At 47.1% G+C, this 72,089-nt stretch overlaps 4 protein-coding genes across 4 annotated transcripts; all 4 read left to right on the top strand.

The window, feature by feature from the left end:
- Positions 1-42,798: 42,798 nt before the first annotated feature.
- On the top strand, positions 42,799-45,557 carry LOC123188037 (MKI67 FHA domain-interacting nucleolar phosphoprotein). The gene is made up of 8 exons (XM_044600064.1): positions 42,799-43,106; positions 43,206-43,326; positions 43,411-43,466; positions 43,553-43,600; positions 43,694-43,791; positions 44,545-44,614; positions 44,690-44,800; positions 45,294-45,557. Exons 1-8 carry the CDS (start codon positions 43,017-43,019, stop codon positions 45,342-45,344), a joined length of 645 nt encoding a protein of 214 aa, XP_044455999.1. The 5' UTR covers positions 42,799-43,016; the 3' UTR covers positions 45,345-45,557.
- Positions 45,558-47,231: 1,674 nt separating this feature from the next.
- On the top strand, positions 47,232-48,309 carry LOC123185025 (protein PELPK1). The gene has a single exon (XM_044597046.1). The coding sequence runs from the start codon at positions 47,275-47,277 to the stop codon at positions 48,028-48,030; it is 756 nt and encodes a 251-aa protein (XP_044452981.1). The 5' UTR covers positions 47,232-47,274; the 3' UTR covers positions 48,031-48,309.
- Positions 48,310-53,144: 4,835 nt separating this feature from the next.
- Positions 53,145-54,153, top strand: LOC123185026 (protein PELPK1). Its single transcript, XM_044597047.1, has one exon. It carries the CDS (start codon positions 53,196-53,198, stop codon positions 54,018-54,020), a length of 825 nt encoding a protein of 274 aa, XP_044452982.1. The 5' UTR covers positions 53,145-53,195; the 3' UTR covers positions 54,021-54,153.
- A 7,918-nt stretch (positions 54,154-62,071) lies between these two features.
- LOC123185027 (protein PELPK1) lies at positions 62,072-63,210 on the top strand. The gene has a single exon (XM_044597048.1). The coding sequence runs from the start codon at positions 62,128-62,130 to the stop codon at positions 62,908-62,910; it is 783 nt and encodes a 260-aa protein (XP_044452983.1). The 5' UTR covers positions 62,072-62,127; the 3' UTR covers positions 62,911-63,210.
- Positions 63,211-72,089: the final 8,879 nt, after the last annotated feature.

The following is a 72,089-nucleotide window of genomic DNA, read 5'->3' on the forward strand; positions in this document are numbered from 1 at the left end:
CTTCCCATTAGCCTTGCGCACTACGACCGGATTGGCCAACCACGTTGGATGGAGCACTCCTCTTACCAAACCCGCTGCTTCCAGTTTCCGGATCTCCTCTGTGATGAACTCTTGTCGTTCCAAAGCTTGCTTTCTGACCTTCTGCTTGACGGGCCGCGCATGAGGACAGACAGCAAGGTGGTGCTCAATCACCTCCCTGGGAACGCCGGGGATGTCAGATGCTTGCCATGCAAACACACCGACATTCGCCCACAGGAAGGTGACGAGCGCGTCTTCCTATTTGTCGTCAAGGGTGGAGCTTATGGTAAAAGCTCCTCCCATGTCGTCCTCCTTGACAGAAACCTTCTTGGTTCCTGGTGGTGTGGCCCTGGATTTCTTGTTTCTGTCAGCGGAGCTCTCTGGCACGTCCTCGACAGGAGCGCTACACTCCGAAGAGGTGCGCTTGCCGGAGTGGGTGCCTGAGGTCTCACCGGTCTTCTTCTTTCGCCTTCCCGAGGCTCTAGCGGCAGGAGCAAGCGCCTTAGCAGTGGCGGCTACTGCAACTGCTTGTTGGTAGAGTTGGTCAGTGCAAATTAGCACATCCTTCTTGTTTGACGGAACGGTGATGATCGTCACAGGCCCCGACATCTTCAGGGTGTTGTAGGCGTAATGTGACACCGCCATGAACTTGGCCAGCGCTGGGCGGCCAAGGATCCCATTGTAAGGCAAGGGGATCTTGGCAACGTCGAACACAATCCTTTCTGTCCTGTAGTTCAGATCACTCCCAAAAGTCACGGGCAACGTGACCTTTCCCTTTGGTTGACTTCTTCCCGGGTTGACCCCCTGAAACGTGCCTGTCTCTTCGAGGTCTCCATCAGGAATCTGCAGTTTCTCGATCACGGCAGGCGAGATCAAGTTCAGACCGGCCCCGCCATCGACTAGCATCTTTGTCACCTTGAGGTTGCGTATTGTCGGTGAAACCAACAATGGCAAGCACCCGACCGCAGTAGTGCGATCAGGGTGATCCTCAGTGTCAAAAATGATAGGTGTGCTGGACCACTTCAGCGGCCTTTGGGCATCAAATGACGGCTCTGCCGCTGTAATCTCTTGCGCCCACTGTTTAAGCTGGCGGTGAGAAGTATGCAGCGAGGCGCCGCCGTCGACGCACATGGCCTCTGTAGCTTTCTGAAACTCTTGGTCGCCGGATTCGTTGTCCTCTTCGTGATCGTCGTCTTCTGGCTTTTTGTCACGGCCCCGGGTGGGCCTCTCCTATTGTTTATCCTTGCCGCGACGGCCCGCCTGGCCGTCATGCTTCTTGCCAGACCCCTTAGCACCGTCTTGGCCCTTCTCCTTGTCCCGCCTATAATATTCAGCCCTCTGCTTCTCAGCGAGGAGCTCAACCTGTCGCCAGTCTTGGATAGCATGGCCTTTGGTGCGATGGATCTTGCAGTATCGCTTGTCAGAGTTTCCTGGCTTCTCGGCAACCGCCAAGGCCCGACAGGCGACACATCCGGCAATTTCCTTGCCGGGGTCATCTGCCTTGGTTTTCTTGGTGGAGCCGGTGTCATCAGATCCCTCGACGGCAAGCACGGCTTTACCTTTGCGCTTCCTGTTGCGGCGCCGGCCCTTCTTCGCCGGGGCGGCAGTATCTTCATCTGAGGAGTCGGTTTCCACGCTGGCGTCTTCGCCGGGGTACTTCCTTCCCTCTTCAGCCCGGGCACATCTGTCAGCAAGAACATAGAGTTCTGCTACATCTTTCACCTTGTTCATTGCCAGCTCTTCGCGCATCTTGCGGTTACGCACGTTCTGATGGAACGCGCTGATGATGGCGGCAGGGTGAACATCAGGGATATTGTATTGTATCCGGCTGAACCTCTGTATATACTTGCGAAGACTCTCGCCTCCCTTCTGGGGAATGACGTGCAAGTCGCTCGCTTGGCCATGGGCTTGGTGGCCTCCAGTAAAGGCGCCCACAAACTCATGGCACAAATCCGACTAGGAGGAAATAGAGTCTACCGGCAAGTGCATCAAGCATGACATGGCGTTGGGTTTAAGAGCCAACGGAAAGTAATTCGCAAGCCCCTTATCGTCGCGGGCTCCGGCAGCTTGCATCGCAATGGTGTAGATGCTGAGGAACTCGGACGGGTGGGTCTTGCCGCTGTACTTTTCGCCCACGTCAGGTTTGAAGGTGCGGTGAGTGGGCCACTGGAACTGCCGCAGCTCACGGGTAAAAGCCGGACAGCCTACCTCGTAAGGTAGGCCTCTAGGGCTCTCCGGTGCCGGGTGGTTCACAGTAGGCCCTGCTCGCCTGTCTGACTGGTGGTGCGCTCCGCGCCGGCGCTCGATAGTGGTTCGAGCGTCTTCATGGTCTTGTTCCCGAAGGACTTGGCGCTGGTCACAGTGGGTCTGCGGGTCGGACGAAGCTATGGAGATTTCATCGCCCGTAATGTCGCAACGGGCTGGCGTCCGCGGTACCGGGCGAGGAGGAGGCGAGTGCACCATGGTCGCGGCGCCGCCGGCTTTCCTGCCACTAGTGCGTGGGACTCCATCGGAGCGTCGACCCGGGGGCTCCACCGGACTCGGTTCGTCTTTGTTGGCCACCGCAACAAGGCTTTAGACAGTGGCTCTCCATTCGTCGAGTTTCCCCGTAGTGGGAGGAAAATCGAGGAGCAACTGCGCGCGCGCCAGGGCTTCTGCTGGCGTTGGTGGCAGCGAAACCTGCACGGATCGCGACGCGCTTCGATTTCTGACCATGTCAGAAGGAGCTCTATCACGACCCCGCGGTCGCATGCCATCTTCACCAGCGCCTCGGCGAGCGGGCAGGTCTTCTACCTCCCGGGAGTGGCGCTCGGGGCTCTTCCCGCGGCGACGCCCGGGGTCTTCGGCGTGATTACGTCGTTCGTCGCGCGCCGCTTGAGAGGAGCGCGCCTTCGGCGCCGGCGTGGGAGTCTTGGAGGGCCTCGCATCACCTTCGGGCGGGGTGGCAGCGATCTTGGAAGGCCCCGCGCCACCCGCGGAGGGCCTGGCTCCGTCTTTGGATTTGGCGGCATGCGGCCCATTACTAGGCGCATGAACATCGCCGCTGCCCAAACTCCGGCTGCTGGGACGGTGTTGGTGTTCACGAACGGCGCCCCGGGTCCTTTCTGCGACCGGTCCACTGCTCGCCCGCATCGGGACGGGATGTCCGGCTTCTGACGGGCCAACCGCCACCGTCGTCTTCTTCTTGGGCGCCATGACGATGAAGAAGCGTCGAACTAACTGCTAAAGCCGATTCTCACAACTGCGCCCCCTACCTGGTGCGCCAAAGATGTCGGTGGGAACGACACCTATGGGATCACAAGAATCCCTACTATGGTTGCGGGGCGCGGGGTCGTGAGAAGAGCGGATCAAACAGATAGCACACGGTTCGTTTATCCAGGTTCGGGCCGCGAGGATGCGTAAAACCCTACTCCTGCTTTGGTGGATTGTATATCTGTGTTCTTGAGCTAGCTATGGGGCGTGAGGAGCTCCAAAAAGCTGAATCCTCCTCCTGGTCGCCTTGGGCCTCCATTTATAGGAAAGGGGTCTCCACAGTGGCACATAGGAGGTGGAAAGGGTACAGTGATGTGAGGTTATCCCTTGCATTACATGACAAGGCGCATTTAATGCGTCTTGCCCAGGTGTCCCTGCTTTATTGGGGACGGGGGAGAGCCCTGTCTCGTCCGTCGCCGCTCCCTCTCGTGTCGACACGCGCCCTGGCCAGCGGCGCCCACGGTGCCATGTAGGCAGGCAGGCAGCTGAGGTGGCGTAGTGGTGGGTCTCCATGAAGATCCGCATGCCGCCACGCATGTGCCTGCCCAGCTGGTTGGGTAGGCAGCTGCATGCGAACGGCGGTGGAGGTTTGACTGGATGGGCCTGATGGTGGCCCTACGGGTGTTCTTGGCAAGGGCCTTGCCGGGGCCCCGACAAGGGTCTTGCCATGGCGCCTGCTGTCATCCCCGGCAAGGCTCTTGCCGGGGGCCTTGTGGTCCTCCTTGGCTGGGATCCCGCCAAGGATCATCATCTTCTAAAGGGTGTATCTGATCTTGAATGTCTTCACAAAGATCTGCATGCCACCACGGGGATGTCTCCCGAATCCTTGCGGTGACTTACTCCGTAGGGGCGAGCTGCCACGGCAAGGGTCTTGCCGGGTTTGCTAAAACCGCCTCCCGGCAAGGATCTTGCCGGGGGGTCCGCTTCGTCCCCTTTGCACTTTGTGGTCTTGGTCTTGGCGTCGTTCTGATTCTCCTGAGCTTCGGCCTTACTTTGGCTCACCTCCCTTGCCTTGCTCAGTGTGCTGGTGCCCGTGGCTCAGACTGCCCGTGCACAGTTATAGGGGTACAAAAAGTGTACCCCTCTTTTTGTACACCGACACCGCGCTGCGCTACAAAGTGGACAGGGACGACATGATGCTAGACAAAAGATCCAAGTCTACTTCTTTCAAACCAGCGGATGAAATAGTCAAATTCCAAGTCCATCCAACGGACCCTTCAAAAACAGCATCCATCGGGGCATAGTTAAACCCCGCTATAGACGCCGCACTACGGGAGTTCCTGCGCGAGAATTGGGACATATTCGCCTGGCATCCTTTAGATATGCCAGGAATCCCATGCAGGCTGGCCGAGCATAGCCTTAACATTTTAAAAGGATTCAAGCCGGTCAAGCATACTCTTTGGCGTTTCTCTGAACCTAAGCGACAAGCCATGGGAGAGGAGCTAGCCAAGTTACTGGAGGCTGGATTCGTTAGAGAAATCAAGCATCCGGACTGGCTAGCAAACCTAGTGATGGTACCAAAGAAGGACAAATCCTGGCGCATATGCGTCGACTTCAAGGACCTCAATAAGGCTTGCCCAAAGGATCCCTCCTCCCCCCCCCCCCGCATCGATCAAATTATCGATGCTACCGCAGGACACAACTCATTGTGCTTCCTCGACGCATATTCCGGTTACCACCAATTAAGATGGCGGAGACCGATCAAGCCGCAACGGCATTTATCACTCCATATGGCCCCTTCTGTTTTAACACAATGCCCTTCGGGCTCAAAAAAGCCGGCGCAACGTATCAGCGCATGATTCAGACATGTCTAGAAAAGCAGATCGGCAAAATAGTGGAGGCATATGTAGATGATGTGGTCGTTAAAACCAGACACGTCGACTCCTTAATAGACGACTTGAGGCTCACGTTCGACAATCTCCAAACATACGACATTAAGCTCAATCCGGAAAAATGCGTTTTTGGCGTACCCGCCAGAAAGCTCCTGGGCTTTATCGTCTCCAGTAGAGGAATTGAAGCAAATCCGGATAAAATCCGAGCTCTGTCGCAGTTGGCTATCCCAACTGACCTCAAGCAAATCCAGAAGTTAACTGGATGCGTGGTGGCCTTAAGCCGCTTTATCTCCCGATTAGGAGAAAAGGCACTCCCCCTTTATCGCCTTCTTCGGCGCACCGAACACTTTGAGTGGACGGACGCAGCTACAACCGGATTGGAAGAAATAAAAGCCATCTTGGCCACCAACCCAATCTTGGCCGTGCCAAATGTCGGCGAACCAATGTTGTTATATATAGCGGCAACTCACCAAGTTGTAAGCGCAGTGCTCGTCGTCGAACGAGAGACGGACGGACACAAATTCCCACTTTAAAAGCCGGTCTATTATGTGTCCACTGTCCTCACTCCATGCAAATCACGGTACCCACATTATCAAAAGATAGCATACGCGGTATTTATGGCATCCCGGAAATTATGACACTACTTTCAAGAGTGTTCAATCATCACGGTGGCTTCAGAAGTACCACTCGGCGACATAATAAACAACCGCGATGCCACGAGCCGGATTGCCAAATGGGCTATCGAGCTCCTCCCGTTCGACATAACATATAGACCACGACGAGCCATTAAGTCACAAGTACTGGCCAATTTCATCGCTGAATGGACAGAAGCCGAACTCCCTAAAGAGTACGGCGCATACTCCAATTGGATCATGCACTTTGACGGCTCTAAAATGTTGGCTGGTCTAGGGGCTGGTGTCGTCCTGACGTCCCCCACCGGAGATACAGTCCAATACGTACTCCAAATACTATATACAGACTCCAACAACGCAGCCAAATACGAGGCCCTATTACATGGTCTCCGGATGGCAGTTTCCATGGGCATTCAACGCCTGGAGGTGCGTGGGGACTCGAACCTCGCAATATATCAAATAAATGGAGACTTTGATGCCAAGGATCCAAAAATGGCGGCATATCACAACGTCGTCCTCAAAATGTCAGCTCGGTTCGAGGGGCTTGAATTCCACCATGTGGCTCGGGAACACAATCAAGCGGCAGATATCCTCGCCCGTATCAGTGCTAAGCGCGACCCTGTCCCACCTAACATCTTCCTGGAAAAGCTGTTTAAGCCATCCGTAGTATGGGAAGGGGACATCGGTAACAATAGTCCGAACCTGGCCACAACACCAGATACCGAATACTCTGACACAGTCGGAGGCTCTGCCATCGAAATAACACCTTCAGCCCACGTGATAATGGCTGTTATCACCCCGTGGACAGAACCATTCCTGCCCTACCTAACCAGACAGGAACTACCCGAGGACCAAAATGAGGCACACTGCATAGTGCGGCGATCTAAAGCCTACAAGGTCCACGAGGGAGAGCTTTATAAGAAAAGCACGACCAGAGATCCTTCAAAGGTGCATCTCCGAAGAGGAAGGGCAGAAGCTTTTGGCAGAAATCCATGCTGGACTCGGTGGCCATCACGCCGCAGCCCGGGCCCTTGTAAGCAAGGCCTTCCGTACAGGTGTCTATTGGCTGACGGCCCGAGCAGATGCACAACATCTGGCCCAACATTGCGTTGGTTGCCAGCTTTTTGCAAACCAAAGCCATATGCCGCCTACCGCTCTCCAAACAATCCCCATTACTTGGACCTTTGCAGTCTGGGGGCTTGATATGGTCGGACCCCTTAAAGGGGGAACCCATAAGAAAAAATACTTACTGGTCATGGTGGATAAATTCACCAAATGGATAGAAGCCAAACCTGTCAAAACGGCTGAATCTAGACCGGTGATAGACTTCATATCTGGGGTCGTACACTGTTATGGCATCCCCCACAGCATCATTACTGACAACGGCACGAATTTTACAGCCGACGAGGTGAAACTTTGGTGCAGCAACATGGGCATCAAGCTTGATTATGCTTCTGTCTATCACCCGCAAACTAACGGTCAAGTCGAGCGAGCAAATGGTCTTATCATGAGCGGTATTAAACCTAGATTAGTGCGGTCCTTAAAGGAATCAAACACGCACTGGGTAGACGAGCTCGACTCCATACTATGGGGGTTGCGGACCACGTCGAATTGCACTACCGAATACACACTGTTTTTTAAGGTGTACGGCACAGAGGCAGTTCTGCCTTGCGACATAATTCATGACTCACCTCAAGTGCGCATGTACGAAGAAAAAGAGGCCGAGCTCGATCGGCAGGATAGCTTGGACACCCTAGAGGAGGAGCGCGATGTGGCAAAAGCCCGTTCCACATTCTATCAGCAACAGGCTCGAAGGTATCAAAGCAGAGAAGTACGGGTCAAAACCTATAACGTTGGTGAACTAGTTCTACGCTTGCCGGAGAAGAAAAAGAACAAGCTCAAGCCCAAATGGGAAGGTCCCTTCATTATTGACCAGGTTCTGACCGGTGGAGCGTACCGTCTGCGGGATGCATCGGACAATCGACTCGAGCCAAACCCATGGAACGCAGCCAGACTCCGAAGATTCTACGCCTAATGTCGGACTCTATGTTCGTCTCCTTAGCTCCGTCAATTTTTTGCATATCAATTATTTGTCTTTTCTCTCTTTCTCTCTTTTATTTTCCTCAAGGCCCTAAAAGGCTACATCTGTGTCTTGGTTACACAATCTTGACACGCTAGTCGCGCTCATTATACCTGGGGGCTTCTTATACAGAAGCTTAATATAACTATTTTTCTGGGCTTTTACGCCCCACACATGTGTTATTCTTACGCATGTACCTTTTTTCGCCATTATATGCATCAATATGACTTAAGTTTTGGCCAAGCTGGATTGCCTGGCTCTTGTATTTATGCCATACGTTCCCGTTAATTCGGCTAGGACATAAGGGGAGCACCTCTGCGATTGTTACTGCCGGGTCAGCCGGATGTGTACCTCAGACTGGGTGAAGCCGAAATCTAGCATTCTTAAGGGAATATTCGGTCGGTGAACAAAAGATGACTTTCATTTAATTTGACACATGCCCCCAGATGTTTATAGCATGCGTCTCTTTTCGCAGTTCAGACATGCACATTAGGGCATGCGTACCCAGGGAAAGGAACCCTTAATGGAACTATTCTCCCTAGAAGATGTTTCTTACTACCCATGTAATATAACATAGCTAGTTGGGTACTTGTCTGTTCAAGCACTTATGACCCCTACGCCTGGTTTCCATGCATACCCCGGTTTTTACATAACCGAGCGGGTATTCGGATACACTACGGACTATCGGGTCCAGAGGTCGAAGCAAAAAGGTCCGCCATGACAAATGATTTACAATCTGGCTAGGGACATTATATATGTCACTTGAAGTACACAGTCACTAAGACTGATTAAATTCTTCTTCTATACCATCCAACAGGTTGTCTAGCCTACAATCCTGCTGGGAATACTTTGCGGCTAATTCTACTTGGTCATACACAGAACTGACGGGGATCTCTTTCCCATCGGGCCCCACAGGTCCGACCTCGGCCATGTGGATTGGGTCAGCTTTGGTATATCGCGTCTTCACAATAGCCCAGGCTTCCCTTGAACCTTGTTGGCAAGCTGATATCTTCCATAATCGGAAGCACCGCTGCGCTCCCTTGAGCTTCTCTACAAGCTCCCCCATGCCTCCTGGCGGGGACGCGGAAGGCCACAAGGCTTGGTCAATACCCTGCATCACCTGCCGAACTTGTTCCTGCAGTTGTGAGAGCTCTGGTAGAAGATCACCCGCAGACCCGGGCATCTCCTCCGTGGGACGACCCGTTAGCATACCTGGAGAGATAACTCTGTTAGTCGGCTTCTTCGTCGAACTCCTTCAAAAGTTCGTTCAAGCACTTACTAAAAATGTTGTGTCGAAGCCACTTATTCTCCTTTATGGAGTCCGCAAGCTGGGCTCGGACGTCTTTCAGTTCCACATCCAGCCTGATATTGGCGTCCTGGAGATTATTTTTCTCCTGCCTGACCCGCGTAAGCACGCGCTCGCCAGCATTTAGCTGTCGATTAGCACGTTGCGCATCCTCCGGCACGGCCTCTGGATTCACTCTGGGGTCATCTGCAACATCCACTGTTGGATTTGCATGCACGCCGCATACTATCTGGTACCTGTAATTCTTTGCAATAGAAGCAAATGTTACCAGAGGGGGCCTTCTTAGACTCCTTCAACGCGGCCACCGCGGCCTGTAGCTAGGCTTTGCACTCTTCCAGCTCTTGAGACAATTGGGTATTCTTCTCTGTAAGAACCTGTACAAATAATGATCCTTAAATCAGTTGTGTCAACTGTTTCAAGTCTCAGGGGTTATTGATATATATAATCGTCAGATTTTCCTACCCATATATCCTTTACATACTGGTCCATGGCTCTGGCAAGACCATTTTGAGCAGCACGGATGTACGCATCTCCTGAGTTGAAGGCATCGAATGCCTCTTGGGAGAAACAAGCGTCACGGAGTACGGCCCGGCGACGTGTGTGATTCATGTCGCTCTCCACTTTGGAATTTGTAGCGGATAGTCTGTCCGCATCCTCTGTAGGAGAAGCATCCGGCGTCCGCCCTGTGTTAGCTTCCGCCTCTATATCTGGCCATGGAGCCCGACTGGTGGAGGCGTGATTGGCGGCCTCTCCGAATATAGTCCGGCGAGCGTTTTTCCTACTAGGAAACATGGACGTCATTATATTTTAAAGAAAGACGACAACCACGGAGCGAGGTTTTGTATCATACCTCTGCGCCGGTGTCTCAGTCCTGACCGCCTTCCTTTTTGGCCTACCCGGCTTCGGTGCCCCTTGTTGGCGAGTCACTGTGGGTTCGGCATGGCATCCCGAAGGCCTTCCCTGTAAAACACCATATGTGTACGGTAGGTGAAGTGCACAAAAGGGGATCCTTCTTGGAAGTTGGGACTCCGGTTTTCCTTACATGTGATGCAGGGAGTAGCCTAGGATAGTCGGCCATGATGGCCACCATGGCGTCATCGCAGCTCAATTGATAGAATGTCTTGTCTGTCAGCTCCACAAATATGTCCGGATCCTCTTCGAGTCCGGTATCGAGAGCCCGGTCAGGGTCCTCCGGTTGTGGAGGTGGGCTGTTGACCTCCCTTATGGCTTTTCGCAGTTCCTGTCGATTAACGGCAAGGTGAGTATTTATGACGAAGAATGCGGGAAGGTTGGGAGTACGGAGTGACAGCTTACCTAGCTTGGAGGGTTGTACATAGAAAATCCATCTCGTGGATTAATACGGATGAACTCCTCTTCCTCTCCCTTGAACAACTCGGACAGAATTTTTGCTAGAGCGGCAGCAGAGTCCGGCCCCTTACGCCCGCGGCGGGTGGCATCATCTTCCCCGTTAAAGCGCCACAGGGGGTGCCCTCGATATTGAAGTGGCTGCACCCCCCGCATTATGCATATTGACATAACCTCGGTTATTGTCAATCCTGATTGAGCCAGCACTTTAATCCGGTCCATTAGGTAAAGGACTTCTCCGTTGTCTTCCTCCTGGGGGCTCCGTGGGTGCCAGCTTCGGCGTTTCTTCATAGGAGCATTGTTGAACTCGGGAAGACCCCTCCGAATAGGATCTGGAAGGGGGACGTCCTCCATGTAAAACCACTCTGAAGGCCAGTCCTTGGACGTCTTCTTCGGGGTACCGGACAGGTATCCGGTCCCAGCAATGCGCCATATTTCGGCTCCGCCCACTTGATATAGTGACCCCTCCTGTGTACGGGGCACAAGGCAGAATAGCCTCTTCCATAGCTCGAAATGAGCCTCGCAGCCCAAAAACAGCTCACAAAGGGCAACATAACCAGCAATGTGTAATATGGAAGTGGGGGTAAAATTATGCAACTGGAGGCCGTAAAACTCCAGGAGCCGGCGGAGGAATAGGTGGATTGGAAATCTGAGTCCCCTTAGTAAATAAGGGACAAGGCATACCCGCTCCCCTTGGAGGGATTAGGGAAGCTCTCCGCTTGCTTCCCACCATTATAGGTGGCGAGCCCGGCTCGAACGGGGACCAAATATGCTGGAGGGAGAAATCCCTGGGTCTGCAGCTCTACTAATTGGTTGTGCGGGATGGAAAACTTCTCCCAATCACCGGGCTTAGGGCTGCGGGGGCGGGAGGAGGAGCTACGATGGCCGGCCATGTTGGAATGGATTTTTCCAAGCGTGCTCCGATGGATACTCGTCGTGGGAGGATGGTGTGGTTTGGATCTAAGAATCCCCGTCCCTTTAATAGACAGTTTACTTACATGGCTAGGGTGGCGAATGTAAAAATGCCCCGGCTCCTCGCATTCGCTCGACACGTGGAAGATAGCCCTTATTGGGCGCGGAAGCCAAGAAGTGCAACATTTATGGTGAGCCGGACACTACTCAGCAGATATTCAGAATTTGGAGAAGAACCCGCCTTGCAATGCCGAAGACGATCTGCGCGTCGGACTCATCGTCATTGAAGCCTGGTTCGGGGGCTACTGAGGAAGTCCTGGATTAGGGGGTCCCCGGACAGCCGGACTATATCCTTTGGCCAGACTGTTGGACTATGAAGATACAAGATTGAAGACTTCGTCCCGTGCCCGGATGGGACTCTCCTTGGCGTGGAAGACAAGCTTGGCAGTACGGATATGTAGATCTCCTCCCTTGTAACCGACTTTGTGTAACCCTAGCCCCCTTCAGTGTCTATATAAACCAGAGGGTTTAGTCTGTAGGACAATATACAATCATACCATAGGCTAGCTTCTAGGGTTTAGCCTCTACGATACCGTGGTAGATCAACTCTTGTAATACTCATATCATCAAGAACAATCAAGCAGGACGTAGGGTATTACCACCATCAAGAGGGCCCAAACCTGGGTAAACATCGTGTCCCCTGCCTCCTGTTACCATCCGCCTTAGACGCACAGTTCGGGACCCCCTACACAAGATCTGTCGGTTTTACACCGACAATCGCGAAGAGCTCGAGAATCGTTTTCATCATCCCTTACATATTATAGTTCATCACAAAGTTCCAGTAACTTGGTGATAGTGACTAGAGAACTCTGTCAATCACTATCTTATCTAGAAGATTAAGTCCCACTTGATTCAAGCGATTGTAGTACTCATACATTCTGAGCGCATGCTCGCTGGTTGAGCTATTCTCCTCCATCTTGTAGGCTAAGTACTTGTCAGAGATCTCATACCTCTCGACTCGGGCATGAGTCTGAAATACCAATTTCAGCTCTTGGAACATCTTATATGATCCGTGGCGTTCAAAACGTTTTTGAATTCCCGGTTCTAAGCCGTAAAGCATGGCGCACTAAACTATCAATTAGTCATCAAACCGAGATTGCCAAAAGTTCATAATGTCTGTATCTTCTCCTGCAATAGGTCTGTCACCTAGCGGTGCATCAAGGACATAATTCTTCTGTGATAATCCTCAGATCACGGAGCTAGTCCGCATCATTGCTACTAACATCTTTCAACATAGTTTTCTCTAGGAACATATCATAAATAAAATGGGGAAGCTATACACGAGCAATTGATCTACAACATAGATATGCAAATACTATTAGGACTAAGTTCATGATAAATTTAAGTTCAATTAATCATATTACTTAAGAACTCCCACTTAGATAGACATCCCTCTAATCATCTAAGTGATCACGTGATCCATATCAACTAAACCATGTCCGGTCATCACGTGACATGGAGTAGCTTTCAATGGTGAACATCACTATGTTGACCATATATACTATATGATTCACGCTCGACCTTTTGGTCTCAGTGTTCCGAGGCCATATCTGCATATGCTAGGCTCGTCAAGTTTAACCCGAGTATTCTGCGTGTGCAGAACTGACTTGCACCCGTTATATGTGAACGTAGAGCTTATCACACCCGATCATCACGTGGTGTCTCGGCACGACGAACTGTAGAAACAGTGCATACTCAGGGAGAACACTTATACCTTGAAATTTTAGTAAGAGGTCATCTCATAATGCTACCGTCGTACTAAGCAAAATAGGATGCATAAAAGATAAACATCACATGCAATCAAAATATGTGACATGATATGGTCATCATCATCTTGTGCCTTTGATCTCCATCTCCAAAGTACCGTCATGATCTCCATCGTCGCCGGCATGACACCATGATCTCCATCATCTTGATCTTTATCAACGTGTCGTCACATGGTTGTCTCGCCAACTATTGCTATCACATAGTGATAAAGTAAAGCAATTATATGGCGCTTGCATCTTATGCAATAAAGAGACAACCATAAGGCTCCTGTCAGTTGTCGATAACTGTAACAAAACATGATTATCTTATACAACAATTTATATCTCATCACGTCTTGACCATATCACATCACAACATGCCCTGCAAAAACAAGTTAAATGTCCTCTACTTTGTTGTTGCAAGTTTTATGTGGCTGCTACGGGCTTAGCAAGAACCGTTCTTACCTACGGCATAAAAACCACAACGTGGTATAGTGATTGCTTTTTGATCTTCAGAAAGAACCATGTTCATTGAGTCTGATTCAACTAAAGTTGGAGAAACAGACACCCGCCAGCCACCTGTGTGCAAAGCACGTCGGTAGAACCAGTCTCATGAATGCGGTCATGTAATGTCGGTCTGGGCCGCTTCATCCAACAATACCGCCGAATCAAGAAACAACTAGTGACGGCAAGCAATATGTATATACTCACGCCCACAACTCCTTTGTGTTCTACTCGTGCATATAACATCTATGCATAGACCTGGCTCTGATACCAATGTTGGGGAACGCAGTAATTTCAAAAAAAATCCTACGCACACGCAAGATCCATCTAGGTGATGCATAGCAACGAGAGGGGAGAGTGTTGTCCACGTACCCTCTTAGACCATAAGTAGAAGCGTTATGACAACGCGGTTGATGTAGTCGTACGTCTTCATGATCCAACCGATCCTAGCACCGAAGGTACGGCCCCTCCATGATCTGCACACGTTCAGCTCGGTGACGTCCCACGAACTCTAGATCCAGCTGAGGTCGAGGTAGAGTTTTGCCAGCACGACGGCGTGATGACGGTGATGATGAAGTTACCGACGCAGGGCTTCGCCTAAGCTCTACAATGATATGACTGAGGTGGAAATCTGTGGAGGGGGGCACCGCACACGGCTAAACAAATCTTGGAGTGTCTATGGGGTGCCCCCTCCCCCGTATATAAAGGAGTGAAGGAGGGGGAGGGTCGGCCCTCTCATGGCACGCCCAAGGGAAGGATTCCTACTCCTAGTAGGAGTAGGTTTCCCCCTTTCCTAGTCCAAGTAGGAGAAGAAGGAAGGAGAGGGAGAGGGAAAAGGAAAGAGGGGGGCGCCCCCTCCTAGTCCAATTCGGACCAGCCCATGGGGGGCGTGCGGCCACCCCTTGAGGCCCTTCTCTCTTGTAACAGCCTGGATTTTGGCCCTTTTCTTTTTCTTTTAATTTAATTGGTTTTTGCTCTGTTTTTTTTCTTTTTGAAGTGGTTTTGTGGCCTTGTCACCTGAGAAATCATCTTCATTTCCTATCCCAAGTGGCTCATCATCCTAAAAACTTTTCCAAGATCATATCACTCCACTGCTTGACCAAACCCTAATTTCTTTTTCTCATGAAAATTCCTTTTTCTATTAAAGGAATAACCATGTCTGCCCTAAGTTGTGAAGCAACCTATATTTTTTCCCATCCAAAAATCCCCAAATAATTCTTATAAATTGTTTGCCTCATATATTCCTCAAATATGGTAAAATATTTCATTGGCCATATTTCTCATCATGCTCAATAAATTCATTTGCTATTCTGTCCTAAATGGCACATTGTGAAGCAAGTGCTATTTATCTTTGCCCATTTGACCCCAAACTTTTTGGACATCTTTTCCTATCCAAATAATTGACCTGTGCCAAAATTCAACTTTATTTTCCTAGCCTATCTTCCTCAACAATTTTTCAAACTTTTTGTCAGACATAAGGCATTGTGAAGGAAGTACTATCTAGGGTTATCCAAATGAGTTTAAATTTTGCACACTCCTTCATGTTATCATATTAGCACACTCCTCCAAATTTCAGCCCCATAAAATCATCTATCTGAGCACAGGACCAAATCTTTGATTCTGGCAATATTTTCAGATTGTGAAGCAAGTAAATTTTATATTGCTTCGTTTTTCCTGAAAATTTACCATAGCATTATCATACCCCAATAACATCTCTCCACCAAATTTGGAACCTTTTCACCTAGCCAATATTTCTCTAGAATTATTGCAAGATTCTGGTCAGTGAAGATAGCTGTGAGGGAAGTACCATTTTGGTAAATCCATTTCGTATGAAACTTTTACAACATCTTCATATGATCAAATAATTAGGCCTTGCCAAATTTCAGCTTAACTTGCCTCTCCATTTGAGTGCATCATCCAAATCCCTAATTCTGGCCATTGTAGTGGTTTCTACAGCAACCCTCATCTAAACTCCTCCTCTTACTCTGATTTTTGGTAATCAACACCACCTTAGTGTGTGATCATCACTGGACAAACTATTTACTGTGTTACCAAGCTGGTGTCTCCACTGCACAGCACAAACACTTGGCTGCTGGCTTGCTTTGTGGCCATCTGCAAATCTCTTCTTTGCCCCTGGACCCAATTCTTTCTTCATTTTGACTGAGGACACGTCGGTCTATCTACTAGACATGGTCGGCCCAGCCAGAACGCGCCGTTTGCACAAGTGCCGTGGTGATCACGCTGGCGTCACACATAGTGCAAGCTCTGGCTCGGTCCGGCCACTGTGCTCGTCTCCTCCCTCCTCGTCTCGACCTCAAACATTGTCCAGGAGCTCGCCCGTGCTCGACTGCATATCCCTGCATCGCTGCTTCATCCTCGTTCGCCATCAATGCGCCGCTAGAGCCATGCCCGTGCCGCATCCAGCCTCTGCTCGCCATTAAAGCTTGGTCGGGAGCTTGTCCGTGAGCTCTAGAGCCCTCCTCCGCTCCTATATAAGGACCCCCGAGTCCCTCCGCACCTCAACCATCTCTCCCTCGCCTCATTTTCCCTATGGAGTCGCCTCATCTCATCGGTGTTCGCCGTCATCCACCATGGCCGCCTCGGCCTCGGCATGATTCCGGCCAACCCGAGCCTCCTCTCCTCCTCTCCTCCTCCCACCACGTCCACCGAGTCCCCCTCGTTCCACTCAGCCGCCCCACCCACTTGCCCCCTCGCTGGAGTGCCTGCTTCACCGGAGAGCACCACCGCCCACCCGTCCCGGTCCTCCTCCTGGCGCCACCTCTCCCCTCCATCCCTCTCCTCCCCGACGGCCATGCTCCCTCTGAACAGGACCCCCTCGCTGCCCTGGTCCCGCCGGTGCCCTCGGCTCGGCCAGAGATGCCCGGAGCTGGCCGGCCCCCTCGCCGCTTCCTCCCCTGCTCCTCCTCTGTCCTGCACGGGAGCACAGGAGCGGGAGGAAGGAGACGAACTCCCGTGCCCCCTCCCCCTGCGCCTGGGCCCCGCCTGGAAGTGGCTCCAGCAACGGGTCCACGTGGATAAGTGGAGACGGGTTTCTCCTGGGTACGCTTTCCTGTTTTGAAAACGTATTTTCAATCTACTTTGGTTCAGAACACGCTTTCTGTTTCAGAAAACGTATTTCCCCTTATGCGCTTTCAGTTTTTCCTCCCAGGGACCCGTTGGTGATGAAAATATTCACAGATTGGTCCCTGATCTTCAACTCCTCACAACTTTTCAACCGTAACTCCGATTGAGGTGAAACCAGCGCTCACTTCTTCGTCTCGTCGAGCTCTATCTTTTGGTAACATTTTCACTAGGTGGTCTGATGTCTACTACACAACCTTCTTCTCGTAGACGTTGTTGGGCCTCCAAGTGCAGAGGTTTGTAGGACAGTAGCAAATTTCCCTCAAGTGGATAACCTAAGGTTTATCAATCCGTAGGAGGTGTAGGATGAAGATGGTCTCTCTCAAGCAACCCTGCAACCAAATAACAAAGAGTCTCTTGTGTCCCCAACACACCCAATACAATGGTAAATTGTATAGGTGCACTAGTTCGGCAAAGAGATGGTGATACAAGTGCAATATGGATGGTAGATAAAGGCATTTGTAATCTGAAATTATAAAAACAGCAAGGTAACTAATGATAAAAGTGAGCGTAAACGGTATTGCAATGCATTGAAACAAGGCCTAGGGTTCATACTTTCACTAGTGCAAGTCCTCTCAACAATAATAACATAATTGGATCATATAAATATCCCTCAACATGCAACAAAGAGTCATTCGAAAGTAACTAATAGCGGAGAACAAACAAAGAGATTATGGTAGGGTACGAAACCACCTCAAAGTTATTCTTTCCAATCAATCTGTTGGGCTATTCCTATAAGTGTCACAAACAGCCCTAGAGTTCGTACTAGAATAACACCTTAAGACACAAATCAACCAAAACCCTAATGTCACCTAGATACTCCAATGTCACCTCAAGTATCCGTGGGTATGATTATACGATATGCGTCACACAATCTCAGATTCATCTATTCAACCAACACATAGAACCTCAAAGAGTGCCCCAAAGTTTCTACCGGAGAATCACGACGAAAACGTGTGCCAACCCCTATGCATAGGTTCATGGGCAAAACCCGCAAGTTGATCACCTAAACATACATCAAGTGAATCACATGATATCCCATTGTCACCACAGATACGCACGGCAAGACATACATCAAGTGTTCTCAAATCTTTAAAGACTCAATCCGATAAGATAACTTCAAAGGGGAAACTCAATCCATTACAAGAGAGTAGAGGGGGGAGAAAACATCATAAGATCCAACTATAATAGCAAAGCTCACGATACATCAAGATCGTGCCAAATCAAGAACACGAGCGAGAGAGAGAGAGAGAGAGAGAGAGAGATCAAACACATAGCTACTGGTACATACCTCAGCCCCGAGGGAGAACTACTCCCTCCTCGTCATGGAGAGCACTAGGATGATGAAGATGGCCACCGGAGAGGGATTCCCCCTCCGGCAGGGTACCGGGACAGGTCTAGATTGGCTTTCGGTGGCTACGGAGGCTTCTGGCGACGGAACTCCCGATCTATTATGCTCCCCGATCGTTTTAGGGTTTATGGAGATATATAGGCAGAAGAAGTACGTCAGGGGAGCCACGAGGGGCCCATGAGCACGGAGGGCGCGCCCCCTGCCTCGTGGCTTCCTTGTTGCTTCCCTTACATGGACTCCAAGTCTCCCGGGTTGCTTTCCTTCCAAAAATAAGTTCCGTGAAGTTTCAGGTCAATTGGACTCCGTTTGATTTTCCTTTTCTGCGATACTCTAAAACAAGGAAAAAAACAGAAACTGGCACTGGGCTCTAGGTTAATAGGTTTGTCCCCAAAATCATATAAAATAGCATATAAATGCATATAAAACATCCAAGGTTGATAATATAATAGCATGGAACAATCAAAAATTATAGATACGTTGGAGACGTATCAGCATCCCCAAGCTTAATTCCTGCTCGTCTTGAAGTAAGTAAATGATAAAAACAGAATTTTTGATGTGGAATGCTACCTAACATATTTATCCATGCATTTCTCTTTATTGTGGCAAGAATATTCAAATCCATAAGATTCAAGACAAAAGTTCATATTGACATAAAAATAATAATACTTCAAGCATACTAACTAAGCAATCATGTCTTCTCAAAATAACATGGCCAAAGAAAGTTCATCCCTACAAAATCATATAGTTTGGTCATGCTCCATTTTAGTCACACAAGAATGCTCTCATCATGCACAACCCCGAGGACAAGCCAAGCAATTGTTTCATACTTTAGTAATCTCAAACTCATAGACCTTCACGCAATACATGAGCGCGAGCCATGGACATAGCACTATGGGTGGAATAGAATATGATGATGGGGGGTATGTGGAGAAGACAAAAAAGGAGAAAGTCTCACATCAACGAGGCTAATCAATGGGCTAGGGAGATGCCCATAAATTGATGTCAATGCAAGGAGTAGGGATTGCCATGCAACTGATGCACTAGAGCTATAAATGTATGAAAGCTCAACAAAAGAAACTAAGTGGGTGTGCATCCAACTTGCTTGCTCACGAAGACCTAGGGCACTTGAGGAGGCCCATTGTTGGAATATACAAGCCAAATTCTATAATGAAAAATTCCCACTAGTATATGAAAGTGACAAAACAGGAGACTCTCTATCATAAAGATCATGGTGCTACTTTGAAGCACGAGTGTGGAAAAAAGATAGTAGCATTGTCCCTTCTCTCTTTTTCTCTCATATTTTTTTGTTTTTTGGGCCTTCTTTTTTTATGGCCTTTCTCTTTTTTTGGCCTTCTTTTTTTATGGCCTTTCTCTTTTTTTTTTAATTCCTCACTTGGGACAATGCTCTAGAAAATGATGATCATCACACTTCTATTTATTTACAACTCAATGATTACAACTCAATACTAGAACAAAGTATGACTCTATATGAATGCCTCCGGCGGTGTACCGGGATATGCAATGAACCAAGAGTGACATGTATGAAAGAATTACGAACGGTGGCTTTGCCACAAATACTATGTCAACTACATGATCATGCTAAGCAATATGACAATGATGAATGTGTCATGATAAACGGGATGGTGGAAAGTTGCATTGCAATATATCTCAGAATGGCTATGGAAATGCCATAATAGGTAGGTATGGTGGCTGTTTTGAGGAAGATATAAGGAGGTTTATGTGTGAAATAGCATATCATATCACGGGGTTTGGATGCACCGGCGAAGTTTGCACCAACTCTCAATGTAAGAAAGGGCAATGCACGGTACTGAAGAAGCTAGCAATGATGGAAGGGTGAGAGTGCGTATAATCCATGGACTCAACATTAGTCATAAAGAACTCACATACTTATTGCAAAAATCTACAGGTCATCAAAAACCTCGGCGTTACGTGCATGCTCCTAGGGGGATAGATTGGTTGGAAAAGACCATTGCTCGTCCCCGACCGCCACTCATAAGGAAGACAATCAAAGAACACCCCATGTTTCAAATTTGTTACATAAAGTTTACCATACGAGCATGCTACGGGACTTGCAAACTTCAACACAAGCACTTCTCAAATTCACAACTACTCAACTAGCACGAGTTTGATATTATTACCTCCATATCTCAAAACAATCATCAAGTATCAAACTTCTCTTAGTATTCAATGCACTTATATGAAAGTTTTTATTATATCCCTCTTGGATGCCCATCATATTAGGACTAAATTCATAACCAAAGAAAATTACCATGTTGTTTAGGACTCTCAAAATAATATAAGTGAAGCATGAGAGTTCATCTATTTCTATAAAATAAACCACCACCGTGCTCTAAAAGGATATAAGTGAAGCACTAGAGCAAATGACAAACTACTCCGAGAGATATAAGTGAAGATCAATGAGTAGTCGAATAATTATGCAACTATATGAAGACTCTCTAACAATTAAGAATTTCAGATCTTGGCATCTTATTCAAATAGCAAGGAAAACAAAATGAAATAAAATGATGCTCCAAGCAAAACACATATCATGTGGCGAATAAAAATATAGCTCCAAGTAAAGTTACCGATAGACGAAGACGAAAGAGGGGATGCCATCCGGGGCATCCCCAAGCTTAGACTCTTGGTTATCCTTGAATATTACCTTGGAGTGCCTTGGGCATCCCCAAGCTTAGGCTCTTGCCACTCCTTATTCCATAGTCCATCGAATCTTTACCCAAAACTTGAAAACTTCACAACACAAAACTTAACAGAAAACTCGTAAGCTCCGTTAGCGAAAGAAAACAAAACACCACTTCAAGGTACTGTAATGAACTCATTATTTATTTATATTGGTATTAAACCTACTGTATTCCAACTTCTCTATGGTTTATAAACTCGTTTACTAGCCATAGATTCATCAAAATAAGTAAACAACACAATGAAAACATAATCTGTCAAAAACAGAACAGTCTGTAGTAATCTGTAACTAACGCAAACTTCTGGAACTCATAAAATTCCCAAATAAATTGTTGGACATGAAGAATTTATATATTAATAATCTTCAAAAATAATTAACTAAATAGCACTCTCCAAATAAAAATTGCAGCAATTCTCGTGAGCGCTAAAGTTTCTGTTTTTTACAGCAAGATCAACAAGACTTTCCCTAAGTCTTCCCAACGGTTCTACTTGGCACAAACACTAATTAAACACAAAAACACAACCATAAAAGAGGCTGGATAAATTATTTATTACTAAACAGGATCAAAAGGCAAGGAACAAAAATAAAGTTGGGTCGCCTCCCAACAAGCGCTATCGTTTAACGCCCCTAGCTAGGCATGATGATTTCAATGATGCTCACATAAAAGATAAGAATTGAAATATAAAGAGAGCATCATGAAGAATATGACTAGCACATTTAATTCTAACTCACTTCCTATGCATAGGGATTTTGTGAGAAAACAACTTGTGGGAACAAGAATAAACTTGCATAGGAAGGTAAAACAAGCATAACTTCAAAACTTTAAGCACATAGAGAGGAAACTTGATATTATTGCAACTCCTACAAGCATATGTTCCTCCCTCATAATAATTTTCAGTAGCAGCATGAATGAATTCAACAATATAACTATCACATAAAGCATTATTTTCATGATTTACAAGCATAGAAATTTTATTACTCTCCACATAAGCAAACTTCTTCTCATGAATAGTAGTGGGAGCAAACTCAACAAAATAACTATCCTGTGAGGCATAATCCAATTGAAAACTAAAATCATGATGACAAGTTTCATGGATATCATTATTCTTTATAGAATATAAGTCATCACAATAATCATCATAGATAGAAACTTTGTTCTCATAATCAATTGGAACCTCTTTCGGAATAGTGGATTCATCACAAAATAAAGTCCAGACCTCTCCAAATCCACTTTCATCAATATAATCATCATAAATAGGAGGCATGCTTTCATCATAATAAATTTTCTCATCAAAACTTGGGGGACAAAAAATATCATCTTCATCAAACATAGCTTCCCCAAACTTGTGGCTTTGCATATCATTAGCATCATGGATATTCAAGGAATTCATACTACCAACATTGCAATCATGCTCATCATTCAAATATTTAGTGTCAAACATTCTAATGCATTCTTATTCTAGCACTTGAGCACAATTTTCCTTCCCATCATACTCACGAGAGATATTAAAAAGATGAAGCGTATGAGGTAAACTCAATTCCATTTTTTATAGTTTTCTTTTATAAAATGAACTAGTGATAAAACAAGAAACTAAAAGACTCGATTGCAAGATCTAAAGATATACCTTCAAGCGCTAACCTCCCCGGCAACGGCGCCAGAAAAGAGCTTGATGTATACTACACAACCTTCTTCTTGTTGTTGGAAATATGCCCTAGAGGCAATAATAAAAGTATTATTATATTTCATTGTTCATGATAATTGTCTTTTATTCATGCTATAACTGTATTATCCGGAAATCGTAATACACGTGTGAATACTTAGACCACACAATGTCCCTGGTAAGCCTCTAGTTGACCAGCTCGTTGTGATCAACAGATAGTCATGGTTTTCTGACTATGGACATTGGATGTCGTTGATAACGGGATCACATCATTAGGAGAATGATGTGATGGACAAGACCCAATCCTAAGCATAGCATAAAAGATCGTGTAGTTCGTTTTGCTAGAGCTTTGCAAGTGTCAAGTATCTCTTCCTTCGACCATGAGATCGTGTAACTCCCGGATACCGTAAGAGTGCCTTGGGTGTACCAAACGTCACAACGTAACTGGGTGACTATAAAGGTGCATTACAGGTATCTCCGAAAGTAGTTGTTGGGTTGACACGGATCGAGACTGGGATTTGTCACTCCGTATGACGGAGAGGTATCTCTGGGCCCACTCGGTAATGCATCATCATATTGAGCTCAATGTGACCAAGGTGTTGGACACGGGATCATGCATTACCGTACGAGTAAAGTGACTTGCCGGTAACGAGACTGAACAAGGTATTGGGATACCGACGATCGAGTCTCGGGCAAGTAACGTACCGATTGACAAAGGGAATTGCATACAGGGTTTGATCGAATCCTCGACATAGTGGTTCATCCGATGACAACATCGAGGAGCATGTGGGAGCCATCATGGGTATCCAGATCCCGCTGATGGTTATTGACTGAGAGAGTCTCGGTCATGTCTGCATGTCTCCCGAACCCGTAGGGTCTACACACTTAAGGTTCAGTTACGCTAGGGTTATAGGGATATGTATATGCAGTAACCCGAATGTTGTTCGGAGTCCCGGATGAGATCCCGGACGTCACGAGGAGTTCCGGAATGGTCCGGAGGTAAAGATTTATATATGGGAAGTCCTGTTTCGGGCATCGGGACAAGTTTCGGGGTTATCGGTATTGTACCGGGACCACCGGAAGGGTCCCGGGGGTCCACCGGGTGGGTCCACCTGTCCCGGGGGGCCACATGGGCTGTAAGGGGGTGCGCCTTGGCCTAATGGGCCAAGGGCACCAGCCCCACATAGGCCCATGCGCCTAGGGTTTAAGGGGGCAAGAGTCCTAGGAGGGTAAGGCACCTCCTAGGTGCCTTGGGGGGAGGGAAAACCCCCCTTGGCCGCCGCACCCCCTAGGAGATTGGATCTCCTAGGGCCGGCCACCCCCCTTGGCACCCCTATATATAGTGGGGGAGAGGAGGGACTTCATACCTGAACGCCCTGGCCTTTGGTTGCCTCCTTCTCCCTCCCCAACACCTCCTCCACCTCCATAGTGCTTAGCGAAGCTCTGCCGGAGTACTGCAGCTCCACCAACACCACGCCGTCGTGCTGCTGCTGGTGCCATCTCCCTCAACCTCTCCTCCCTTCCTTGCTGGATCAAGAAGGAGGAGACGTGGCTGTTCCGTACGTGTGTTGAACGCGGAGGTGCCGTCCGTTCGGCGCAGGTCATCGGTGATTTGGATCACGTCGAGTACGACTACATCATCACCTTGCAAGCTTCCGCACGCGATCTACAAGTGGTATGTAGATGCAAACTCTCTCCCTAGACTCGTTGCTTAGATGAACTCATAGATGGATCTTGGTGAAACCGTAGGAAAATTTTAATTTTCTGCAACGTTCCCCAACAGTGGCATCAGAGCTAGGTCTATGCGTAGTTCTCTTTGCACGAGTAGAACACAACTTTGTTGTGGGCGTGGATTTTGTCATCTTACTTGCCTCTACTAGTCTTTTCTTGCTCAACGGTATTGTGGGATGAAGCGGCCCGGACCAACCTTACACGTACTCTTACGTGAGACCGGTTCCACCGACTGACATGCACAAGTTGCATAAGGTGGCTGGCGGGTGTCTGTCTCTCCCACTTAGTTGGAGCGGAATCGATGAACAGGGCCCTTATGAAGGGTAAATAGAAGTTGACAAAATCACGTTGTGGTGATTCGTAGGTAAGAAAACGTTCTTGCTAGAACCCAATTGCAGCCACGTAAAAGATGCAACAACAATTAGAGGACGTCTAACTTGTTTTTGCAGCGATTGATCATGTGATGTGATATGGCCAGAAGTTGTGATGAATGATGAATTGTGATGTATGAGATCATGTTCTTTGTAATAGGATTCACGACTTGCATGTCGATGAGTATGACAACCGGCAGGAGCCATAGGAGTTGTCATTATTTTTTGTATGACCTGCGTGTCATTGAATAACGCCATGTAAACTACTTTACTTTATTGCTAAACGTTAGTCATAGAAGTAGAAGTAGTCGTTGGCGTGACAACTTCATGAAGACACGATGATGGAGATCATGATGATGGAGATCATGGTGTCAAGCCGGTGACAAGATGATCATGGAGCCCCGAAGATGAAGATCAATGGAGCTATATGATATTGGCCATATCATGTCACAACTATATAATTGCATGTGATGTTTATTATGTATTATGCATCTTGTTTACTTAGGACGACGGTAGTAAATAAGATGATCCCTTATAAAATTTCAAGAAGTGTTCTCCCCTAACTGTGCACCGTTGCTACAGTTCGTCGTTTCTAAGCACCACGTGATGATCGGGTGTGATGGATTCTTACGTTCACATACAACGGGTGTAAGACAGTTTTACACAGCGAAAACACTTAGGGTTAACTTGACGAGCCTAGCATGTGCAGACATGGCCTCGGAACACGGAGACCGAAAGGTCGAACACGAATCGTATGGAAGATACGATCAACATGAAAATGTTCACCGACGATGACTAGTCCGTCTCACGTGATGATCGGACACGGGCTAGTCGACTCGGATCGTGTAACACTTAGATGACTAAAGGGATGTCTAATCTAAGTGGGAGTTCATAATTTGATTAGAACTTTATTATCATGAACTTAGTCTAAAACCTTTGCAAATATGTCTTGTAGATCAATGGCCAACGCTAATGTCAACATGAACTTCAACGCGTTCCTAGAGAAAACCAAGCTGAAAGATGATGGCAGCAACTATACGGACTGGGTCCGGAACCTGAGGATCATCCTCATAGCTGCCAGGAAACAATATGTCCTAGAAGGACCGCTAGGTGACGCTCCCGTCCCAGAGAACCAAGACATTATGAATGCTTGGCAGTCTCGCGCTGATGATTACTCCCTCGTTCAGTGCGGCATGCTTTACAGCTTAGAACCGGGGCTCCAAAAGCGTTTTGAGCATCACGGAGCATATGAGATGTTCGAAGAGCTGAAACTAGTTTTTCAAGCTCATGCCCGGGTCGAGAGATATGATGTCTCCGACAAGTTCTACAGTTGTAAGATGGAGGAGAACAGTTCTGTCAGTGAGCACATCCTGAAGATGTCTGGGTTGCACAACCGTATGACCCAGCTGAACATTAACCTCCCAGATGAGGCGGTCATTGACAGAATCCTCCAGTCGCTCCCACCAAGCTACAAGAGCTTTGTGATGAACTACAACATGCAGGGAATGGAAAAGACCATTCCTGAAGTGTTCTCGATGCTGAAGTCAGCAGAGGCTGAAATCAAGAAAGAACATCAAGTGTTGATGGTCAATAAGACCACTAAGTTCAAGAAGGGCAAGGGTAAGAAGAACTTCAAGAAGGACGGCAAAGATGTTGCCGCGCCTGGTAAGCCAGTTACCGGGAAGAAGTCAAAGAATGGACCCAAGCCTGAGACTGAGTGCTTTTATTGCAAGGGGAAGGGTCACTGGAAGCGGAACTGCCCCAAATACTTAGCGGATAAGAAGGCCGGCAACACCAAAGGTATATTTGATATACATGTGATTGATGTGTACCTTACCAGTACTCGTAGTAACTCCTGGGTATTTGATACCGGTGCCGTTGCTCATATTTGTAACTCACAGCAGGAGCTGCGGAATAAACGGAGACTGGCGAAGGACGAGGTGACGATGCGCGTCGGGAATGGTTCCAGAGTCGATGTGATCGCCGTCGGCACGCTGCCTCTACATTTACCTACGGGATTAGTTTTGAACCTTAATAATTGTTATTTAGTGCCAAGTTTGAGCATGAACATTGTATCTGGATCTCGTTTAATACGAGATGGCTACTCATTTAAGTCTGAGAATAATGGTTGTTCGATTTATATGAGAGATATGTTTTATGGTCATGCTCCGATGGTCAATGGTTTATTCTTAATGAATCTCGAGCGTAATATTACACATGTTCATAGTGTAGATGCCAAAAGATTTAAAGTTGATAACGATAGTCCCACATACTTGTGGCACTGCCGCCTTGGTCACATTGGTGTCAAGCGCATGAAGAAGCTCCATGCCGATGGACTTTTAGAGTCTCTTGATTATGAATCGTTTGACACGTGCGAACCATGCCTCTTAGGTAAAATGACCAAGACTCCGTTCTCCGGAACAATGGAGCGAGCAACCAACTTGTTGGAAATCATACATACCGATGTGTGCGGTCCAATGAGCGTTGAGGCTCGCGGAGGATATCGTTATGTTCTCACTCTCACAGATGACTTGAGTAGATATGGGTATGTCTACTTAATGAAACACAAGTCTGAGACCTTTGAAAAGTTCAAGGAATTTCAGAATGAGGTGGAGAATCAACGTGACCGAAAGATAAAATTCTTACGATCAGATCGTGGAGGAGAATACTTAAGTCACGAATTTGGTACACACTTAAAGAAATGTGGAATCGTTTCACAGCTCACGCCGCCTGGAACACCTCAGCGAAACGGTGTGTCCGAACGTCGTAATCGCACTCTATTGGATATGGTGCGGTCTATGATGTCTCTTACCGATTTACCGCTATCATTTTGGGGATACGCTCTAGAGACAGCTACATTCACTTTAAATAGGGCACCGTCTAAATCCGTTGAGACGACACCGTATGAATTATGGTTTGGAAAGAAACCTAAGCTGTCGTTTCTAAAAGTTTGGGGATGCGAAGCTTATGTCAAGAAACTTCAACCTGAAAAGCTCGAACCCAAGTCGGAAAAATGCGTATTCATAGGATACCCTAAGGAAACTATAGGGTATACCTTCTACTTAAGATCCGAAGGCAAGATCTTTGTTGCCAAGAACGGATGCTTTCTGGAAAAAGAGTTTCTCTCGAAAGAAGTAAGTGGGAGGAAAGTAGAACTCGATGAAGTACTACCTCTTGAGCGGGATAGTGACGCAGCACAGGAAACCGTTCCTGTGATGCCCACACCAACTGAAGAGGAAAACCATGATAATGATCAAAGTACTTCGGATCAAGTTACTGCTGAACTTCGTAGGTCCACAAGGACACGTTCCGCACCAGAGTGGTACGGCAACCCTGTCCTGGAAATCATGTTGTTAGACAACAATGAACCTTCGAACTATGAAGAAGCAATGGCGGGCCCGGATTCCAACAAATGGCTTGAAGCCATGAAATCCGAGATAGAATCCATGTATGAAAACAAAGTATGGACTTTGACAGACTTGCCCGATGATCGGCGAGCGATAGAAAACAAATGGATCTTTAAGAAGAAGACGGACGCGGATGGTAATGTTACCATCTATAAAGCTCGACTTGTCGCTAAGGGTTATCGACAGGTTCAAGGGATTGACTACGACGAGACATTCTCTCCCGTAGCGAAGCTAAAGTCCGTCCGAATCATGTTAGCAATTGCCGCATACTATGATTATGAGATATGGCAGATGGACGTCAAAACAGCATTCCTTAACGGGCATCTTAAGGAAGAACTGTATATGATGCAGCCGGAAGGTTTTGTCGATCCTCGGAACGCTAACAAAGTATGCAAGCTCCAGCGATCCATTTATGGACTGGTGCAAGCATCTCGGAGTTGGAACATTCGCTTTGATGAGATGATCAAAGCGTTTGGGTTTATGCAGACTTATGGAGAAGCCTGCGTTTACAAGAAAGTGAGTGGGAGCTCTGTAGCATTTCTCATATTATATGTAGATGACATACTCCTGATGGGAAATAATATAGAATTTCTGGACAGCATTAAGGCCTACTTGAATAAGTGTTTTTCAATGAAGGACCTTGGAGAAGCTGCTTATATATTAGGCATCAAGATCTATAGAGATAGATCGAGACGCCTCATAGGTCTTTCACAAAGCACATACCTTGATAAGATTTTGAAGAGATTCAGAATGGATCAGTCCAAGAAGGGGTTCTTGCCTATGTTACAAGGTATGAGACTGAGCTCAGCTCAGTCACCGACCACGGCAAAAGATAAAGAAGAGATGAGTGTCATCCCCTATGCTTCAGCCATAGGATCTATTATGTATGCCATGCTGTGTACCAGACCCGATGTAAACCTTGCCGTAAGTTTGGTAGCAAGATACCAAAGTAATCCCGGCAAGGAACACTGGACAGCGGTCAAGAATATCCTGAAGTACCTGAAAAGGACAAAGGACATGTTTCTCGTTTATGGAGGAGACGAAGAGCTCGTCGTAAAGGGTTACGTCGACGCTAGCTTCGACTCAGATCTGGATGACTCTAAGTCACAAACCGGATACGTGTATATGTTGAATGGTGGAGCAGTAAGCTGGTGCAGCTGCAAGCAGAGCGTCGTGGCGGGATCTACGTGTGAAGCGGAGTACATGGCAGCCTCGGAGGCAGCACATGAAGCGATTTGGGTGAAGGAGTTCATCACCGACCTAGGAGTCATACCCAATGCGTCGGGGCCGATCAAACTCTTCTGTGACAACACTGGAGCTATTGCCCTCGCAAAGGAGCCCAGGTTTCACAAGAAGACCAGGCACATCAAGCGTCGTTTCAACTCCATCCGTGAAAATGTTCAAGATGGAGACATAGAGATTTGCAAAGTGCACACGGATCTGAATGTCGCAGATCCGCTGACTAAACCTCTCTCGCGTGCAAAACATGATCAACACCAGAACTCTATGGGTGTTCGATTCATCACAATGTAACTAGATTAGTGACTCTAGTGCAAGTGGGAGACTGTTGGAAATATGCCCTAGAGGCAATAATAAAAGTATTATTATATTTCATTGTTCATGATAATTGTCTTTTATTCATGCTATAACTGTATTATCCGGAAATCGTAATACACGTGTGAATACTTAGACCACACAATGTCCCTGGTAAGCCTCTAGTTGACCAGCTCGTTGTGATCAACAGATAGTCATGGTTTCCTGACTATGGACATTGGATGTCGTTGATAACGGGATCACATCATTAGGAGAATGATGTGATGGACAAGACCCAATCCTAAGCATAGCATAAAAGATCGTGTAGTTCGTTTTGCTAGAGCTTTGCAAGTGTCAAGTATCTCTTCCTTCGACCATGAGATCGTGTAACTCCCGGATACCGTAAGAGTGCCTTGGGTGTACCAAACGTCACAACGTAACTGGGTGACTATAAAGGTGCATTACAGGTATCTCCGAAAGTAGCTGTTGGGTTGACACGGATCGAGACTGGGATTTGTCACTCCGTATGACGGAGAGGTATCTCTGGGCCCACTCGGTAATGCATCATCATATTGAGCTCAATGTGACCAAGGTGTTGGACACGGGATCATGCATTACGGTACGAGTAAAGTGACTTGCCGGTAACGAGACTGAACAAGGTATTGGGATACCGACGATCGAGTCTCGGGCAAGTAACGTACCGATTGACAAAGGGAATTGCATACAGGGTTTGATCGAATCCTCGACATAGTGGTTCATCCGATGACAACATCGAGGAGCATGTGGGAGCCATCATGGGTATCCAGATCCCGCTGATGGTTATTGACTGAGAGAGTCTCGGTCATGTCTGCATGTCTCCCGAACCCGTAGGGTCTACACACTTAAGGTTCAGTTACGCTAGGGTTATAGGGATATGTATATGCAGTAACCCGAATGTTGTTCGGAGTCCCGGATGAGATCCCGGACGTCACGAGGAGTTCCGGAATGGTCCGGAGGTAAAGATTTATATATGGGAAGTCCTGTTTCGGGCATCGGGACAAGTTTCGGGGTTATCGGTATTGTACCGGGACCACCGGAAGGGTCCCGGGGGTCCACCGGGTGGGTCCACCTGTCCCGGGGGGCCACATGGGCTGTAAGGGGGTGCGCCTTGGCCTAATGGGCCAAGGGCACCAGCCCCACATTGGCCCATGCGCCTAGGGTTTAAGGGGGCAAGAGTCCTAGGAGGGTAAGGCACCTCCTAGGTGCCTTGGGGGGAGGGAAAACCCCCCTTGGCCGCCGCACCCCCTAGGAGATTGGATCTCCTAGGGCCGGCCACCCCCCCTTGGCACCCCTATATATAGTGGGGGAGAGGAGGGACTTCATACCTGAACGCCCTGGCCTTTGGTTGCCTCCTTCTCCCTCCCCAACACCTCCTCCACCTTCATAGTGCTTAGCGAAGCTCTGCCGGAGTACTGCAGCTCCACCAACACCACGCCGTCGTGCTGCTGCTGGTGCCATCTCCCTCAACCTCTCCTCCCTTCCTTGCTGGATCAAGAAGGAGGAGACGTGGCTGTTCCGTACGTGTGTTGAACACGGAGGTGCCGTCCATTCGGCGCAGGTCATCGGTGATTTGGATCACGTCGAGTACGACTACATCATCACCTTGCAAGCTTCCGCACGCGATCTACAAGTGGTATGTAGATGCAAACTCTCTCCCTAGACTCGTTGCTTAGATGAACTCATAGATGGATCTTGGTGAAATCGTAGGAAAAATTTTAATTTTCTGCAACGTTCCCCAACACTTGTAGACGTTGTTGGGCCTCCAAGTGCAGAGGTTTGTAGGACGGTAGCAAATTTCCCTCATGTGGATGACCTAAGGTTTATTAATCCGTAGGAGGCGTAGGATGAAGATGGTCTCTCTCAAGCAACCCTGCAACCAAATAACAAAGAGTCTCTTGTGTCCCCAACACACCCAATACAATGGTAAATTGTATAGGTGCACTAGTTCGGCAAAGAGATGGTGATACAAGTGCAATATGGATGGTAGATAAAGGCATTTGTAATCTGAAATTATAAAAATAGCAAGGTAACTAATGATAAAAGTGAGCGTAAACGGTATTGCAATGCGTTGAAACAAGGCCTAGGGTTCATACTTTCACTAGTGCAAGTCCTCTCAACAATAATAACATAATTGGATCATATAAATATCCCTCAACATGCAACAAAGAGTCACTCCAAAGTCACTAATAGAGGAGAACAAACAAAGAGATTATGGTAGGGTACGAAACCACCTCAAAGTTATTCTTTCCAATCAAACCATTGGGCTATTCCTATAAGTGTCACAAACAGCCCTAGAGTTCGTACTAGAATAACACCTTAAGACACAAATCAACCAAAACCCTAATGTCACCTAGATACTCCAATGTCACCTCAAGTATCCGTGGGTATGATTATATGATATGCGTCACACAATCTCAGATTCATCTATTCAACCAACACATAGAACCTCAAAGAGTGCCCCAAAGTTTCTACCGGAGAATCATGACGAAAATGTGTGCCAACCCCTATGCATAGGTTCATGGGCGGAACCCGCAAGTTAATCACCAAAACATACATCAAGTGAATCACGTGATATCCCATTGTCACCACAGATACGCACGGCAAGACATACATCAAGTGTTCTCAAATCTTTAAAGACTCAATCCGATAAGATAACTTCAAAGGGGAAACTCAATCCATTACAAGAGAGTAGAGGGGGGAGAAAACATCATAAGATCCAACTATAATAGCAAAGCTCGCGATACATCAAGATCGTGCCAAATCAAGAACACGAGAGAGAGAGAGATATCAAACATATAGCTACTGGTACATACCCTCAGCCCCGAGGGAGAACTACTCCCTCCTCATCATGGAGAGCACCGGGATGATGAAGATGGCCACCAGAGAGGGATTCCCCTCCGGCAGGGTGCCGGCATAGGTCTAGATTGGCTTTCGGTGGCTACAGAGGCTTCTGGCGGCGGAACTCCCGATCTATTGTGCTCCCCAATCGTTTTAGGGTATATGGAGATATATAGGCAGAAGAAGTATGCCAGGGGAGCCACGAGGGGCCCACGAGGGTGGAGGGCGCGCCCCCTGCCTCGTGGCTTCCTTGTTGCTTCCCTTACGTGGACTCCAAGTCTCCCGGGTTGCTTTCCTTCCAAAAATAAGTTCCGTGAAGTTTCAGATCAATTGGACTTCGTTTGATTTTCCTTTTGTGCGATACTCTAAAACAAGGAAAAAAAACAGAAACTGGCACTGGGCTCTAGATTAATATGTTAGTCCCAAAAATCATATAAAATAGCATATAAATGCATATAAAACATCCAAGTTTGATAATATAATAGCATGGAACAATCAAAAATTATAGATACGTTGGAGACATATCATGGTCTCACATTGAAAATGACCATTATGCCCTTGCCTCTAATCAGCCCTCTCTGAGAGAGAACTGTCCGACGTTTCGTTCTGCGGCTTCACCGCACTTCTTCCCGGAGTCTCCGTCACCCCAGGAAAGCCACAGCCACCATGGCATGATAGCCATGCATTAGCATTGGTTTTCAACTTGAATCGTTAATAACTGTATGATTGTTTTGCTACTGTTGTCGTTATGTCGGTTATGTTTATGGATCGGTGATTACCGTCATGCTATCTTTCTTGCACTTTGTTATCACGTTCTACCTGCTAGTATTACTTTCATATTTCCATGCTTGATAGTAGTACATGTTGGGTTGGTCATGTTCTTCGGTACATGACTAACATCGGTTACCGATTACTGTTAATATGCATTGTTCCTTTGCTGCTAGTTGGTTAAGTGTTTACTCGGTAATGTTATTAATGTGTTCTTGCATGGTATTTATTGTTGATGCTTGTGGTCATGTTATGCTATGAGTAGTGTTGTACTTGTAATATTCATGCTCGTCATTATGTCATGCTTAGTTGGAGATGATTCATTGTTGATATGGTGGGTAGTTATGTTGCACCCGTGCTTATGTTGATATCATGCTCATTCATTGTAATTGCATCATGTTATTTTATCATGGCTCTCAAGTTTAACCGGATTAAATTGAACTTGAACAACTGTTGGTTGAGTCATGGTGCCACTATATCAAACTGACCAGTGCAACCATGCTTACCTTTATGGGAAGGTCCTAACTGGGTCTATTGTCGTGCCTCTCGCCGGTGCCTCCAACAAGGGAAGGTTATGGGCATGCGCTACCCTGATCAGGTAGACGGACATGAGCCTTGTGTGCCCGTTGTTGTTGTTATGGATCCAGGTCCCCGTTTGGGACCGTTTATGTTTGGCCACGACGGTGGCCGTTGGTGGCTTTGGTAGACACGGGGCCACCCAGGACTAGCCCAGTGGGGAGTGAGTCGGAGTGGCCGGGAGAGTGTCATGACAGTAGGACAGTTTTGTCGGAACGCCGTTGGTCCAACCGAATGGGAGTGGGAGGCCATGGGTTCCGTAGTGTGGGTACAGTGTACTAACCTCTGCAGAGTGTATATTAAATCTATCGATAGCCATGCCCGCGGATAAGGGCCCAGTTCGTGTCGGTCACACTATGAGTCAACAGTATTAATAATAACTTGATTAATAACAACCCTGGTTCGATGATGAGATAAGTTGTCTGTGATCGCCGGAAAGATCACCGTTTGAGACCAAGTGTTGGTCATGGTTGTGATCGCCGGAAAGATCACCGTTTGGTTACAAGGTAACCCGTTGAACCAAGAGTGATTCCGTTCGTGATCATGAGATGATCACCGTGGTATCGAGGATACCGAGTTGTTGGATATTCGTGATGTTGTGCGAGAATCATGGGTAAAGATCAAGCTCCTTGTGATCATTTAATGATTACTACGGTATTGTTTATACCAAGCTTGATTTGATCCTGAGATGATCGTGTGATGTCCAAGGTTGGTAAGTGATGCCTGTTATGGTTACGAGGTAACCCGAGCAGAATAAATGGTGCATATAGTGTCATCATGTTGCATGCTAGTATTGTCTGATTTATATGTTCATGCCATGCTCATATTGTTCTAGCAGTATTATGTTCATGTTGTTCATGCCATGTTATCCTGATGATCTTATGATAATTCCTGCTTAACCTGTAATTGCCATGCTGTTGTTTGTCTTGAATGCTTCTGGTTATTGTGAGCTTGCAAGTACATTCAATGTACTGACCTGGCGTGTCATACCAGTTTGCAGGTCATGCCGGATTTGATTGCTTGCTTGTCGTGGTTTCCTTTCGTGCGAGCTAGGATCAGCGTTCCAGCCAGAGTCCCTGCGGAGTGGAGTTCACCACCGTCGTCATTGTTCCGCTGCTAGAAGTTTTTCCGCTGCTTCGAGTTGTTCTGCTGCTTGCATAGAGAAACTAAGGATGGGGTAGTGTCGTCGTACCGATGTTATTCATTGCAATATCGAAGACCTTGTATACATATTCGTGTAATAATAGAAAGCTGGTTTGTTCTATGCTAAGCAGTGTTGTATTCCAGAAGACTTCTCCTCGATCTCTGGGCTGGAATACGGGGCGTTCCGGTTTCTCCGAGCCGAGTGCCACATCTCTTTTCCCGTATGGCCCATTAAGGCCCACTACTTCCCCCGGCGAATTCCCGTAACTCTCTAGTACTCCGAAAAATACCCGAATCACTCGGAACCTTTCCAATGTCCGAATATAGCCTTCCAATATATCGATGTCTTGACCATCTCGAGACTCCTCGACATGTCCGTGATCTCATCTGGGACTCCGAACAACCTTCGGTACATCAAATCACATAACTCATAATACAAATCGTCATCGAACGTTAAGCGTGCGGACCCTACAGGTTCGAGAACTATGTAGACATGACCGAGACACATCTCCGGTCAATAACCAATAGCGGAACCTGGATGCTCATATTGGCTCCTACATATTCTACGAAGATCTTTATCGGTCAAACCGCATAACAACATACGTCGTTCCCTTTGTCATCGGTATGTTACTTGCCCAAGATTCAATCGTCAGTATCATCATACCTAGTTCAATCTCGTCACCAGCAACTCTCTTTACTCGTTCCATAATGCAACATCTCGCAACTAACTCATTAGTCACATTGCTTGCAAGGCTTATAGTGATGTGCATTACCGAGAGGGCCCAGAGATACCTCTCCGACAATCGGAGTGACAAATCCTAATCTCGATCTATGCCAACTCAACAAACACCATCGGAGACACCTGTAAAGCATCTTTATAATCACCTAATTACGTTGTGACGTTTGATAGCACACAAGGTGTTCCTCCAGTATTCGGGAGTTGCATAATCTCATAGTCAGAGGAACATGTATAAGTCATGATGAAAGCAATAGCAATAAAACTAAACGATCATTTATGCTAAGGTAAAGGATGGGTCTTGTCCATCACATCATTCTCTAATGATGTGATCCTGTTCATCAAATGACAACACATGTCTATGGTCAGGAAACTTAGACATCTTTGATTAACGAGCTAGTCAAGTAGAGACATACTAGGGACACATTGTTTTGTCTATGTATTCACACATGTACTAAGTTTCCAGTTAATACAATTTCAACATGAATAATAAACATTTATCGTGATATAAGAAAATATAAATAGCAACTTTATTATTGTCTCTAGGGCATATTTACCAAAATACAGCTACAACCTAACTCCACCCGAAGCTGCCAGCATTGCCTCACAAGAAGCCGAGCAAACATCCACATCGCTGGACGAATACTTACCGACTGCGATGTCATGCACGTCTAGCCTGTTGGAAGCAGAAATGGGGCCATGGATCCCAAGACGGCGCCCTAAAGAGGCAATACTGCCACTAAAAAGGGCAAAAATCTGTAAGCATGCAAACAAGCTCGAAATTGGATGAAGCTTTGCATGGTGTCTTCAAAGGTCCCATGTAGGGTGTGGTAAAAATTTGAGAGCGTTACGGCAAAAAAATCACGCACTTTGTGTTTAATTCGAACACTCTCCAGCGAAGTGTCAACGTTCCAAGCGAAAACCTTCACCTGCCACACACAAAATTCAACTTCAAGCTTTTTACATGATTAATACACACCATTTTAAGTGCCATGCTCAAATTTAGCCACATTTTGATTTGGTTTGCTATTTTCGAAGCATCAACTGATTTTCCGACGACTAAAAAGAACAAAAAACTCTGAGCATGCAAACAAGGTTGAAACCGAATGAAACTTGGCATGATATCTTCATAGGACCCTTCTAGGGTGTGGTAAAATTTGAGAAGATTAAGGAAAAAACTTGACGCACTTCATGTAAAAATCAAACACTCTTTGGGGAAGTGTCAGTGTTTCGAACGGAAAACTGTTGTCTGCCACACATAAATCAATTTTTATTCCTTATTCCAACTTCAAACTTTTCTAATGATTAGTACACACTATTGGAATCCTCATGTTCAAATTTAGCCACTTTTTGAGTTGGTTTGTTGTTTTCGAAGCATTAACAGATTTTCCGGCCACTGAAAAGGGCAAAAGCTCTGAGCGTCCAAACAAGCTCGAAGCTGGATGAAAATTTGCATGATGTCTTCATAGGACCCCTGTAGGATGTGGCAAAAATTTGAGAGCATTAAGGCAAAAAAATGACGCATTTGGTGCACAAATCGAACACTCTTCGGCGAAGTGTGCACGTTTCAAATGAAAACCTCCACCTGCCACATACAAATCAATTTTTATTCATGATTTCAACTTAAAACTTTTCCCATGATAAACACCATTTGGAAGCCCCATGCTCAAATTTCAGACTACTCTGTGTTTAGTAAATATGATTTTTTCAAGGATTTTTTAGCTTAAGATATGTGTGGCGGGCAGCTAATAATGCCCACCATTGCAAACTTTTGGAAATTGAGAAAAAAATGAGCATCGGTTGCGGAGTATTATTGTGGCGGGCATGTTTTTTGGCCCGCCTAACCGAATTAGTAGCGGGCACTTATTCTCTGCCCGGCATTGCTAATTTTATCCCACGGGTAAATTTGTAAAATTTATGAATGGTGGTGCTAGTTTTAGCCAGCCAGTGTTGTTCAGATAGCAGTGGCTGGTAATATTTTTACCCGCTACTGAAACCTTTTCAAAATAGATGTGGCGGGTGTCTAACCTCACTCGCCACTAAATTGAGCCCACCTAAAAGCCTTTTTGTAGTGCCTAGAACTATTATCTCTCCTTCCACAACAATTGTCGTAATAATGTGCAGCTCATTGACCTACCCACAATTACTGACCTAACTGTCGCCTCCCGACATCGGCGACTAACGTCGTTGCATCGTTGCCCTAACCCTCAAACCCCCTATCCTCCCATGTAGGTGGTCCCCTTCGCGCCCGCACCATCAACTCACGTCCAAGTAGCTTTGTCACTCTCTCCTCCCCGACGATGGTGTTATGGCCGGCAATGTCATCCCATGTCTAATGTGTTACTGTGTCACCCCCGCCGTTGATGCCGCTACCACCCGCGTCATTTTCTGATGATGAGGGAAGCACAAAGCTTTTTAAAAATGTTCACAGGTCCAGCCCATACACGAATCTGAAAAAGAAACCCATGCCCGGTTTGAAACGTCTTTTATTCAAAAGTTATAAAAAATAGTTTCAGTTTAAGAGAAAGGGGCAATATACTCCATCTGGTCCTTTTTACTCTGCACATTGGATTTGCCGAAAGTCAAACTTTGCTAAGTTTGACCAAATTTATATTAGCAATTATTAGCATCTATAATATCTAATAAATATAATATGAAAATATATTCCAAGATGAATCTAAAGATATTGATGTTGTTATGTGAATGTCTATAAGTTTTTATATAAACTTGGTCAAAGTTGGATGAGATTGACTTCGGACAAACCTAATATGCAGAGTAAAAAGGACCGGGGGGAGTATTACGAGAACTTAATATATTTTTTGGGGAACAGGAAAACTAAATAATAAGTTCACAGCTCCAGCCCATATCGACCGTCCTGCACGTCGCAGATTCTAAGCCCATTTGACTGTGCAATAAATGTGTACACAGTCCAGCTTCTTTTAGATGGGCCGACGCCGGGCCTAACCTTCGTGCGAACTTTGCAAATATTTCGATCAGATCTCGATAGAGTATTGTCTAAAAAAATATCTCGATAGAGTACGTTTTACTCAAAAAAGGTCTAAAAACGTTTTTCTCAAAAAAATAAAATTTATTAATAATCTGGACGTACGTCTCATAGTGCGTGTTGGTCGACCGATTTCGTGTCGCTCGATCAATCGCATGGAGTAGAGCTAGTTCGTCAACAATAAAGCGTGAACCGTACTAGGCAAGTACTCAAAAGCAACCAATGGCATGACCTTGCAGCTTATTTTTATTTTTATTTTTATTTTTATATCTAGGATATGACCTTGCACCTTCTGAAAAAACGTGATTCTTGCAGAAATTCCTGTCGCAATGAATCCATGGAAAGAAAGTTAAGTGCCCACCTTTTGACGCTTGTAACGTCAGGTCATTTTTCCCTCTCCTTTTTTGACAGGACGATAGGCAATCCCGTGTAATAAATCGGCATACGGTCATTTAGTTTCGGAGATTAAACATCTACTTGTTGGTAGAGAGTTTGTTCCTTTAAAAATTTCTAGAGCTTAAAACAGAATAGCAGATCGCCTGGCGAACTATGATAGAATAGAGTGTAGCACGGCTTGCTGGCTAGAGCATTGTCCATCTTGTATCGCTGAGTTTTTGACAGCTAGCTGTAACTCTGCATCTATTATGTAAAACTCTTTATCTTCGCAAAAAAAATCCCGTATGCAGATAATGTATGTATGTGTGATAGTAACGCGTAGCAGGCGTGTTTCGCTAGCAACGTCGCACTAGTGTAACCGCGGCAACCGATCCGGTCGATCGGCCCGGCTGGCCCGATTCTCCAGCGTCGCACGGGGCGAGTACGAAACGTACCACGGATTAAGTGCGTGCCAGGAGGAAGAAACGCAACGCAGGTGATCCGTCTTCTCTGCCAACTAACGTACTGAACTTGAGTGTAACGCATTACGAATTTACGATCGACTCCGTGCGATGAACGAACGCCGAACGCCTCCTATAAATGCCTAGCCCTCACCTTCGTTTCTCTTCACCCCAGCAAGGAGAACGCACATTGTTCTTGATTAGTTCAGTGAAGTCAGCCATGGCTTCCGGGATCGCCAGCATGTCGTCGTCTCTTGCGGTGCTCCTCCTCGGCGTGCTGCTGCTCTCCCGCGGCGGCGTCGGCAACGCGGCGCGGCACCTGGCGGAGGCCGAGTACCCACCGGTGCCGCCTAATGTCCCGGCGCCTCTGCCCAAGCCAGACGTGCCGCCGCCGTTGCCCGCACCGGAGGTGCTGCCGAAGCCGGGGCTGCCACCGCTGCCCACACCTGAGGAGCAGCCCAAGCCAGACCTGCCGCCGTTGCCCACACCGGACGTGTTGCCAACGCCGCCGTTGCCCGCACCAGACGTGCTGCCGAAGCCGCAGCTGCCCACGCCTGACGAGCAGCCCAAGCCGGAGCTGCCGCCGTTGCCCAAACCCGAGGTGCCACCGACGGTGCCGGAGGTGCCCAAACCTGACGTGGAACCGAAGCCAGAGCTGCCACCCGTGCCCAAGGGTGACCTTCCACCGAAGCCGGAGCTGCCGCCGCCGTTGCCAACAGGTGAGATCCCACCAAAGCCGGTTTCGCCGCCTCTTCCTACAGGCGAGCTTCCGCCCAAGCCGGAGCCCGAGCTGCTGCCCAAGACAGACGAGCCACCGAAGCCAGAGCTGCCGCCACTTCCGACCGGTGAGCTTCCACCGAAGCCGGACGTCGAGCTGCCACCCAAGGCAGAGGAGCCCCCGAAGCCGGAGCTGCCGCCATTTCCGACCGGTGACCTTCCACCAAAGCCGGACGTCGAGCTGCCACCGAAGCCAGACCTGCCGCCGCTCCCTACCGGTGAGCTTCCATCGACGGCGCAGCCGCCGCTGCCGAATCCCGCGGAACCAAAACCATGATCACTCAACCACCGACGAATCCATGCATGGTCCTCGATATGTTTGACAGTTTGAGTCCTGTGTCCATGATGAGCTACCGTGGCATGCCTGACATCCGTGATTTGTTTGTACCACGTACCTGCTGAGCTATTGGGAGTGTTTGAGATTGTATGCATACATATATATTAATAAAGTGGATTTCGTGTGTGTGTATAGTCGGTCGTCTCTCAGATTGTCATGCCTTTACTAATTATAAACTGTCATCACGTGTAAAACCGTCATGCCTTTACTACAAACATACTAATGTAACAGTTGTTGCGAACTGAGCGTAGTCACATATTCTAAATTTATTTTAGACTTTTCGATAATGTTATTCAATAGTATGGCATGCTCATCAACCATGAAGCATCTACGACGACTTCGTCAATATCAAGATTCTATCGGCTCAGTTGCTCCTTGATTCGACGGATTTTCATATGCTTTTTGGAGGTTTAGAATCCTTAAGAAGTTTTTCTATGTTGAATGTTTGATCCATAGGATTATATCCTATAGAGTTTTTTTTCTAAAGGTACTGCTTCACATTGGATCCTTTTCTTTTTTCTATGATGCAATCAAAGAAGTCAAAATCTAGTAGAATTGAGATGGGAATGACATTCTAACCCTATGATTTTTCTATTCCCACGCTTTTAGAATCCTACAAATCAAAGAGGCCCTCAGTCTTTTAAGATGCTCATAGGGATACCATGTGTGTGTGTGCGAGCATCTACGTTTGTACCATATTTCTAAAAGAAAAATATAATAGTTGTCTTGCGAAGCCCGTACAGTATCGGTTACCAAGTTTAGAAACCCAAATTATTATTTTTCCCGCGGATAAATGAAACCCCGAATTATTTCAAAAAAATTGAGGTTTTTTCTTCTGACATCAGGATAGCCCGAAGGGTGTGGCTAGATCTCAGTCGACTGAGACTTAACGAAGACTCTGTCTATATAAGAAAAAAAAGAAAAAACGGAAAAGAAATCTTTTATACGAATCTCCATGCAAGATCAAAGGCATATAGCATCAACTGAGACATAACGAAGTCTTAGTCGACTGAGACTTGGTAAAACTATAGCCCGAAACATGAATAGACAAGCGATCACTTTTTTCGCATGGTAATACGTGTCTCATTTATATCATAAATATCATAATACAAGTCACGTAACCGACTTGGCAAAACTGAAAAGACAGCAGAAAGCTAGCCTTTGCTCAAAGGAACAACAACCAAGAAGTAAAATTACAATCAAGATTGCAGAAACCTCTGAACTTGACACCAATGCCCGTCACCTGCCTCTGGAACCACCACAGCAGCCACCAAAGAAAAAAATAACGGATCACCTTTACACCCGAGCTCGTAGCAGCTCCATCGCTGATATGCAGCTTTGCGGACCTCCAATGTGGCTCACCAAAGGCAAAACCATTACCGTTGAACGAATCAGATCGGGGCAACACCCCGAACACGCCATCAAACTCCAGATCTGACACCCCCGCACGACTAGAACGCCGAAGGAGAAAACCACATCTGCCATCCACGAACCGCGAACCCGGCACACGATCACCATCTTCCTGATGCCGCCGATGCAGAACACAATCTGCATCCGCTCCTGGACTACCTCCCACGCTCCGCGCCGACGCCGGAGCAAACGCCGTCGCAACGGCGGAACCCAAGGACACATGTCCACCACAAGGATGTCGCCGCCGCCACGCCATCTTTGCTTGAACAAACTGATTTCCAAATCCATCCCCAATCATAGGACCGATCGCCTCGTTGGAGCAGGATCCGAAGAAACTTTATTCAACGCCGCCATCACCGCCGCCGAAGTCAAAACGATGAACGGACTAAAATCCTAATCTACTAAAGAAAATGATCCACACGCGTGGATCCGGCGACCCCCCTCACCACCGATGACCGAGGCCGCCGGCGAAGGGGAGCCGCCGGACGGCGGCGACGGGGAAGACTCCTGGCGGCTAGGTCGTGTTTTCTTTCCTCTGGCGGAAGAAAGACAAGCGCAGCGATCACTTTTGTTGAAAAAAGAAAAATAAGTCATCACCTCTTTTTTTTTTAGTTGAAAGAAGTCATCACCTCTTTTTTTTTGAGTTGAAAAAAAAAACATCAGCTCTGCCCAGCTGCTATTCCCTTTGGTTTTAGCCCAGCCCACCAGAGTAAACACAGCCTCCCTTCCCTCAGTTCCCCAATCCCTGCGCTACGTACCCTAGCCGCCAGCAGTCGCGCGCTCCCAGCGCTCCCTGCTCCCCGTCCTCCCGCTCGAATCGTCGCCGTCCGTCGTCCACGGCCAGAGCAAGCGGCCTTGATTCCGTCCCCCACCTCCACCCATCCACGCCACAGCCAGGCCTCGTCTAGAACCTACGTCGAGGCTTGAGCGAGATGGGGTTGAGGGACAAGAAGAGGAACCAGAGGCGGGTGCTCTCGCGGCGCTCGGCCGGCCCCCGGGCCGGCGAGGGCAAGGATTTCCTGGTGCGTGCTTTGCTCCCCTTCGAACCAAATCGGACCCAAGAGAGAAAAGACACACGCTTTTTGGTCGCTGTCCCTGACGCTGTGTTGTGATTGGCGCAGCCGCTGGAGGGGAAAGAGCAGAGGATCCGGGAGAAGAAGCAGGCCGAGGAGCCGGAGAACACGGCCACCGTCCTCTACATCGGCCACATCCCCCACGGCTTCTACGAGGACCAGATGCAAGGTCCGTTTCTCTCAGTATAGATTAGAGAAGTGCAGGAGGGGTCTGGTTCTGATGCCGTCTTTGTTGGTTTGGTTGATTCTGCAGGTTTCTTTCAGCAGTTCGGGGCTGTTAAGAGGGTCAGGATTGCCCGGAATCGCAAGGTATGGTATTTTGCCTTACTAGGTATCTGATGATTTGTGTGCTGTTTTCTGTGATCATCTAACTTGCTGTTTGGTGGTATGTTTAGACAGGAAAGTCCAAGCATTATGGATTCATTGAGTTTGAGAACCCTGAGGTAAGCACGCTCGTTGGGATATATCAGATTATCAGGGCACACTGCATGTTTGTTGTCTGCTTACAAGTTCCTCCCATGTTCTTGGTATATCAGGTGGCCAAGATTGTAGCTGATGAGATGAATAACTACCTCTTGTTTGAGCACACTCTGCAAATTGCGCCTGTCCCACTGGAGAAAGTTCATGCCAAATTGTAATCACTGCAACTCTGCTGCTTAATTCTGTTTATTTTTGCTTTTTGATAACGGAAACATAGCCTTCATCTTCTGCTTAGGACTACATGTTAATTACCACTAAATGAGGTCAATATTGTATATTCTTGGGCAAATGCTGTCTACTTTCTGTTTCTCTGTCATGGAATACTGTTTACAGTGATATACCCTCCCAACAGGCTACAGACACTTGCTTAATATTACCAGCCTATTTGTTTCCACTGCATTGCACAGCTCGTTTTATGCCTGTTCATTTTTGCAAATAGAAAGGAAGTAATGATGCGAGCTCATTGGGGTAACGAAGATAGGTGTTAATATTTGCTGATTGCTTTTTGCAAACTGTAAGTCATGTTAGAAATATATCCAATAGGCATAATGAGTGACATGTGAATGCCAAAACTAAATTATGAAGTCAAGGATTTGTGACATTAATATGAATTGGTATATATGCCACTGCATCGATAAGTGCAGCACTGAAGCATTGATGGTAATCTCTTGCAAGAACTTGCAAGCTTCTTGTGTTACATTTCATTTGTGTGCCTGTATTTATTCTTGAATCCTTGTTCTTTTTGTGTACTTTATATGGAGGTTGCAGTAACTCTTACAGCACTACAGTTTTCTTTCCCTGTGCTTTGTGACATATAGCTGAACATAGTTACTGTTTTTTGCGTTTTGATTAAAATGAGAACATAATTCTTATGATCTAAAATGTCCGTATCGTGTATCGCTTCTAGATGGAAAGGTGTGCGGAAGGGATTTGTTCCAGTTGACCAGGTAGCAATTGAACGGAAGAGGCTTAGTAAGGTAATCTGTTGCTAACTACAGCTGGAATGCAAAAATTTATGCTGTAGATTAATATATGCTGTTTTGTGTTACCAGGATAGAACAGTAGAAGAGCACCAGAGGATGCTTGAAGGAATTGTAAAGCGGGATGAGAAGTGTCGCAAAAGAATCAAGGCTGCTGGTATCGATTACGAGTGTCCAGCCCTTGTAAGTAACACTTGATGCTGTTCATTGATTTACTAAATTTATCTTACTTCATCAGATCTGAACTAGCTCAGCAATTTGCCACAGAATTGTAATTATATTAGGCCAATTTCAACTTTTTGTTGACCTGGAGCAAAAGGCATGCAATTGTAGTGTTCTAGAGCCAAATTTGCTATGTGTTACTGTGCAGGTCCTTGATATATTTATAGTACTGGTTGTTTATTCTTATCTACATTTGCTTATACTGAAATAATTTATGTATTAGCACCAACGATCGTCCCAGGCTTTGCTTAACCATATTTTGAGCTGTGCTTCTATTGTTTTTCGTTTCATGCCGTATGTGGCAGTTACTCTCTGGAGATAAGTTGTAACGAATAAACTGTTCATAATTGATCACTACATTAGCTTTTCCTTTCTACCATTTTTTCTGATCCTATTCTGTGTGAGGTAATGACAAAATATTTCCCTGGTTGCTAATGCTTTCTTGGTTATGCAGATCGGGAGCGTTCAGCCTTCAGCTAAGAAGATCAAGTTTGATGAGGATTAGCTATACAGAAAGCAGATGGATCTTTATCCAGTGGGAGTGATGGAACTGCTGAGTTAACATGGCTGGTCTATTTTAGTGAAGATGAGATTGCGATTTTGCACTTCTTTTTCGCATCCTGTCTTTAGTGGATGTTGTATTAGTTAAATGACTGGTGTATGTTGAAGAAGAAGCATGAAGCTGTGATGGAAAATGAATGAATTTCTTATTTCTTTAGTACCAACCTCAAGATAGATATTTACACCCTTCAGCTGTCAATGCAGACCCTCCGTATAATTAATTCTGATTCACGCCATCTCTGTTACTACTCATGTCCAAGGTTTATACTAGGGATGTAATTGGCAAATAAACGGTGACTGCAAGTCTCGTTTAGGGTGTGTAGTTGGTTTTAGTTAGCTTGATAGTTCATTTTCCCTGGAAAAAAACTTTATTAAATCGGCTTAAACAGGATTAAACAGGACTAATTCACATATCTAGTATTTTTGTACTCCCTCTATTACTACTCATCTTAACTACTCTGTCACATTGATACATTTGAACTTCTTTTAAGATACACCATGTAATTTGGAACGGGGAGAGTAGTTATTTTCTCTCTTGCTTGCTCTCATTGTTTTAAAATACAGGATGTTTTAGATATGGATAAAGTCTCCAATAAAAGTTTTGTGCAATTATTAGTTCTATAATCACTAAAAAATACATAATTACAAGACTAATTATGGAATATTTTCATGCGCAACTAGTTATGTCAATTTTTTTTAATCATAGCTGTCAGTTCATCAACATACACCAAATATTAAGTGCCACACGTATGAACTTGGACTGACCATCACACGATACTGAAAGAAATATAAAATATGAGCCTGTTCATAGCAGGAGTAATCAATCGTTATTGTTGCATACCGAGGTGATTGCATATAACTAGGTAATTAAATGTGCGTTACAACGAGAGCATAATTTGTACATGGGTGACGGAGATCTCATGGGTAACGCTACTGATCTGCAGTCTTTGTCTGTGTTTTTCATCTGTGGTTTTTTTTTCTTTAAGTATGTACTTTCCTCCGTAAACAAATATAAGACGTTTTAGGTCATTAAAATAGTGACTTAAAATGTCTTATATTTTTTTACAGAGGGAGTACTACACACGATTGTGACATATAATGTCCCTAATTTCCAGTCCCGGCGACGTGGAGCGCCAATCAACCACAACCCCCACAGATGCCAGAAAAAGGCTCAGAAGCGTCCAGGCTTGCTTCCATTTGCAGCATCTCAAAACAAGGCCACGGGGCTGCTTCCTGACCATAGCCCCTGAAATTAACTTCCATCAGCCGTTTGCTGGTTAGCGGTGACCTAACGCCCGCCGTACCACGGCCACCGTGCGCCGGTGACCCGACACCGCGGTATGAGGCGACGGACGGGCGCGCCTACGCGACCGCGTGCGCGCGTAATCCACCAACTCTGACTGATGTGTGGCGTCTTCAGGAGATCAGCCGGAATGCCGGATAGTTGCAGCTGAGCTGCCGAAGCCGAACCGACCAATCGCCGAATCATCATCCCCAAAACAGTTGCGTTCAGGTTCGCTGTGTAGCGATATCTGTTCAGGTTAGAGATTGAAATGTATCACCACCATATCTGGTACACTCACGTCTCTTCCAAACCAAGTTAACCACACATGACTAGCTAGACACAAAACAGAAGTAAGTAAACAACCACCGAAATGCAGGTGATCTGCCAGCGAACCCACCAAAAGTTTCAGCCAGGCAACTACTGTCCACTGAAAGTTACATGCATGGATGCATGCATGCATGTCTACCCGCATGCCGCGATTTTTTCCATTTGGCTTTTGGAGCGCTATAAATATCAGCCTTCTCCTATCTCCAAGACATCACAGCAAGAACTTGCCTCTCTCTGATCGATACACATAGACAAGAACACCATGGCCTCCCTTGTCTTCCTCGTGGCGCTGCTGCTCTCATGCAGCTCCATGAGCAGCGCAGCACGGCACCTAGAGGAGGCCGTGCCCAAGAAGGAGTATCCACCACATCCGATCGTCCCGGAGCTGCCAAAGCCCGAACTCCCGCCGCACCCCGCCGTGCCCGAGCTGCCCAAGCCTGAGCCACCGCACACTCTCGTGCCCGAAGTGCCACACCCCATGGTGCCCGACGTGCCAAAGCATGAACTACCGCCGCACCCTGCTGTGCCCGAGCTCCCGAAGCCTGAAGTGCCGCATCCAGTTGTGCCTGAGGTAGCAAAGGAGCCCGAAGTGCCACATCCCGTGGTGCCCGAGGTGCCAAAGAACGAACTACCTCCGCACCCTGCTGTGCCCAAGCTCCCGAAGCCTGAAGTGCCGCATGTGCCCGAGGTGGCTAAGGAGCCTGAAGTGCCACACCCCGTCATGCCGGAGGTGCCAAAGGAGCACGAACTGCCGCACCCCATCGTGCCGGAGGTGCCAAAGGAGCACGAGCTGCCGCACCCTGCCATACCAGAGTTGTCGAAGCCTGAAATGCCACACCATGCCGTGCCAGAGGCGCCGAAGGAGCCCCATGTGCCACACCCTGAGGCGCTGAAGGAGCCCGAGTTACCGCACCCTATTGTGCCAGAGGTCCCGAAGCACGAAATGCCGCCGTTCCCCAAAGCTGAGCTGCCCCTGAAGCCCGAGTTCCATTTTCCAAAGCCAGAGACCAAGCCATGATCGGACTAGCTCATCCCCACAGTACCCATTATCTAAGTATTATTAAACTATATAATATACATGTGTGTGTGTGTGTGTGTGTGTGTGTGTGTGTGTGTGTGTGTGTGTGTGTGTGTGTGTGTGTGTGTGTGTGCCGTTAGAGCCCGCACTCTAGTTCCTGACGAGAGCGTTATGTCTGAGTGGTATTGCATGGTGCAACTGCTCAATCTGTTCCTTTTATGTAAATGCACGATGTATATGATATGCACATGAATAAATATATTTGTGTTTGGAGTTTCAGATTGCAGTTGTGTTCCGATTTACTTATGTCCATCACTAAAGAGTAAAGACTTCTTATGTTTTTGCTACATTATGCGCTTCAGACAATAAAATTGTTTGTTTTTTGCGTCTAGTTTTTAAGTCTTAAACAAACTATTCCCTTCATGTCTTTGGACATTAATTGACAGTCCAAAACGAGCTCGAAAGCTTGGCTTTTTTTGTGTTACCGGACTCTTCCCCAAAGTTTGGTTGGATGGTTATGAGCAGTTCAGGGCGAAAGCTTGGTTTTCAACAGGGGTCAATGTTGGTGACGGCGACGTTATTTTCCTTATTGGAGGCGTTTTCCGAAGATTCTGCTCACTACTCCTCGGGCTACGGTCACGTTGATGCTGGTGGTCTAGCTTGGTCAACGCCTAGCGGTGTTGTTTACCCTTTTTTTTGGTTTTCGGTCTGGTTTCCTTAATAAGCCTGGTCATTCTACAACTTTTTGCCTTTGAAATCCACAGAGCAACTTCCTTAAAAAAAGATATTTTCAAAATACTTTTTGACAAATCTACACATATGATTTTGGAAGTTTCTATATAATTATTTAAAACGATATCAACAGTCAGAGTTTTAATAAATTTCTAGACATAAGTCCAAAACATCACCTATATACTATGGGTGATTTTATTTTTACAAATAAGTTTTTTACGGGTATTTTTTTCCAGATGTTCATGCAAAAACTCGAAGGCGGATGCCTATTTTTCTATACAAAATAGGCCGTTTTTTCCTTTTTTCTTAGCCAAAGTTTTTTTATATAGCTCACCTTTCATGCCGGGTGGTTTTTCTTAGCCAAAGTTGATGTGAATGGTGGAAACATTTTCACGTTCCAAAACAAATAAGGAGGTGAGAAATATTGGATGGTAAGCAAGTTTAAATTTCATTCAACGAACAAAAGAAGGAGATCTTTTTCGTGGGCAATAGATTTAACCTATCTGATATCTACAGATCTTTATAACCTTTGTTGCAACAACTAAAAAAATACACGCAGCATTATGTTGTTATATCCCAGCATAATAAAAATAAAAATATATTCATTAAAGGTACTTACAAAGTATAGTTTTTCACCCATTTGATTAACGAAAATGTTCCAATTGGGGTCTAAACAACAAGGTGTGCCAATGAAGTTAGTGACTGTTATTTCCAATTGTTTATTTTGCATAAATTATAACTTACTTATTTTTGCGAGAGATAATCTTGTTGTTATATGGGGAGTAAACGTGACGCCGAAAGTAATGTATAACAAAACGAGAAAGAGTTAATAATATATAGTCCTTTTGTTACGTAGCTTCGGTTAACGTACTTTTCCTAAAGCGCCATGCAGCTTGTCTTCTAAAACGCCATCGCGCAGTCTTTCTAAAGCTACTTCCACAAAGCATACGACACGGTCCACTGGCCCTTCTTGCGAAAAGTGTTGCTTCGTAAGGGCTTCGACGACCGTTGGGTGACTCGCGTCATGCAGCTTGTCTCCTGTGGCCGGACCGCAGTGAACATCAACGGTGACATTGGGCCCTACTTCCCCATCCTCTGTGGGGTTCGTCAGGGTGACCCTTTCTCGCCGTTCTTGTTCAACATGGTGGTCGATGCCCTAGCATCCATCCTGGATAAGGACAAGGACGCTGGCCATATCGCGACATCGTCCCCCACCTAGTCGGAGGGGGAGGGGTCTCCCTCCTTCAATATGCGGATGATACCATAATAATGGTGGAGGGCTCCGCTCTAGATATTGCTAACCTGAAGTTCCTCCTCCTGTGCTTCCAACAAATGTCGGGCCTAACCATCAACTTCGATAAGAGCGAAGTGATGATTCTCGGATACCCCTTGGAGGAAGCACAAGCTATTGCTGACCGACTAAATTGTTGGTTGAGTTCTTTCCCCACGACTTACGTGGGGATCCCCATTAGTGATTCGCGCCTCACCGTGGCCGATCTTCGCCCCACGGTGACCCGTATGCAACATCGCGTTGAGCCCTGGAAAGGGCGCTGGTTGTCGCAGACTGCTCGCGTGATCCTTATTAATTCTTCGCTTGCCAGCCTTCTATGGTTCCTCATGAGCTTCTATAGCCTCCATGAAACCCTTCATCAGGAGATCGCCAAATACCAATCCAGATTCTTCTGGGATGGGGAGGGGGATAAGCAGAAGTACCACATGGTCAGCTGGCCAGATATCTGCAAACCCAAGGACCAGGGCGGTCTTGGGATCTTGTCCTCCCGACGCATGAACATTGCCGTCTTGACCCGTTGGCTCTGGCGCATTGCCAATGGCGATAGAGGACTTTGGCTCACTATCATCCAGAACAAGTACCTTCGTGGACAGCCTCTCGCATTCTGTCAGCGCTCAGGCGGCTCCCAGTTTTGGCAGGCCATCGTCCAGCTGCTGCCCGTGCTTCGCATTGGCACATCCATTTTGGTTGGTACTGGGTCCTCGACCCTGTTCTGGTTTGATAGGTGGCTTGGCGACACCCCCCTGGCCGCGCGTTTTCCGGAGCTCTTCGCCATTGCTGTTGACCCTCGGGTCTCTGTCGAGACGGTCCTTATTGACCTAGGGTGCCTCGCTTTCCGCCGCCCCTTTGCCCCCCTGAAGTAGCCGCTTGGGATGTCCTCCTCCAGGACATCACCCTCCTCCCTATGGACGTCGCCGACACCCCGGACGCCATCTCTTGGCACCTGGAACCTTCCGGCTGCTTCTCCACCAAATCCCTCTACGCGGCCATCGCCCCCTCGACGGCCCCCGAGCCCTTCAGTTTGATCTGGGACATCCGCCTGCCCCTGAAGATCAGGATCTTCCTGTGGCAATGGATCCGAGGCCGCCTCCCATCCGGCGTAGAGGTCCTTAAGCGTAATGGACCTGGGGATGGGATGTGCCCCATGTGCGGCATGGTGGAGGATGCCAACTACATCTTCTTCTCGTGCTCCACGGCACAATCCCTTTGGTCCTGTTTCCGTGAGACGGTTGGGGGCCAGTGGTGCAACACCAACTTCCCTGACCTGCTTGCGGAGATTCAGGCCTCCCCCCTCGCTACAGGCATATTAGATGGCTTTGCGTCGGGTTCCTTGCCTGGACGCTTTGGACCGTACGCAATAAGCTTGTCATACAGAAGATGCCTCTTCGACGTGCTACTGACGCCATCTTTAAAACGTGTGGATAGTTGCAGCTCTGGCGGCCGCTTAGCCGCCCCCAGGACCGGGACGTAATCAGCAACCTCCTCGCCGACCTTCGATCGATGGCCTTCCGCTCCCTCCGCCCCCCTCCCCCCGAGCCCGACTAGATGCTATGCCGCACCCCACGCGTGCGTTCTTTTTTTGTTTCTTCAGGGCTTGTTGAGCTGTGCCCTCAGCATTAACCCTTTGACTGCTTGTCTATGCTAGACCTGTGTGTCTGTGTGTGTGTGTGTGTTTAAACCTTGTTGGATGTTTGGCTTGGGCATTTGCTTTATAATATAAAGCGGGGCGAAAACCTTTTTCGGTAAAGTGCTATGCATTCACGGTATCAAGTAATACTATGTTATAAAATGTGTATTGCTAGATTTGTATTTGGAAGTAGTTTTGAATGGAGTGTCAAAAACGCTCTTATATTATGGGACGGATGGAGTACTATTTTTGCTACATACAACTTAAATTTATGATAAAAAATAGATCCGAAATACAATGAAGTACCTGAAGATATTTGTGTGCGTGTGGCTTTGGTACCTAAGGAGTTAGGTAGCTTTAAGTTGCTTGAAGAATGGTCACGCCAACATGAAAAGGATGGTCATTTTCAACTCGATCCGGAACTAGCGAAGTCAAATATAGTTCATCACACAGCGTGGTGAGCGCTGTCAGCAACTCAAATACTGGTAAATATAGTTCATCACACTACTGTGTATCTCAGCAGCTTGTCCTTGACCTGCAGTCTGCTCATTAGATAAAAAAGAGAGAAGGTATTCTAATCTGCACTCAATGTTCCCAACTAATATACCCGCAAGTCGTTTTCTGCTCAACCTGCAACAAAGCAACCGCCTTGCCGAAAGACACATCCCACATCCACATGATAGCATGCGATCTCGAGCTCAGTGACGTGGAGCTAGCTAACCCTAATCAAGCACAACCACCGCAATAAACATGTCAAAATAAGGGCACGGGGACGTTTCCTGACCACAGCCGTTCGCTGGTGAGTGGTGACCTAACACCTGCCGTACCAGGTCGACCGTGCGCCAGAGTGACCTGACACCGCGGTACGGCGACGGACGCTCCTACGCGAGCGCGTGCGCGCTCAATCCATCACCAAACGGCCAACTCTGACTAGTGACTAATGTATGGCCTCTTCAGGAGATCAGCCAGGTCGACGAGATAGGTGCAGCTGCGCTGCTGAACCGAGCGACCAATTACCGAATCGTCCAGAAAACACTTGCGTACTCGTTTAGAAAAACACTTGCGTTCATGTTCGCCGTAGCACAGGATATCTCGGTGCGTAGGCTGAGTAGCATGTATTCATATGCTACATTTGGACAGCAGGTTCTGGTACAATCTTAGAGACTATTTTTAGAGCAAAGTAAACAAACAATTAGAGCTTGAAATGTATCACCGACCATATCATGTCATCACTCATGTCTCCTCAATATTCCAAACTAATTTAACTACACATAACTAGAGATGGATAGGCAGAGAAGTGAGTAAACAACCACCGAGATGCAGGTGACCTACCTGCAGGCCAGCAAGGCACCAAAATTGAGTCAGAGCGCTACAAGCGTCTACCGCAAACATATGCATGCATGTATACCCGCCCGGCTGCATGTAGGGTGTAGCATTTTGGCTATAAATACCGGCCTTCTTCTATCTCCCAGCCATCACACCAAGAACCAGAAGCACACACGTACGGCCTCAACCATGCTGTGCAAGAATACCATGGCCTCCCTTGTCTTCCTTGTGGCGCTGCTGCTCTCATGCAGCTCCATGAGCAGTGCAGCACGGCACCTAGAGGAGGCTGTGCCTAAGAAGCAGTATCCACCACATCCGATCGTCCCAGAGCTACCAAAGCCCGAACTCTCGCCGCACCCTGCCGTGCCCGAGCTGCCGAAGCCTGAACCACCGCACCCTCTAGTGCCCGAAGTGCCACACCCCATGGTGCCGGAGACGCCAAAGGAGCCTGAAGTGTCACACCCCATGGTGCCGGAGGTGCCAAAGCACGAGCTGCCACCGCACCCTGCTATGCCCGAGCTCCTGAAGCCTGAACTGCCGCATCCGGCTGTCCCGGAGACGCCAAAGGAAGTGCCACATCCCAAGGTGCCGGAGGTGCCAAAGCACGACCTGCCACCGCACCCTGCTATGCCCGAGATCCCGAAGCCCGAACTGCCGCATCCGATTGTGCCTGCGGTGCCAAAGGAGACTCAAGCGCCACACTCAATCGTTCCGGAGGTGCCAAAGGAGCACGATCTGCCACGCCCTGTCATGCCGGAGGTGCCAAAGAAGCCTGAAGCGCCACACCCCGTCGTGCCAGAGGTGCCAAAGGAGCACGAGCTGCCGCACCCTGCGATGCCAGAGTTGCCAAAGCCTGAAATGCCACACCATGCCGTGCCTGGGGTGCCGAAAGAGCCCGAGTTACCGCACCCTGTTGTGCCAGAGGTCCCGAAGCACGAAATGCCGCCGTTCCCCAAAGCCGAGCTGCCTCCGAAGCCCAAGTTCCACTTTCCGGAGCCAGCGGCCAAGCCATGATAGGACTAGCTACATCCGCGTAGTGCCCGTTATCTAAGTATTAAAACTATAGACTATACATGTGTGTGTGTGAAAGAGAGAGAGAGATTGTTATAGACTTATTTGCAGGGAAAACTTTATTTTTGCCACTCTAGTTTTTGCCAACTTTGCTTATGCCACTCTAGAATTTGACATCTCATTTTTGTCACTTTTAGCTTTTGACAATACATCACAAATGCCATTTCGTGGCAAAAACGATAATTTTTCATTTCACTTTTGCCACTCTTAGCTTTTGACATGTATCACAATTGCCACTCTAATTTTTTTGCTTTTGCCACGGAATGACAAAAGTGATATATTGTCTCTAAGAATGGCAAAAGTGAAATGTCAAATTCTAGAGTGGCTTAAGCAAAGTTGGCAAAAACTAAAGTGGCAAAAACAAAGTTTTCCCTTATTTGCATGTTTGTGTTGTACATGTTGTTAGGGCATCTCCAGCCGTTCGGCCCCCAGGGCGCCTAAATAGAGCGGCCTGGGGCGTGCCGACGCTAGTTCGGCCCCTGGGGGCGACCTAGCTCCCAGTCACGCCCCCAAGCACCGACCTCAGGATGCGGGAAATTTAAACTTGGTCGTTCCCGCTCTCAAAAAACGCCACAAATCCAACGATCGGACGTAGTCTGGCGTTACAAAAAACAGAGCGCCGCACGCCGCAAGTTCGCGTGCGCAATGATTCACTCGGCGGGTCGGCTCCAGGCATTGGCGGAGTCGGCATGCGCGGGCTCGGCGGTGTCAGAACTGCTTCGGTGCTGGGCTGTGTCGGCGCGGCTTCGGCACTGCTGGGCGGCGATGTAGAGGCGTCGTTCGGGCTTGGCGTCCGTGTGGTCGTGGGCACGGGAGCTTGCGTCGTCGGCGTCGTCGGCGTTGCCGTCTGCATCTGGTTCAGGATAAGGCCGCGCTCCGCCATGTACCACGCCCTGAGCTGCTCGTCGTTGCTCTGGAGCATGTCCGCCCCGCCCATCAGAAAAGACATGTCGGTGTTCCTCTTCTTCGCGGCGACGTTCGTCCGGAGCAGGTCGAGCTTGATGGCGCTGTTCTTCATCAGCGACGACCACCGCGCCTCGGTCTTCTCTTCATGTAGGACGGCCCGGGCCTGGGTGTCGGCGAGGCAATGCTCGATGGACTCCTGCACTCGCGCGGTTGCCGCGTCGGCATTTTTCCCCTTCTTTGCCAATTTGTGGCCGTCCGGCCGCCCCTCTGACGCGTCCGGAGTCGGTGGTGACTGCGTCGCGTCGCTGAACTTCCACCCTCCACTCGGCGTTCGACATGCCCAATGGCTTCGATGGCGGCGCCCTCGACTTCCTCTGCTTCGGCTGGGCCACGGTGCTAGTCGTGGTTGCCGCCGCGCGCGGCATATGGCGTACTTCTTCGGCGGCATGGCGGCGACTGGAAGGCGAGCTGGAGGGGGTTTGATGGGAGAAATGGTGGGAATGGCGGGAGGAAGGCGAGCGAGCGAAAGAGATGCGAGGGAAAAGCGTCAAGAAGCGGCGGGAAAAGGCCCTCGGGTCGCCGCCAGGGCGGGCCCACGCGCCTTTTTCGCTTGTGCCGGCTCCCCAAGCGCCCCCCAGGGCCCCGGATTCGGCCTGGGTCCGCCGGCACCAGTTTTGGCCCGAGCCGGCGAAAAACGGGCTTCTGGGGGCACGACTGGGCCGTTTTTTTGGCGCCGGCGCGGCAAAATCGCTTGGGAGGGCCTGTTGGGGGCGCGGCTAGAGATGCCTTTAGAGCCTGCGCTCTAATTCCCGACGGGAGCGTTACGTCTGAGTGGTGTTGCATGGTTTAGCTTCTCAACATATTCCCTACTCCACTTTGCCTGTATGCACGATGTATATATATATATATATGATATCTACACATGAATAAATATGTTTCATGTTTAGAGTTTTAATATTGGAGTTGTGTTTGAATTTACATATGTGCATGACTAAAGAGTTATGTTTTGGCTACATTATGTGCTTCGAACAAATTTCATTTACTGGACAATTACCTTGCTTTTGTCTTTTTATTCGTAGAGAAGGCCTGGAAACCAAGGTTTGATTGGAAGCATAATACGATAACATTCTGGAACCACTTGTTGAAAAAAAAAGTCTCCAACCAAAAGCTAGCAACGGTTTATGATAGTTTTTTTTTTTGGCTGAGAAGCGAAGTAGCATTAGCATGTGTTGCAGGTCTGGCCTACTTTTTCTAGACCATTGTTAAAAAACGTCTTATAAAAGTTTATAGAGGGAGTATTAAACAAATTACTCCCTTGAGGTCACACATAAATGATGCTTTAGGACATTGACAGTCTACAAGATGCGACTTTAACCAAAAATTTCTACTATAGTATATCGATAAACACTCAAATACTTTTCGGCATATCTACATATATGATTTTTCAAGGTTTTCCTACTAAAAACACTTAAAATAATATCAAATCTACATATAAGTTTCTTCCTAAAAGCACTTAAAATAATATAAAATGCCAAAGTTGTAAAAGCTTTCTATAGATATGTCCATAAATATCACCTATATATTTGCTATTCGTACTTTTTAAAATAAGTTGTTTATGTTTGTTGACGTTGGAACAATATTTGAGAAGTTCATACAAATACTTGAAGGGGTGCACTGTTAATTTAGCCGTAGTACAAAATCAATTGGTTGTTTATTTTGTTTTTTTAGTCCAGGTTTATGCGAATCGCGAAGACACTTTTCACCCTCCAGATGATATTAGTTGAGGCGAGAAATATTGGGTGTAACACAAGTTTTAATTTCGTCAAAAGAACAAAAGAATAGGATTTGTATGCCACCATGTAGTTATTTCAGCATAATAAAAATCAAAATCCCCATTACAGATACTACTGCCTCCATTCCAAAATACTTGAAGGTCTAGGTTTGTCCTAAGTCAAGCTATTCAAATTTGACCAAGTATATAGAAAAGTGTGTTACTTTCTAGATTAATATCAAATATTTATGAAATGAAAATATACTTTGTGATGAATCTAATGAATTTAGTTTGGTTTTGTAGATGTTAATATATTTTTCTCTAAACTTGGACACATTTAGAACTTCAAATATTTTGGAACGGGAGAGTGTAGAAAATATATTTCACCAAATTGATGAACAAAAATACTCTAATTGGTGTCTAAACAATAAGATCTGTTAATGAAGTTAGTGACCATCTTTGACTATTTCCATTTTTATTTCTATTGCATAAACTGTACGAAAACATTCAGGGAAATCCTTATTGTTGTATGGGGAGTAAAAGGGGCCCCATAAGTAATATATGACAAAATGAGAATGCACCATGAACATATAATCCTTTTGTTACGTAGCTATCATATTGCTAGCTGGAACTTGAATAGTTAGCTAGCTTAAGTTGCTTAAGGAATGGTCACGCCAACATGAAAAGGAAGGCGTCATGGAATGGTCACTTTCAACTCGATTCGGAACTACGTAGCGAAGTCAAATATATTTCGTCAGATATCACTCACTGCATCATCGTACCATAAACACGAGGACACGAGATGGCGTTGCGTACGTCCACCAACCAGCTCAATTAGTCTGCTCATGATGTGATATAAAGAAAAATAGTCCATCCATCTGGCCTCAGTATTCCCATCTACTGTAATATACCCTGAAGTGCTCAACTTCTTTCACTGTCTCTGCGCCGGCCGGTGTCGCTGACAAGAGCCACCGTGCGCTGGCGCCGGTACGGCGTCTACGTGAACCGCATGCCGGCCGGCCGGTGACCTGCATGGTACGGCGCGCACGAGGCGACGCTCCTACGCGAACGCGTGCGGAACTCATCCACCAGCCCTGACGGGTGCCCGGCCTGTTTCGATCAGGAGGATCGATCAGGTAGCCTCGCCGAATCGCACGCAACCGATCGTCTAGCGCAGTACAATGGTAGAGAAAACGACAGGAACCTGCTACCGGGAGCAGCTAGCTGCAGTTGAACTGCCGATCATCGGCAATTGACACCCAGAACCAGAAGCAACTGGTGCAGTAAGGAACTTTTCCTGGGTGTAGCATTTTTGGTGCGCCAGTGACCTGACACCGCGGTGCGGCGACGGAAGCTCCTACGCGAACGCGTGCAAGCCCAATCCGTGTCACCAAACAGCCAACTCTGACTGATGTATGGCGTCTTCAAGAGGAAATCAGCCGGGGTCGACCAGATAGGTGCAACTGAGCTGTCGAACCGACCGACCAGTTACCGAATCATCCAAAGAGCACTTGCCTTCAGGTTCGCTGTAGGTTGAGTAGCATGCATCGATATGAGTCTTTTTTTCTCGAAAAGGGGATTCTTTGGCCTCTGCATCAGAACGATGCATACGGCCATCTTATTAAAAAGAAATATAGGTTTAACAAGGTCTTAGAGTCTTAAAACGAAAAAAAGGAGGGCTCACAAAGAGTCAAAAGGGCAACAAAAAAAAACTGGCCATAAAAAGCCACAACCGGCTGGCATAAGAGAGACGGGTAAACTAATTGCCTATCCTATTACATGACCCCCATCCAAACCGGTTGAAAATATCCCGTGCTATCATCTCCCAGCGAATAGATCCAGTAACCAAACGCTCTCTGACCTTCGTCGGAGTGAGTAGCGATCACATACGGATCAACGCAGTGGCTTGGAAGATAACCTGCAAAAAATGAATATTTGTTGTTTTGTTAAAAACCAAATCATTTATGCAGTCCAGACTACCCACAATAAAGCACAAACTCCTACACGAATATATCTCACTGTTACGGGCTCTATCCTGTTAAGCCACGTTCCAAATAACGTGTTAACAGAACTCGGTGGAGTAATATTAAATGCAATATGGACTGTCCGCCATAGGTTTTTCGCTAACGGGCAATCAAGAAAAAAGTGTTTGATGGTTTCATCCCGATCACAGAAACTACACCTAGTAGGTCCTGTCCAATTATGCTTTACCAAATTGTCCTTGGTTAATATTACTTGTTTATGGACAAACCACATAAATACTTTGATTTTCAAAGGAACTTTGACAACCCAAACATGTTTGGAACTAGGAATCGAGCTTGAGTTGATAACATCAACATACATTCATTTAACTGTAAACTCTCCAGACCTAGTAAGCTTCCAGCGTAATTTATCGGGTTGTTGAGATAGCTGAACCTTCATCAGTTTACTTACTAGATGGAGCCATTCTTTCCAACGATTGCCAACTAGCGTCCTTCTGAACTGAATATTAAGGGGATTGGATTGAAGTACCGTTGCAAGGAACGCCTCACGTCATTGAACAATACGATACAGAGACATGTATTGAACGGCAAGGTGGGTCTCTCCGAGCTAAGTATCCTCCAGAATCGCGTACTGGCACCGTTGCCAATAATAAACTTTGTCCTATTGAACAAGGTTAATTTGACTTTCATAAGCCCTTTTCAAAAAGGTGAGTCAGTCGGCCTTGCTGTCACCCGTGACAAAGTTTTGGAGTGAAGATACTTGCTACAAAGGATCTGCGCCCAAATGGCATCAGTCTCAATCGATAACTTCCACAGCCACTTGCTAAGAAGACATCTGTTCTTGACCTCAAGATTCTCAATACCAAGACCCCCTTAGTCTTTCAGTCGACAGATGATATCCCATTTGGCGAGTCGTATTTTCTTTTTAATTCATCGCTCTGCCAGAAAAATCATGATCGATAGAAGTCCAGTCTTTTCCTAACTCCAACCGGGACTTCAAAGAACGACAAAAGAAACGCAGGCATACTCGTGAGAACCGAGTTAATCAGAATTAATCGGCCTCCATATGACATGAGCTTGCCCTTCCAGCAACTCAGTTTTTTTCAAAGCGGTCCTCGATGCACTTCCATTCTCTGTTTGTCAGCTTACGATGGTGGATTGGTATACCTAAGTACGTAAAAGGTAAAGTCCCCAATTCGCACCCAAACAATTGCCTATATGCCTCTTGTTCGTCATTGGCTCTACCAAAGCAGAACAATTCGCTTTTGTGAAAGTTAATCTTTAACCTGGTCAATTGTTCAAATAAGCATAACACCAGCTTCATATTTCTCGCTTTGGCCAAGTCATGTTCCATAAAGATGATCGTATCATCGGCGTACTGAAGGATGGACACACCTCCATCAACTAGATGAGGTATCAAGCCACCCACCTGACCAGCCTCCTTAGCCCTCCCTATCAAAATTGCCAACATATCAACTACAATGTTAAACAGGATAGGAGACATTGGATCCCTTTGTCTCAGGCCCTTATGTGTCTGAAAATAATGACCTATGTCGTCATTCATTTTAATTCCAACACTCCCTTTTTGCGTGAATGATTCTACCTGGCGTCACCAGGCTTCATCAAAACCTTTCATACGCAAGGCCTGTTGAAGGAATGGCCATTTGACTTTATCGTACGCTTTCTCGAAATCCACCTTAAAAACAACTCCATCTAATTTTTTCCTGTGAATTTGATGGAGCATTTCATGAAGGACCACCATACCTTCTAGGATGTTTCTGTCCGGCATGAAAGCAGTTTGGGATGCATCGATATGAGTACATTTGGACGGCAGGTTCTGGTAGAATCTTAGAGCATCTACAATCGAATTTGACCAGCCACGTCTTAAATTTGTTCCTCTGCATTCGAGGCTCTCATATTACACCTCGCAGATTCATACAAATCATGCAAAATAAACATACGTACTACGACACCATAGCTATGATTAGTCGTCGAAGTCGTCCACGACGCCGGTACTGGGCGCCGGGTGGACAGGCGCGCAGGAGAGCTCTGGCTCCTCCTCCTTCTCGACCTCCTCCATGTAGGCGAGGGTCTTCTCCTCCTGCTCCGCAGTGTGCTCCGCCTCCATCTCCCGCCGACAGCGGCATCTGGCCTCCGCATCCGACTCTAAGTAGAGGGAATCAAAGATGGCCTCCTGCTCCGTCTGCAAATCCGTGTCCCCAAAGTCCCCCCACATCCTCCTCCTGCTCCTCCTCAACCTCATCCCCCCCTCCTCCAAGTCCTCGTCTGGATCCACTTCATCCGGAGGTAGCCTCGTGGGATCTAGTCTTCGCGCCTTGCCTGGATCTGCTCAAGGAGCTGCAGCTAACGCTCTGGCGTTAGATAAGGGTAGCTCCTTATCCGGCGGCGTGGTGGCATGGCTACTAGTGGTGGTGGACGGGGAGTGGAAAGTGGCGGTGGCAGCGGACAGGAGGGGGAAAATGTGGACAGATAGGGTTTTGGTGCCGACGATCGGCTTAAATAGCGGGGCTAGGCACCACGCGGCCGGCTGGAGCGTCGCCACGCGAGCCACCCGTCCGATGGACGAAACGAGCTTGGGAGCGCCGGGTTTTGGATTGTTTTCACGTGATACCTCATCGTCAATCCGATGTGGCGGACGCATCCGAACGCCCCCATATCCGCTTTATATTTGGGCTGGATATGAGAGGTACCGGTTAGTCTGGACATTTAAGGCTCGTTTGAGGCACCCGTCGGGGTCGAATTTTCATGATCGGTCAGTGATTGGACCGTCCGTCTGAGCATTTAAGACCGTTTTGGGGTGCTCGGCTGTAGATGTTCAGTTTCCCTTTTTTGTAGAGGGCAGTCAACAGACAATTAGAGAGCTTGAAATGTTGATTGGTTTCAGTCCGTCAGATAGTCTGATTTAGCAGTTCCATGTGTTATTGTTGTACATTAGTTTTGTTTTCTCTTTCATGTACATATTACCACGATTGTTACAGAATCTATAAAAAATACTCCCTGCAGGTTCGGGTCAAAAATTAGGGCTAGAAATGCCATATCATGTAATCACACATGTCCCCTCAACATTCCAAACTTATCTAACCACACATAACTAGAGATGGATAGGCAGAGATCGATCACACACAAAGCTGAAGCGAGTAAACAACCACCGAGATGCAGGTGACCTACCAGGCCACCAAGGCACCAAAGTTCAGCCAGATCACTACTAGTCTCTACCGCAAACATGCATGCAATCATGCATGTATGCCCGCCACATGTAGGTGCAGCATTTTGGACTATAAATACCAGCCTTCTTCTATCTCCCAGCCATCACAGCAAGAAGTTGCCTCGCACATTGATACACACTAGAAGCACACAGCATCGATCGCCCATGCTGCAAAAGAACAACATGGCCTCCCTTGTCTTCCTCGTGGCGCTGCTGCTCTCATGCAGCTCCATGAGCAGCGCAGCACGGTACCTCAAGGAGGCCGTGCCCAAGAAGGAGTATCCACCACGTCCGATCGTCCCGGAGCTGCCAAAGCCCCAACTCGCGCCACACCCTGCCATGCCCGAGCTACCGAAGCCTGAACTACCTCACCCTCTCGTGCCCGAAGTGCCACACCCCGTGGTGCCGGAGACGCCAAAGGAGCCTGAAGTGCCACACCCCGTAGTGCCGGAGGTGCCAAAGCACGAGCTGCCGCCACACCCTGTTATGCCCGAGCTCCCGGAGCCCGAACTACCGCATCCGGCTGTGCCCGAGGTGCCAAAGGAGCCCGAAGTGCCACACCCTGTCGTACCGGAGGTGCCAAAGGAACACGAACTGCCGCACCCTATCGTGCCGGAGGTGCCAAAGGAGCCAGAAGTGCCACACCCCGTCGTGCCAGAGGTGACAAAGGAACCAAAAGCGCCACACCCTGTCATGCCAGAGGTACCAAAGGAGCACGAGTTGCCGCACCCTGCCATGCAAGAGTTGCCGAAGCCTGGAATGCCACACCATGCCGTGCCAGAGGTGCCAAAGGAGCCCCATGTGTCGCACCCTGAGGTGCCGAAAGAGCCCGAGTTACCGCACCTTGCTGTGCCAGAGGTCCCGAAGCACGAAATGCCACCGTTCCCCAAAGCTGAGCTGCCCCCAAAGCCTGAATTCCACTTTCCGGATCCTGAGGCCAAGCCATGATCGGACTAGCTACATCCGCATAGTGCCCATTATCTAAGTATTACACTATATACTATACATGTGTGCGCACGCGACGCGTGTGTTCCTGTGTGTGTGATTGTTAGAGTATGTAAGTACTACTATACATGTGTGTGTGTGTTGTACATGTTCGGCGCTTCAGTTCCTGACGACAGCATTATGTCTGAGTGGTGTTCCATGGTGCAACTGCTCAATCTGTTGCCTACGTCCCTTTACGTGTGTATGCATGATGTATATGATATGTACATGGATAAATATGTTTTGGTCTTCGGAGTTTTTATATTGGATCCTATTTGTGTTTGGATTTGTGCATCACTAGAGAGAGTTCTTATGTTCTGGCTACATTATGCTCTCTGGACAAATTTCTTTCTCGAGCTAAAATTATTTTTTGTCTGTTGTAGTATTACTTAATAGAGAAGGCCTGAAAGAAGCCCAGATTTGATCAGAAGCATAATAAGATATAACAACGCTCTAACCAAAAATCTAGCGCCGGTTTAAGATAGTTTTTTTTTTTGAAATAGCCTTTCGCCCCACTTTATAGATAAAGCAACCAACTAGTCCGTACATGGAGTAGCAACTCACTGACATAAAAGTCTGTTCGAGCCACAACACAAGCAAGCCCAAATAAAACAGAAGAGAAAAGCAGGAAAAAGACCACCAAGTGGCCATAACATCATAGAGCTGCCCGGGAGCCTAGACGATGTGCCGAGTCATGTAGTGCATCAAGCATCTGTCCCAGATGGCCCCGGTCCCGTTGCCTAGCCAACGGGTCCAATGTTGCAAGAACGTAAGAAAATTGAAGAAAGAGTCAGAGTCCCGTTGCAGAAAGACCCGCTCAATCACCATCTTATTACGCGTCGTCTAAAGCGTCCAAGATATCGCAACAAAAACTAGCTAGAAGAGGCGTCGGTTCCTTCTAGCATGCGTCGCTCTGGCCTGGAGGAAGCTGGCAAGATTTGAAGCTTCCAATCATGCCCGAGGGCCTCCCGGACAAAGTTCCAAAGCGATTGAGCCGCCGTCCAAGTGAAGAGGATGTGGGTCCCTATTTCCGGAACCCCACACAGGGGGCACAACTCATTACCCGGGCCATGCCGCTTGAGCACCTCCGTCCCGATGGGAGGCGATTCCTTAATAGTTTCCACACGAAAATCTTGATCTTCATAGGGAAAGGTGCCTTCCAGAGGGGCGCGGCCCACTCAATTGTTGGCCTATGGCATAGCGCGCGGTAAGTCAAATCCACAGAAAAACTCCCAAGGGAGCATGCATGTGCTAGAATAGGGAGTCCAGGTCTAGATGTCTACTACACAACCTTCTTCTTGTAGACGTTGTTGGGCCTCCAAGTGCAGAGGTTTGTAGGACAGTAGCAAATTTCCCTCAAGTGAATGACCTAAGGTTTATCAATCCATAGAAGGCGTAGGATGAAGATGGTCTCTCTCAAACAAGCCTGCAACCAAATAACAAAGAGTCTCTTGTGTCCCCAACACACCCAATACAATGGTAAATTGTATAGGTGCACTAGTTCGGCGAAGAGATGGTGATACAAGTGCAATATGGATAGTAGATAATAGTTTTTGTAATCTGAAAATATAACAGCAAGGTAACTAATGATAAAAGTGAGCGTAAACAGTATTGCAATGCGTTGAAACAAGGCCTAGGGTTCATACTTTCACTAGTGCAAGTTCTCTCAACAATAATAACATAATTGGATCACATAACTATCCATAAACATGCAACAAAGAGTCATTGCAAAGTCACTAATAGCGGAGAACAAACAAAGAGATTATGGTAGGGTACGAAACAACATCAAAGTTATCCTTTCTGATCGATCTATTCAAGAGTCCGTAGTAAAATAACATGAAGCTATTCTTTCCATTCAATTTATCATAGAGTTCATACAAAAATAACACCTTAAGACACAAATCAACCAAAACCCTAATGTCACCTAGATACTCCAATGTCACCTCAAGTATCTGTGGGTTTGATTATACGATATGCATCACACAATCTCATATTCATCTATTCAACCAACACAAAGAACTTCAAAGAGTGCCCCAAAGTTCGTACCGGAGAGTCAAGACAAAAACGTGTGCCAACCTCTATGCATAGGTTCATGGGCGGAACCCGCAAGTTGATCACCAAAACATACATCAAGTGGATCAATAGAATACCCCATTGTCACCACGGGTATCCCACCACTACTAGGAAAATGCTTATACATAGAATTTTAGCAGTAGCGCCTGTTTGGGCACACACGCTACTGGTATTTACCAGTAGCGCCGGCCAGAACGGGCACTACTGCTAGTGAGTAGTAGCAACGCTGGTTGGAGCGCGCCGCGCTGCTGTTTAGCGGGCCGCCGGGGTCAAAGGGCAGGCCACTTAGCTGTAGCGTGTGTTTTGCGCCAGCGCTACAGCTAGTGGGCTTAGCAGTAGCGCTGGCCCATTGCCCGCGCTGTTGTTAAGCCCACTCCCCCTTCCCCCGCGCACCCCCGGCCCGGCCTGCCTCATCTCTCACTAAAGCTCACTCACACTCTCCACACTCCTCCCTCTCAATCCCCCACGCGCCGCCGTCGACCCGTACGCTGCCGTCCCCCTGGCCGGCCCTCCTCCCTGCTGCTTCGGCCGCCCTCGCCCATGCCGGCCCTCCTCGTTGGCCGCCCGCCCCCGCGTCGGCCTCCTCCCCCGTCGGCCGCCCCGCCTCCCGCACCGGCTCTCCTCTCGCGCTGGCCCTCCTCCACCGTACCGAGAGGTACTCCTCCATCTCATTCCTCCTCCTCCCCCCCTAGCTAGTTATAGTTATTAGAGTAGTTATTTTGAATCCTATGTAGTTGAAAAAATGTAGGTTATTAGAATAATTAGGTATGAACCCTAGTTAATTCGTATGAACCCTAGGTTTTTAAATTTAGCTAGCTTTTAAAGTTAGGACAGAAATTTAGCTAGGTTTTTAATTAGGTGTAGTTAATAGAATTTAGGTGTTTTAGTTGTTTTAGGTGTAGTTAACAGAATTTTAGGTGTTTTAGTTGTTTTAGGTGTAGTTAACAGAATTGTAGGTATTTTTTAGTTAAAGCAATTGTTGTTATTTTTTTAGTTAAAGCAATTTTTCCTGTTATATGTAAATTTGCAGTGGACATGTCATATTTGGAACATGTCACATTTTGGACATGTCATATTTTTCCGAGTGGCCTATGTTTTGCTAGAAATGTCGATTCGTTTACGTTCTGGCAAATTTCAGGCGCTCGATATGTCCTATTTTTAGCAAAGGTCATGCCAAATTTTGCTAAGTGTTTATTAATTTTGTTTTCATAATTAAGCATTTAGTTCTCGACGTCGACGATGCCTATCCCGCATCCTCATCGTCGACTCGGCGGAGGACTCCTGGTTGAGCCGAGGGGCCATGTCCAGGACTGGGCTCCGTCGGGCTGGTACTGGGTTGTGCTACCTTCTGGTGAGCGCAGCTTAGTGAGGAGCCAACCCGTCGTCGACCCGGAGCTTCTTTGGTGGCAGTCACGTGGGCCTGCATCAGCGGAGAGGCTTGAGTCCCCCGCGCAGGTGGTACAACACCGTGTCATGGAGGAGAACGCACACGTCCAGCGCTACTTGGTTGCATTGGCGAACGGCCGGTTCTCGAATACCTGGCAGATTATTTGGGGATCTCACCGGAGCTATGATCTGGTGATGGTTCCTTCTCTTTGGGTGTACACCGCGGCCCCCTGAACCTAGAGGAGCTATTATTCGAGATGTATTAGTGATATTATATGATGATCTTTGCTACAAACTACTATATATGTATTCGATGATGGATTATTAATTACCTATTAGTTATTTGCTTATTGAATGCAAAAGAAGAGCGCCGTTTGTGCTACAAACTACTATATATGTATTCATGATGGATTATATGATGATCTTTGCTACAAACTACTACAAACTATAAATTTTAGGTGTTTTAGTTGTTACATGATGATTTTTGCTACAAACTACTATATATGTATTCGATGATGGATTATTAATTACCTATTAGGAAATGTCCGACGATGAAAGGGAATTCACTATGTGCGAGTACTGCGAAGATAAGCGCGGTCCGTGTGACAGGCCTCACTTGGTAGAAGGTCGACACTTCAGCATCAAGCTCCAAGAGACCTTCGATGTTGAAACGGTACACGACGACGACAAGTGTTTTTTGTTATTTTTTGCACGACTTCTCTGCTTCTTCAACGTGTAATTTCTGACTTTTACAATTCGACTAGCTTATCCCATGCCATGCAAGACGCTATGTCTTGGAGAAGATGGGTTTTGAAGATCGTGAAAGAATGGAGACAAAGATAATTCAACAAAGGACCTATCATGGTTATGATTTTGCTGTAAATCTATACAATTCTGTGAACTCATCCAATTTTGGTTGCCTAAATTGGGAAGCCCTTTGCAAGGCATATGATTTTCATGAGGGTATGCTTCTCACCTTCGATCTTGGTGATCCTGACATCAACGAAAATGATATGACCATTTGGGTCCTTGTTGACACGCTTCCAGTTCTACCGCTGTGTGAGTTTCTTAAACATATTTACTAAGTAACTTATATTGTTTATTTCAAAATATTTGACAGTTTATTTTCATTGACAGCTTATTTTCATTCTTCAAAAAATGTACGGAAAATGCTAGATAGAACCTACTACTACAATGATGAAGCACAATTAACTTATAAGGAGCAAGATGGTCTTATCGCATTTTTTACTGATATTGAGAATTACAATAGCTATTATCAAACTCCTCCACATTATGGTCAATACGTGCTACTAGTGCACGTGTTGAACTACGGTAACATCAATGGAGATATCATGGTAAGATTTTCTACTATTACGACATCCGTGCATCTTTTGCATAAATTCTTCTAAAACTAAACTATATTGCTAACTACAAAGTTATTACTATTTTTTTGAACAGAAAATCCTGATGGATTGTGTGCCTCATCTGATGTTGACGAGAGGTCGCGTTAATGTTATGAGCTTACGGCCACCACATCCAGGTCAGCCGCAGTATCCACATCACTCCCGTCCATACCGGATTTCTAAAAGCGAGGAAGCCATGATAATTGATGATTTCAAAAAATGTTTGAACCATCATAGAGAGCTACTTGGAAGCAACATTGTGCGTAGGCAAAGACTTGGAGATAAGATGATCTCCGTTCTTTATTATGGAGAGTCAATTTTCCTTAATGCAGCGTCAATGCCTATCTTGTTTTATGATATTTTACCTAAGAGAGGGTAGAGTAGGTCCTATGAGAGGAGTAGGTCGTAGCTAGAATGTGTTATTATGTGCTACAATGTGTTAGAGTTGATGATGATGATGAGGAGGAGGAGTTGTGATTATGACTAGTGACCAACTTGTTATATGATGTCTCATTGACGAACATTGTTTGATGGTGATGGTAAGTGGTAATGAATATGCTATTTAAACATACTAGTTCATGATGAGTTGTTATTGTATAAAAGATATATGTGTTTGAACGTGTACAGCGCCAAAATGCTAAAAAAAGCCTAAAAGTTAGCAGTAGCGCTGGCCTAAAAATGCGCTACTAGTAGTTGAACTTACCAGTAGCGCTAGCATAAAAACGCGCCACTAGTAGTTGAACTTACCAGTAGCGCTGGCCTAAAAACACGCTACTGCTACAAAATAGCTGTAGCGTCGTAGCAGTAGCGCTAGTGCCAGCGCTACTGGTAGCACAAAAACCGGCGCTACTAGTAAGCATTTTCCTAGTAGTGCACGCAAGACATACATCAAGTGTTCTCAAATCCTTAAATACTCAATTCGATAAGATAACTTCAAAGGGAAAACTCAATCTATTACAAGAGAGTAGAGGGGGAGAAACATCATAAGATCCAACTATAATAGCAAAGCTCGCGATACATCAAGATCGTACCACCTCAAGAACACGAGAAAGAGAGAGAGATCAAACACATAGCTACTGGTACATACCCTCAGCCCCGAGGGAGAACTACTCCCTCCTCGTTATGGAGAGCACCGGGATGATGAAGATGGCCACCGGAGAGGGATTTCCCCCTCCGACAGGGTGCCGGAATGGGTCTAGCTTGGTTTTTGGTGGCTACGGAAGCTTCTGGCGGCGGAACTCCCGATCTGTTCTTCTCCTCGATAGTTTTAGGGTATATGGGTATATATGGGAGGAAGAAGTACGTCGGTGGACCTCCGGGCTGTCCACGAGGCAGGGGGCGCGCCCCCACCCTCGTGGGCAGCCCGGGACTCTCCTAGTCCAACTCCGATACTCTGTGGGCTTCTTTTGGTCCAAAAATAAGTTCCGTGAAGTTTCTGGTCAATTGGACTCCATTTGATTTTCCTTTTCTGCGATACTCTAAAACAAGAAAAAAAACAGAAATTGACACTGGGCTCTAGGTTAATAGGTTAGTCCCAAAAATCATATAAAATAGCATATAAATACATATAAAACATCTAAGGTTGATAATATAATAGCATGGAGCAAAAAAATTATTGTCACATCCCTAGTCTGGTATGACCTAGACTAGCTAGTCATTTGTGCATCATGTTTAAATTTTCATTTAAATTTGAAATGAGGATTGGTGGAACCCTTAGAACCATTTTGAAAATGACCCAAATAAAAATTTCTCCAAAAGGGTCCAAGAAAATGCTCATGTTGCTCTCTGAAAATATTGGACAGAGATAAAAATCGAACCAATATTTTAGGAGCTCATGGATATTTATTTTGGCCATTTGGATTAATCCGATAAATATTTGCATTGGAAATATATTAGTTATATATATTAATATATGTCCAAAAATTATGCCACCTGTTGGGGAGCTCTGGAATGATATAGCTAGCTCCTGCAAAAATTGGCATAAGGTAATTAAATGATTTAATATTTTAATTAAATCAAAACAAATGTCAGAAAATTAGAAAACAAAAATAAAAGAGGGAGACTTACCTGGGCCTTCCCCCTGTGCAGCCCAGCAGCAGCAGGCCGGCCCAGCCAGCAGGCGGCCCAGCCCGCCTCCTCCTCTGTCGTCTTCGTCCTCGACAGAGGGAGGGGAGCGTGCCCGGCGCGCGCGCCACCGCGCCACGCCACCAGCCTCCCTGCTTGCCTGGCGCCCCCCTCGTCGCTCTGGACGATCCTGCGCGTCGCCACGCCCCCCCGTACCCTCTCACTCTCCCCTGATTCTTCCTCTCCTCTCCCTCGCTCTCTCTCTCCCGTGTCCGAACGCGTCGGTCGCCGCCGTTCGCCATAGCCGCCGCCACCGGCCTCCCCTCGCCTCTCCGACACGCGCAGGAGCTCCGCCCCCTCGCCCTGAAGCTCTCCGTCAAGCCACAAGGCGCCGGACGCCCTGTGGAGCCGCCGTCGCCATCGTCTTCCTCCTCGGACACCGTCGACCGCCGATCCTGATTCGCCGTCTCCAACGCGTCCCCGGCCACAACGAGCAGCCCTGGAGGTCCGCGGTGAGCTCCGCCACCGTTCCCCTCTCTTCTCCCCCTCGTTTCCGCGCCGTAGCGCCGTTCCCCACCACGACCGAAGCTTCTCGCCGCCGTCCATGTCACCGTCGTCGTCTCGGCCCGCCTCCGCCCAAACCAAGCACCCCATCGTGCTCCCGGTGCCACGAGGGTGCCGCCGAGCCCCTCAGGTGGCCTCCCCGTGCCCCGCAGCCCGTTCCCGATCGAACTCGAGCTCCGGCCGCCGCCGCGAGCTTTGCTCCGGCGAGCTCCTGCGTCCCCGCGGCTTCCCGTCTGCCCCCCTGGATGCGGACGAGCCCGGGCTACGCCCCGGTGCTCTCAAACGCCGTCCCCGTGGCCTGTGGTGCGGACTCCGCCGCGTCCAGAGGTCGCCGGCGGCGAGCCCCGTCGCCTGAGCCCCGCCATGTGGGCCCGACCTGTCAGGTGATTAGCTTAGTGCTAATCACCACTTGAATTAACCCCCTGAGGCTGACATGTGGGCCCCGGTGCCCCCTAATCCTTTAATTAAGTTAATCTAACCCTGTTTAACCCCCTGACACTGACGTGTGGACCCCACACGTCAGGTTTGACCCCAGCCAGCCGCTGTTGACTGCTGACGTCGTGCTGACGTCATGCTGGCGCAATATATATTTTCTGGATTTAAATTAAATCAGGAAATTCCAGAAATTGATTTAAACTTCAAAAATTCATATCAATTCAACCGTAGCTTAGATTAAAATAATTTATATATGAAAAATTATCAGAAAAATGCAATCTATCCATCTGTACTAGTTTCATGCATGACAAACCAACTTATACATGCTGAATATGAGGAAACACATTATGGCATATATAAGAGCTTACTTTGGAGTTGCATTTGAGCTTTGGTTCAAATGGACTTCAAACCAAATGAGTACTAGTTGCATTAGCACAATCAGCATCACATCTTCATGCCATGTTCATGCATCATTGTGTTGCATATGCTTGTGTTTGATTGTTGGCACCGTTCCTTCTCGATAGGTCCTGCTCCGGAGACGTTCCAGAGTACCTGTCTGTGAAGCAGTGCCTCCTCTGTTGATTTACCAGGCAAGCAAACCCCCTTGTTCATTTCGATAAAACCCTACTCTCTCGCTCCTGCTCTCAGTTATTACATTAGGACAACAACGATTCATCTGCTACTTTGTGCTGCGGTAGTTGAACCCATTCCTCTGCATGACCTGTCATTGTCACAGTAAATAGTTGAAACCCACTAGCATGTGTAGGAGTTGATTGAGCCATGTTGTGTTCCTACCATGCTATGCCTGCTATTGCTTAGAGTTGTGTCAGGTCTGGTTCATTGGCAATGAATTGGAGTGTTACGATATGTTCTGGTGCTGAGAGTTAAGTGTGTGAACACGATTTGGTAAAGGTAGCGGTGAGAGGCCATGTAGGAGTACATGGTGGGTTGTCTCACTGGAACCGTCCTTAAGCACTGAGTTCTATGTATGTTGTCCAATGACTCGATACTACCACACATTGGGTTCCGGTAACTCGACCCCTCTCGACTTATTAACCGACTTGATCTCTGTCCAGGAGTCGCAACTAGTTTCTGGTGTTTGTAGGTAGTGCTATTTTTCTACCAAGTGGCACCCGGCAGGGTGGGCTTGGGACAGACTAGGCACACGTGGCCTGGTGTACCGAGTGGCACCCGGATGGTGGGCTCGGGAACCCTGCA

Source organism: Triticum aestivum, chromosome 2A, assembly GCF_018294505.1.
Source record: "Triticum aestivum cultivar Chinese Spring chromosome 2A, IWGSC CS RefSeq v2.1, whole genome shotgun sequence".
NCBI classification, from domain to species: domain Eukaryota; kingdom Viridiplantae; phylum Streptophyta; class Magnoliopsida; order Poales; family Poaceae; genus Triticum; species Triticum aestivum.

What these genes read in the sequence shown, in the direction of transcription:
- LOC123185025 (XM_044597046.1), top strand. Translation starts at nt 47,275, where the DNA reads ATGGCCTCCCTTGTCTTCCTCGTGGCGCTGCTGCTCTCATGCAGCTCC.
- LOC123188037 (XM_044600064.1), top strand. Translation starts at nt 43,017, where the DNA reads ATGGGGTTGAGGGACAAGAAGAGGAACCAGAGGCGGGTGCTCTCGCGG. An exon ending in TTGAGTTTGAGAACCCTGAG is followed by an intron (nt 43,601 to 43,693) that starts GTAAGCACGCTC and finishes TTGGTATATCAG; the next exon opens with GTGGCCAAGATTGTAGCTGA. An exon ending in GAGAAAGTTCATGCCAAATT is followed by an intron (nt 43,792 to 44,544) that starts GTAATCACTGCA and finishes TATCGCTTCTAG; the next exon opens with ATGGAAAGGTGTGCGGAAGG.
- LOC123185027 (XM_044597048.1), top strand. Translation starts at nt 62,128, where the DNA reads ATGCTGCAAAAGAACAACATGGCCTCCCTTGTCTTCCTCGTGGCGCTG.
- LOC123185026 (XM_044597047.1), top strand. Translation starts at nt 53,196, where the DNA reads ATGCTGTGCAAGAATACCATGGCCTCCCTTGTCTTCCTTGTGGCGCTG.